Consider the following 72,089-nt stretch of genomic DNA (forward strand, 5'->3'; position numbering starts at 1 on the left):
TGGCAGTGAAACCCTGGGTGATGGTTGAGCCAAGATGGAAAGATCCTGGGCCCCTGAATCACCAAATAAAGTAGTCACCTAACAACACACACTTTGAACTCTTATCTGAGAAATAATCCTCTTCTGTATTTTAAAGATGACAATTATTACAACTGATTACCCTATCCCAATGAGTACAACTCTGCACCTCAGTTTTCCTGTAAAAAAAAAAAAAAAGAGTGAGAGAGAACAGCAACAGTAGCTATCTCAAATAGTTATTTTGAAAAGTAAATGTTATGGGGCGCCTGGGTGATGCAGTCGGTTAAGCGTCCGACTTCAGCCAGGTCACGATCTCGCGGTCCGTGAGTTCGAGCCCCGCGTCAGTCTCTGGGCTGATGGCTCGGAGCCTGGAGCCTGTTTCCGATTCTGTGTCTCCCTCTCTCTCTGCCCCTCCCCCGTTCATGCTCTGTCTCTCTCTGTCCTAAAAATAAATAAATAAAAAAAAAAACGTTGAAAAAAAAAGAAAAGTAAATGTTACTGTATCTACAGTGTTTAGAATGATTCCTGACACACAATAAATGTGATATAAATGTTGTCATTATGATTGCACAACACATGCACACATACACAAAATTTATAGTATCACTTGAATATCGATGCAGCATTCTAAAAGATTGGCTAACTGGTAGATAGAATCCAGTAATACACTGAAAGAATAATAGCTATGGCCCAGGAGTGGTTTATTTTAAAAATGTAAAAAAGTTAAATATTAGTAAATTTGTTAACGTCATTCACAATTAGCAATGAGTAGAAACTAGTTCCTTTCTGGCTCATAAATTAGTGAAAATTTTTATGTCTTTTTTGGGAGAAGTTCATTATTTTTTCATAATCACTGTGGAATTCATTCAGTGCTCCAACAACAATGAAACACTACAGATTGTGAAAACTAGCTCAGATGTTAAAATTCTGCTTTTGTTTTTGTTTTTCCTCTATCAAGAGTTCAGAGGATGTGTCAAATTGTAGCTGCCTAATTCTGTTATGGATGTTTTTTTCTAGCATCAGGGCCCTGAGCATATGTATTAATGCAATTAGTGTAAGACTAGAAATATGGTATATAAATAAACATACTTTTTTACATATCATGCTAAAATTAACCACAAATAGAAATACTGTCTCCATTAATATTTATTTAGTAGCATTATACACAGGTGCTTTGAACATGTGCCACCAAATAGAGGAGTTATTGATTCTTTGATACCAAAATATTTTTAAAAAATAATTTGATGTTGTAATGGAGTGAAGATCATGTTTGTGAAAGAAATAGCGCAGTCCAGAATTTCTACCTTTGGAATGTTAAAGGATAAAATGCTCTCTGGGGAGAGAGAGTGCATCCTTGTATACTTCTTGCTGACATTGGTTTTGTTGATATGCTTTCCTGAGTTTTAGGCCTGGGAGGAGACTTTGGTCTGCTGAAATATTCTGCAATGGGCATTTTCATCTTATTTCTTCTTATAAAAAATGGAGGCCTGTGTTCAGCCTCTGAAATAGAAAAAGTCTAAATAAGGCCAAAATTGAGACATAAATATAGCTTCTGCCGTGTTTTAGTAGCAAATGACATAACAAAAAAAAAAAAAACTATATGAAGTTTAGGCGAATCAAATATACCCAATATTCATAAAAGAACCCAGTCTCATCTTTCTTACTACCTGCTCTTTTTTAATGAGTAATATTTTCTATAACATGCAGGATATGTTCTATCCTCTTAAAATCAAACATTGTTTTGGTAGGAATTAATTAGAATTAGTGATCTGTAGAGGTGATAGGTAAGAATGGGAACAGTGGGAGGACGGAAAAGGATCTATGGTTTTGAAAGACAAAAAAGAAAATAGATAAACAGATTAAAACAAGTCAATTGTATTCATAAGAGCTTCCCAAGACCTATATGGTCAAACCCAAGCCAGAATAAGGATTTGGGGAGATGCTGACTATCACCCCTGGAGACAAGTATGATTGGGGCTTCTATACAAAAGTTTTCCAAATATCTAGATAGGGTAAAATATATTTGGGGCCAACAGGTAAGACGTAAAGCTGAGTAATAGAAACCATCACTGTCATAACTTTGTGGTCTTAGGGTGAGGAGTTTGGTAGGAATCAGATATAATAGACCATCCTTGGCATGTCAGTATAAGGGAGTATTTTCTAACTTCTCAGTTTTATTTCTTATTGCCTATTAACACATGGGCCCTCTTTGGTGTTAACCCTAACAAAAGCCGCTGGGGTTTAGAGTGACCTCAAAGAACTCTGATTACCATATCATTCTTGGTATAAGGGAAACTTGTAGATATAACAGGACAGACTTTTGTTTGAGGCTTATAGATATACTCCTCCTGGTCTTTGCTCTATAGTCATCGTTGCTACACTTGTTTTAAGTTAGGAGCTGCCAAACCCACAGGGATGTTTCAGTTGGGCTATTCTGAACCGAAGTAGGACATTCTACAACTCTTGATTCTTGCTGGTCCAAACTGTAGGGTGTGGCTGGGACAGAGAACTACTCCTGTCTATTGTTTTTCAGCTGTCTCATAAAGCATCTGCTTGTGGCTGATTGCCATTTTACTGTTTTCTACGGTTGACTTGGTTTCTAGTTAAAATCACTTAGCTTCACAGTTAACCTATGAAGAAGCAAAACCCTGAGATCACTGTCCTTTTGTTAGGTCAGTGCAGGGCCTCTCCTGGATTGGCCAGACCAAACCTATGTATCCTGCTGTCTTGTTTCTTAGAGTGTCTGTCCCTGATGAGGCACTTTGCCTTTCAAAACAAAGTTAAGTTTATGTCAAATTTATCTCAATGAGAAATTCAGCACACACTGTCCCTTAAGAGTAATTGGAAATCATTATGGTATTGCACTGCTTTTAAAACCATAGGTCCCTGTCCTTGTCTGTGTCCCTAAATAGTTAGGTAGATACTTATTGGTTTCTCTATATCAACTGAGTATCACAAACTGTACTTAACCTTTTGGTACTTCCTTATTTCCTTCAGATCCTTGACTTGACACTCTAAATCAAATGGAGAAATAGAAAATGAAATTCATAGATACAAACAAGTATTTTCTATAGACTGCACTATGATCAGTAAGCTAAGTATATATGTATCTTAAATATTTTATCCCAATTCTTTGTTTTTCAATGTAGACAGTATTAAAGGTACTTTCCAATGAGAAATTCTTCTGACTTTGAGTCATATCTAAACAGTACATCATATATTATTCACTAAGGTAGAAAGACTGATCCTATTTCCCAGTTTCCAACTTTATGGAAACTTTAAAGTGGAGACAACTTGCAATACAGAACTTTCCTCTGTCTCAAACGTTTTTAAAGTGACTTGGGTTTTGAATATTTATTTTTTCTCAGTTTAAGTTTTACCCAACTTTTAATTTTAAAGTAACAAGACTTTCTCTCCTGACTTAAATAACATCTTACCACATTCTTTCACCATGGTATTACACATAAATATGTATTTTCTTCTGTCATTGAAATTATAAGGTTTAAGAAAAATTTCTACTAAAATAATTTACAGTTGCTGCAGTAGTTATTTTTCCCTCTAGCAGCCTCCAGGAGTGTGCCAGAGAAATTAATTGAAGCAATTTATTTTAATCTAGCATTGTTCTACACACACACACACACAAAGTGATAACTTGTGTGATATGCATTCAACAAAATATACAATAATAATACAATTTCTGTTTTCTTTATTGCTTCCATTTTTAGGGCAAATAACAAAACTACATTTTCTTAGATGTCTGGGTGGCTAAAATAGGATTTAGAATAATTCTCATATTACATTTATGAAAATGAAAGAAAATAAATACACATGGTGGCCCCCTGCTGAATAAAGAGGAGACTTAAAACATCAGAATGTTTAGTGTTTTGAAAGGTAACAAAAAGAAAGCTGAAAATCTTTCTGTACCATATCTACTTAGCCATTATATCTAATTACCTGGTTGGTTGCTGTCTTTCCCTCGATTTGGTCAGTACTTTAGATTTTGCAGGTGAATTTGGGGGCGATTTAACTTTGGGTGGCTTCCTACTCTCTGTTGCTAGTTCTGCTGAGATGTTTCTTCGTTGAGTCAACAAATTTATCTCAGCCATTTCAGCATGAATCAAAGCTGAGATCCATTCTTTTTCTGATTTAAAGAACAGGGGTGGGCATAAAGGTTATAATTATCATGTTGACTAGAAACGCAGGATTGGTTCTTTTATCCAGCACTCTAGTGTGAAAGGCTGGTAAGGTAATCCGTTTTCCAAGTAGGCATTTATTCATGAGTCAAGGTTTCTGCAGAAAAATTGGTTCACATCAACCTGATTTCTATTGACCTGTGATACTATAGAGTGCCCCGAGCTGTTAGCTCACTGAGGCACTTGTCCCTGAATGGCAGTGGAATTCTTTTTAAATATTGAGTACAAAACCCAGCCTTTCAGGCTGCTGCCAAATAAAAGAAAGCATATCTACACAAAATAATAAGTACAATATAATCTCATTAATTACAGACTAATAGTTAAGTAGTAAATAGTTATAAGATGTCTATAAAGATATTTACCAAAGTAGTCACTGAAATGATGTCTGTGATGATTTTATTCATTATTATTCTTCCTTTCTCATATTTTTTTTCTGGTTCATTTGGGTTTTTCCCCTCAACAATAAGTACTTAATTACTTGTGTATATTTTTAAGTTACATTCTTAAAAAGAAAAAATAATAATCAAAGACTCCTTGCCCCCAAATACTTCTTAATTGCTTGCCAAGTAGTCTTGAATTCCTGGGTAAAGTACTATTGCCAAAATTCTCCCCATTTAAGAATATTAGTCTATCTCTAACACATCCATATTTCCTAACTTTTATTGGTGCAGATTCTCAAAAAGTAGCCCCCAGACCAGCATTATCAGCAGCTAGGAACTTGTTAGAAATGCAAATTCTCAGGCCCTGCCCACCTCAGAAGTTTTGCCTCAATCTGATGACGAGCTAGCTTTGAGGGAAGCCACTCTATGCTATTTATGGCTGGCCCACATGGGACTGGTATATGTTTTCATGGAACAGGCCACACAGGCCCAAAAGGAGGCTGAGAGATGACTGAGTTGATGATTTGGGTGGGGAACTGGCAGAGCTGTTAGAATCTAGAACTTGAAAGGCTGTGCAATAGCCACCCATACCAGAGAAAGGAAACAGGCTCTGTGTTCATGGTTCACGGTAGGCCAGAAAATATACTCAGGGAGACACCTCGGGGTATGCACTTAGGAGAAGAAGCACAAGCCAGCCCTGGACACACGTGTTTCACACCACCCAAAGCAGTTTAATGTGGGGCATACCAAATTTGGGGTCACTGAGTGACCAGTTGCATACAGTCAGTATAGAGGACTGTTATAGAGTTACAGAGGACTACAGAGACTCTGATACCGAAGTACTAGGGAAATAATATTGCAACATTACCTTTGCAAATCCAAGGTAGAAAACTTCATATATTGGCACATTCACACTTTCTGACAATAAACTGAGCCCAGTGTTTGCAAATGCTTATTTTAATCTCACCTTTTGTGCTGGCATGAACCAGCCACTGTAGAACTTCCGCCAGGGAATCAGTACGTAAAACGTTACAGAGCTTTGCCAGAATCTGACAGAGAATATTAGAATTACAGAGTGAGCAAATAAATGGTGTAAGTGTTACAAGATTTCCTTTACTGTCTCCACAATCTTATCGCCCAAATGTCACTCTGTACCTACTGCTCAATTAAGTCAATTGGGATTTTAGCCTGGGAACCAGATTTCAAAGAGAAAACAAACAGAAAATCAATACAAGTAATAGTTTGGGTTAGGTAATACAGTGTTCCTTTTGTTTTGTCTGCTCAGTATCCACATCTTCCGGAGGGGCAATTCACTTTCCTTCTTTTTGGGGAATGGATCCTTTCCCACTGCACCATGGGGTTCTAATTGGGATTTTCCAGTCACACAACTGTATCCCTGCTGTACCGTGGTGGGTGAATCTAGCTGGAGTCATTTTTCCTCAGTTCCCTAAACACAGTGGTTGGTCCAATGGGCTAGGAATATAATTCACTTTTGGCAGTCAGTATCCTTCCTTGACGTGTGTGTGTGTGTGTGTGTGTGTGTGTGTGTGTGTGTTTTAAATTCGGAGCTAGGGTCTGAAATGTGGAAGATAGAGGAGATAAATATACGAAATAATTCTAATAAAAATGGACTATAATAAGCATTAAAGTACAAAACCTTAAGCACAAGTAATGATGTTTCCAGTTTGATTCTAAATTGTGTCTGTTCTTAGAATTTAGGCATATCTGAAATTCAGTCCTATGTATCCAGCTGCCTACCAAATGTATCTACCTAGATATACTATAGATACTTTGAACCCAAATTATCTAAAACTAAACCCATCTTCTTTCTAAAACCTGCTCCACACTTGGTTCCTCCTGGTTCCCTTACCTCAATGGACAGCTCTGGCATACACTGAATATATGTCCAAGCCAGACCCTGAGATTCATCCTGGATGACTCCCTTGCATCTACAGTATGCTGCCAGACAACAAGTTCAGTAAATTCTTTCTTCCAGACAACAAGTTCAGTAAATTCTTTCTTCTAAATATTTCTCAAATCTCTCCATTTCTTTTTATCTCCACACCCTTGGCCCAATCTAAACTATCATCGATTCTTACTTGAGCTTCTGCAGCATCCTTTTCCCTAGCGTGCCTGAAATCTTTCCTTTTTTAAAAATTTATTATTGAAGTATAGTTGACATACAATACAACATGGTGTACAACATAGTGATTTGACAGTTCTATACGTTACTCGATGCTCACCAAATTAATGTAGGCACCATGCAACATTATTATAATATTGTTGGCTACAATCCCTATGCTGTACTTTTTATCTCCATGACTTATTTATTTTATAACTGGAAGTTTCTATTTCTTAATCGTCTTCACCTATTTTGCCCATCCCCTTACCCACTTACCCCCTGGCAACTACCAGTTCTCTGTATTTCAGAGTCTGTTTGGGGGCACCTGGGTGGCTCAGTCAGTTGAGCGTCCGACTTCAGCTCAGGTCATGATCTCACGGTTCCTGAGTTTGAGCCCCGAGTCGGGCTCTGTGCTGACAGCTCAGAGCCTGGAGCCTGATTCAGATTCTGTGTGTCCCCCTCTCTCTGCCCCTCCCCCACTCACACTCCGTCTGTCTCTCTCTCTTAAAAGTAAATAAACATTAAAACATTTTTAACCAAAAAAGAGTCTGTTTTGTTTGTTCATTTGTTTTGTTTTTCATATTCCATATGTAAGTGAAATCATATAGTATTTTCTTTCTTTGTCTGATTTATTCACTTAGCATAATACCCTCTGGGTCCATCCATGTTGTCACAAATGGCACAATCTCACACTTTTTTATGATGAAACAACAGTCCATTGTATATATGTATATGTATGTACATATAAGATATGGTGTGTATGCATGTATATATGTATCTTCTTCATCCATTTATCTATCAATGGACACTGGAGTGGCTTCCATATCTTTGCTATTGTGAATAATGCTGCAATGAACATGGGTTGCGTACATCTTTTTGAATTACTGTTTTCATTTTCTTTGGGTAGTGGAATTACTGGATCATATGGTATTTCCAATTTTTAATTTTTTGAGGAAACTCCATACTGTTCTTCATAGTAGCTGCACCAATTTGCATTCCCACTGACAGTGTACAGGCATTCTCTTTTCTCCACATCCTCACCAACACTTGTTATTATTGCCTTTTTGATACCAGCCATTCTGACAGGTGTGAGGTGATATCTCATTGTGGTTTTGATTTGCGTTTCACTGATGATGAGTGATACTGAGCACATTTCCATGTGTCTATTGGCCATCTTTGGAAAAAATGTCAATTCAGATCCTCTGACATTTTTTTAAATGTTTATTTATTTTTGAGAAAGAGAGAGAGAGAGAGAGAGAGTAGGGGAGGGGCAGAGAGAGAGGGAGACAGAATCTGAAGCAGGCTCCAGGCTCTGAGCTGTCAGCACAGAGCCCGATGGGGGGGGGGGGGGCTCGAACTCATGAATGTGAGATCATGACCTGAGCTGAAGTCGGATGCTTAAGCAACTGAGCCACCCAGGCACCTCCCTCTGCACATTTTTTTAATAATATATTTTTACCGGGGTGCCTGGGTGGCGCAGTCGGTTAAGCGTCCGACTTCAGCCAGGTCACGATCTCGCGGTCTGTGAGTTCGAGCCCCGCGTCAGGCTCTGGGCTGATGGCTCAGAGCCTGGAGCCTGTTTCCGATTCTGTGTCTCCCTCTCTCTCTGCCCCTCCCCCGTTCATGCTCTGTCTCTCTCTGTCCCAAAAATAAATTTTAAAAATGTTGAAAAAAAAATTAAAAAAAATAATAATATATTTTTACCAAATATGTGCCTGACACATTTACATAATACTTTTTCTCCAACATTTTAAAGCCATGTGCTCTTTGTTTTTTTGTTCATTTGTTTTTAATGTTTATTTATGTTTGAGAGAGAGGGAAAGAGAAGGCGGGGGAAGGACAGAGACAGACACACACATACACACAAACAGAGAGAGAGAGAGAGAGAGAGAGAATATCACAAGCAGGCTTCACATGGAGCCTGACATGGGGCTTGATCTCACAACTGTGAGATCTTGACCTGAGCCAAAATCAAGAGTTGGACAATTAACAGGTGCCCCTCCTCTGTCAGTTTTGTAATTGCATTGTTTGGCTTTTTGATGTTGAGTTGTATATGTTCTCTATATATTTTGGATATTAACCCTTTATTGGATATATCATTTGCAAATATATTTTCCCATTCATTAGGTTGCCTTTTTGTTTTGTGGATGGTTTCCATTGCTGTGCAAAAGCTTCTTATTTTGGTGTAGCCCCAGTAGTTTATTTTTGCTTTTTGTCTTTTGCTTTTGTCCTCTTTCCATGAGGAGACATATCCATAACTATATTGCTAAAGCCAATGTCCAAGAGATTACAGCCTATGCTTCCTTTTAGGAGTTTTATTTCTTTTTTTGCCATGGCCACTATTCAGGTCTCACATTTTGGTTTTTAATCCATTTTGAGTATGTTTGTCTGTGGTGTAAGAAAGTGGCCCCGTTTCTCTGTTTTTCATGTTGTTATCCAGTTTTCCCAGTACAATTTGTTGAAGAGACTGTCTTATCCCCATTGTATATTCTTGCCTCCTTGGTCATAGCTTAACTGGCCATATAAGCATGGGTTTATTTCTGGGCTCTCTACCCTGTACCATTGATCTATGTATCTATTTCTGTGCCAGTACCATACTGTTTTGATTACCATAGCTATGTGATATGTCTTGAAATCTGGGATTGTGTTATACCTCCAGATTAGTTATTTCCCAAGATTGCTTTGACTATGCAGGGTCTTTTGTGGTTCCATAAAATTTTAGTATTATTTGTTCTAGTTCTGTGAAGAATGTTTTTGGTATTTTGATAAGGATTGCAATGAATCTGTAGATTGCTTTAGGTACTATCAACATTTTTAGCAATATTAATTCTTCCAATCCATGAGCATAGAATATCTTTCTATTGTTTTTGTCAATTTCTTTCATCAGTGTCTTATAGTTTCAGAGTATAGCTCTTTCACCTCCTTGGTTAAATTTATCCCTAGGTATTTTATTATTTTTGGTGCAATTATAAATGGGATTGATTTCTTAATTTCTTTTTCTGATACCTTGTATTAGAGTCACGGGTGATTTTTGTATGTTAATTTTGTATGCTGTGACTCTACTGAATTCATTGATTAGTTCTAATAGTTTTTTGGTGGAGTGTTTAAGGGTATATAGTATCATGCCATCTGCAACTAGTGGAACTTTTACTTTTTCCTTACCAATCTGGATGTGTTTTATTTCACTTCTTGCTGATTGCTGCCACTAGGACTTCCAGCACTATGTTGAGTAAAAGTGGTGAGAGTGGCCATCCTTGTCTTATTCTTGATCTTAGAGGAAAAGTTTCAGTTTTTCACCATTGAGTATTTTATTAGCTGTGGGTTTTTCATATGTGGCCTTTATTACATTGGGGTATGTTCCCCAATGTAGTTTTGTTGAGAGTTTTTAATCACAGATTGATGCTGTATTTTGTCAAAACCTTTTTCTGAATCTATTGAGATGATCATATGGTTTTTATCCTTACTCTTGTTAATGTAATATATTGCATTGATTTGCAAATATTGAACAACCTTTGCATCTATAGAATAAATCCCACTTGATCATAGTGAATGGTCCTTTTGATGTGTTGTTGAATTTGGTTTCCTAATATTTTGTTGAGGAATTTTACATATGTGTTCATCAAAGATATTGCCTGTAATTTTGTTTTTGTTTTTGTTTTGTTTTGTTTTGTTTTGTTTTTGTAGTGCCTTTGTCTGATTTTGGCATCAGGGTAATGCTGGCCTCATAAAATGAATTTGGAAATTTTCTTCCCTATTTTATTTTTTGGAATAGTTTAAGAAGAAAAGGTATTAACTCTTCTTTAAATGTTTGGTAGAATTAATCTGTGAAGCCCTCTGGTCTTGGACTTTCATTTGTGGGGAGATTTTTTTTATTACGGATTCAATTTTGTTAGTAGTAATCAGTCTGTTCAAATTTTCTATTTTGCTTCCTGGTTCAGTTTCGAAAGATTGTATGTTTCTAGGAATTTATCCATTTCTTCTACATTATCAAATTTGTTGGCATATAAATTTTCACAGTATTCTCATATAATTTTTTGTATTTCTGTGGTGTCAGTTGTTATTTCTTCTCTTTCATTTCTGATTTCACTTATTTGAATCCTTTCTCTTTTTTTCTTGATGAGTCTGGCTAAAGGTTTATCAACTGAAACATTTCTTGAAGTATTATTAATTCAACAGATATTTGTGTTTGTTATTGATCTAGATGCTGGAGATACAGAATTGAAATTAAAGGGAAGAAAAATCCACTGCCCTATATTGACCTTTGTTATATTATTAAGATTTTTGTCCTCAATAATGCAATATACTAGAAGAGAGTATAAATTTGCTCCTAATTTCACAATAAATCAATGGCCATGGCAAAAAAAGAAAAAAAGCCCTATGGTATTCCCTAGGCCACTCTGCCTCTAATGGGTTTTTCATCAATATGGTGATCGCACATTGCTCCCAGCTTCTTCTAATTTATAGATCTCTCAGTGATCAACTTTGAGAGAATATAATTCTCCTTCCAGTGAGAGGAAGTAGAATATGTACTTTACGGAATCCTCCTGATTTCTTTTCATTGAGTTTTTTTTCGATGGTACCTAATATATTGGTGGGTGAATTTGGTCTGCTAAATCCTGATTTTAGGATTTGAGGTTATAGATCTAGAGTAGCCCCTACTGAGGGCTAGAGTACCCTACTCTCTTTTCAGGTGTGACTTTCTGGGGTTTCAGTTGAGTTCCTGGTGTGTTCAGTAAGGTCTCTCCACTCTGGCAGACCAGAACACCAGCATCTCTAAGCAATGTCCTACTTCCCACTAGCTCTCTTCTTCCAGGTCTCAGAATATCATCCTGTGCATATGTAACTTATACTGAACTAAAGACTTGTGGAACCCTGTACAGATTTCTGGAGCTCATTCTCTCCACAGATTCCTCCTCTTTAGTATCTTATTTGTAAATTCCAGCCACTTCAGAGTGCCCAAGCTCTAAACTCTTTTTTCTCTACCTAGTGAAGCTGTTACTTCTGTTATTGTTCTGTTTAGGCTTCCCCCTCTCTGTGCCATGATTAGGAGTAAGCCCAGGCTGAAATCTAGGCTGAAAGTGGAGATCATCTCAATGGTTTCCCTTCTTTCTATCAACCATCATAAATCTACACTGTCTGTTGCCTAATGCTTGAAAATAGTTTGTTCATGTATTTTTCCCGGTTATATAGTTGTTTACAGCAGGAAGCTAAGTCTTGGAATTAACCTAACATTTTGGAAGCACAGTACCTCCCTTGCAATTTTGCCTCCCCCTTCCAAATTAATTCTGCATATTGTATCTAGAGTGATTTTTCTAAAGTCCAATCTGACCTTTTAATTCTTATACTTACAAAGTAATTTCAGTGTAACTCAGTGTTTAAAATTTTACTCTACCTTCCCATAGTACTTCAGATGAATCTGAACATTTCAATATGGCTTATAATATCCTTTATTTCTGGTCTCTGCATAAGTCTCCAACCTCATCTCTTGCAGCTTTCTCCCTGCACTCTGCATCAGCCATATTGTTTTTTAATTCCTTGAATAAACAGTGCTCTCACCTCTTAGCCTTTAGATATGAAGGTCTCTCGTCTGAGAATGATCTCTTCCATACTTCTATTCATCTTCTAATTATGTCTTAAACATTATTTACATTTCTTTCCCCTTGAAGACTCTCTCAGCTCCAAAATCTCCTCCTATATGTTCTTAACAACACCTGCACAATCTCTCTCATAACCTATGTGAGTGAAGGAATGAGCTATATCCCCAAACTCTAGTATTTTGTAATTGATATTAGATATTTGTAAAGTAAATGAATGTGTTTGGCAGACTTTTTGTGCCAATAGTAAAGAGACTTATTTCTATAAATTCGAGATTTTGAGGAGGAAATCTAAAAACGAGATATGAACAGACACAGCGTTCTGTTTTCCTTTTCCTGTAAAGTAATAATTGTAAAACTGTACAGTCTTTCATACACACGCTTGCACAAACATTTCTTGACTTCACGGCCATTCAGAGTTACCAGCTTGGATAGTAGGAAATTGGAAGATATTTCAAGATTTTTTTTTTTGAAAGCATGGAAGGTTGGAATACCACCAAGATGAGATTTATTTTTAGTACTCATTTATACAAGCCAAAAAACTTTGGTAAGACCTATTTTCTCACTTTACTCCCTCTCTTTTCATTTATTTAACAAATAGCCACCAACTGTTAGATAAAATGCCATGCTGTGTGTGCCAGTTAATAGTTTTCAAGCAAAGTGATGAGTGCTGAGGAATCAGTTGTAACAAGATAGACAGGATGCCTTCTTTCAAAGAGTACATTTTAGTAGATTTTGTATTAATGTCCAGTTAAGTCAAAATCTGTGAGGTAGAAGATGCATTTGAGAGGAAGGCTTTTTAAATAGATGCCCAAAAGCCCAGTTCTATAAGATCATGTTGCTGGTCTATTATTTGATGTGCATAAAGAAGGAAGACAGTCTTACTAAAACTGTACTCAGTTTGTCATTTGGTTGAGTTGAGGACCTATATAGTTAGCTGATTTTCTATAGTTCCACTTTGATCTTGGTAGAACTTTTCTTTTTAATGTTTATATTCAACATTCAATAAATACTTAATAATTACTAGGTGCCCAGCACTTATCTAGGCACAGAAGATAAAGCAGTAACCAAGACAGATGAGTATGATATCCATAAGACTTAAATTTTGGTGTGAGTGGAGCAAGGAAGCAGAGACAGTACTGAAACAGATAAATAGAAACATATCACATAGGGCATGTGTTATGCAAAAAATAACAAAGAGTAATAGTATAGAGAGTGACTAGGTAGTGACTTTGGATGGTCAGGGAAAGTATTTTTAAGTGATATTTAAACTGAGACTTTAATGAGTAGAAGGTGACCACTGAGAGGATCAAGGAGAGGGAAAGTCCCTAAGGGTGGAAATGAGCGAATTTTAGAGGATCTATGGTGCCAGACGGTAGTGGGTAGACAGACAGTGATTCTGAAGACTCTATATAAATAGAAAGTCTTTAGCCAGAATCATCAGGAAATCATGTATAACCGCAATGCATGTCTTCAGATATTCTATCCTCTTCTCCTCCCTTCCTTTTATTTTCCTTCCCAATTTTAATCATCAGCATAATTATACCCAATGCCACTGTTATGCTTTATTTTTAAAATAGTTCCTTATCAGGATTATTCAATAATAACCCTAATAACATGCTCTGCTGTTTGTAATTGCTACTACAGACTTATTTATAACTGCTATCAAAGTCATCATTACGGTATTTTCACCTTTAATTTATTGTAGTGAGTCTTATGGCGAGGCAATGTGGAGGTTACCAAGAGGATCTAAAGAAGGAAAACAGATACCAGCTGATTGGTTTATTCTTGATTATATGTCATTCTCAGAGATAATTGTGGCTGGAAAGAACCTTCCAGTAGTCTGATATGACATATTACTATAAATATAACTAAGTTTATAACCCCAGGCAGAGTAGGTTTGAGGAAACAGTTTTCCACAGATAAGAGAGAGATGGATGTTGACTGGAGGAATCTCTGCCTTAAAATATGTACAGGAAATACATAGCTAATGGCAAGAAGTAGTGCCTTTCAAGCATTGGGAAAAATGCTAAAGAATGATAAAGAGAAACGTGGGAAGAACATGGCTGAGCTTGTTCAGCCAATGCCAAGTTCTTCCTTATGCCTAAACCAAAGGTTAGGTTTCCATAACAGTGACGGGATTCCAGGGAGAAAACTGGAAATAAAAATAGAAGTAGACCCTGGATTTCAGGCTAAGTGGTTTTAAATCAATTGAGTTGTCAAGGGGGAGCCACTGAAGAGTTTTAAGGATGTTAGTAATGTGACTTTTTGTATGTTCATGCTGTTCCTAAGTTATGGATTTAAAAATCTGCCTCTTACTTTGATTTCCTGATCCAGATAGTTTGGTATGCAAATGGTGTTCTCTTTGACGTCGGTCTTGGTACTCATCACCTCTGAAGAACAAGAGCCAGCAGTAGAGCATGCCTTTGGAGGTGACAGTGGCTCTTTTACCTTAATTTCTTCCTAAATCAAAGGCATAATATAATCAATATGCATTTGTATCCACTCACATTTTCTATGAAAGTTGAATATAAAATGAATGAGAAATATTGTAGCTAAATAAGAGGCAGACATAAGAGGGGTTAGTTTCAACCTTCCCTTAAAAATCTAATTATCAAATATTTTCATTTAGATACAGAACACATAGTGAGATATTATTTACTTTTGGTGAAGCCATTTTAAACCCTTGGTTTCAACCCTTGGTTAAACAACAAGATAATAATTTTTAAATGCTTGATGTGTAACCTTTATTTATCTAGCTGCTCCAGATAACAACAAACTGATACCACATGAGATTTTCTGTTAAGTTAGGAAGATTTCTTTCATGACAGGACGAAGACACTCAAAAGATTTCATGCAGTGTCTGTGAAGACACTACATGTTGTGAACTGCTGTCTCCTTGCTCTGCTGAACAGCAACTGAGAGCTAGAGAATTAGAGGTCAACTAAATTACTTCCCTTGATTAACTGGAAGAGGAAATAGAAAGGCTATTTTCTTGTTCTGGGAAGTAAATGTACTCTGAAATTTAGAATTTTTTAAAAAGGTTAGAAGAGCTTTAAGTTCAAGAAGAGTTATAGAAGCCTTAGATCTGTGTGCTTATTCTAAGAAAGGCTTTTAACCTTCAGAAGTGAGTGATATTTCAGACACAAAGACGCAAGTGGCTGAATATGTCAACAACTGGGGACTGTGATGATTGGAATTGATAGAACAATATTGAACTATTGACATTTAGTGAAAGTAAAGCTATACCGTATGTAGATGCATTCTTCTGTTAAAGTTTATTATATAAAAAGACTTCTTGTTTTAGGGAATAACAATACATATTTTTTTGGTTCAACTCTCCCACTGGACACAACTAAAAAGGCAGATTAAAATAAAAAAAATTAAAGCTGTCAAGGAGTGAATAAAGTAGGAATTAATAGGCCAACATAAAGGGCAAGTGAGAAGCCTGAGTTGTAGGGAGTACAGTAACCATTTGTGGACTGAGGTCATTGTCAGATCCTGAAGAGTGAAAACTTTTCTTGTGACAGCTTAAAAGGTCCTGAAAGCCTGAAAGACAAGACTCAAAGCTCAGGACCCAAATAAGGGCCAACACAGGACTACACCCTGAAGGTAAAGGTGACCTAGAAGTGCAATGGTCCTTGAAGAAATACAACCTGAGATCAAGCTTTGAACTTCATTTAAGTTGGTCTAGGGTGGTAAGGCGTCTGGGTTCCTACAGAAGCAAGCACCAAGTTCTCTTTGGAAAAAAGTCCTTTTGTCATAAGCTTCAGATTCCTACAAATAACTTTCATACATAATATCCAGCAGCTAAGTCATGAGGCAAAAAGAAATTATAGTGCAAATTAGAAAAAATTTTTAATTAATGCTGATAGCAAAAATTACAAAAGCAGCGAAAGCAGTCCTCAGAGAGGAATTTATAGTTAAAATATATATATCAGAAAGACCAAAGGTGTCAGATAAAGAACAATAAAATAAAATACATGTATGGAAAGAAGGAAAAGGTAACATAAATTAACAAAATGGAAAAGACAGATACAACATAGAGGATCTACAAAACCCCCCAAATTAATTCTTTGATATACTAATAAAATTGATAAACTTCTGTTGAAAAACGAAGACATAGATTAACAAAACTGAAAGGTAAAAGGGTACATCTTACAGATGTTGCATATATTTAAAATATAATATAAGGTTATTATGTATACCATTATCAATAAATCTGAATGTTTCAATGCAATGAATAATTTCATAACCAAAATCACTTCAAGAAGAAATAGAAAACCTGAATAGTTCTATAATGAAATAGATTTCAAATCAGAGAATGTTATGAGAATTGAAATTAGTAATGTTATAATGATAAAAGGGTCATTTGATCAAAAGGACATAACAAACCCAGATAGTTATACTTCTAATAAGAGAGCTTCAAAATACAGGATTAAAAACTGATATAAGTACTGTGTGCTAACCAATTGTACCACTGGGACTCCAAAAAAACTAATATGCATTAAAAGAGAAATATAGAAATCCACAACTATAGTCAGGGATTTCAACATCTCTTTCTCAATAAGTTATAGAGAAAAGCAGACAGCTAAATCAGTAAGGCTGTAGAAGACCTGAATGAGAGTATCAACCAACACAACTGATACTTATATTACAGTCTACCCAACAACAGCAGAGTGAACATTCTTTTTATGGGTACATGGAAAATTGAGCAAGATTGACCATATTCTTGACCATATAACAAGTTTCAATAAATTTAAAAAGTTTCAAAGTATACAAAGTATACTCTCTCACCACAATGGAATTAAATTAGAAATCAATCACATAAAGATATCTGTGACATCTCCAAATATTTGGAAATTAAATAACATAATTTTAAGTAACCAATAGGGAAGAAATTAAAAAGGAAATTAGGAAGTATTTTAAACAGATTGAAAATGAAAACTCAACATTGTAAAATTTGGGGTATACAGCCAAAGCACTGTTTATCAAAAAAATTATATTAATACATGCTCATATTAGAAAGGAAAAATGTCTGAAATCAATGACCTAAGCTTTCATCTTATATAAAGACACAAATGAAAAATCAATAAAATAAACAAAAAATCAAAATAAGTATCATCAACAAAATGAAAAGCTTATTCTCTTTAAAAAATTTTTAAAAATGTTTTATTTTATTTTTGAGAGAGAGAAAGAGCATGAGTGAGGGAGGGGAGAAAGCATGAGTGAGGGTGGGGAGACACAGAATCTGAAACAGGCTCCAGGCTCTGAGCTGTCAGCACAGAGCCCGATGCGGGGCTCGAACTCACAAACTGTGAGATCATAACCCGAGCTGAAGTCAGATGCCTAACTGACTGAGCCACCTAGGTGTCCCAAAAGTTTCTTCTTTTTTTTTCATAATTTTTTTTTGTAAGAAGCTTCTTTAAGAAAAGAACTTTCTTTTTGTAAAAAAAGATTCTTTAAGAAAATCAATAAAACTAACAAACCTAGCTAGACACATCAGGAAAAAAAGAAAACACAAATTCCCAGTGTCAGGAATGAGACACAAATCATCTCTACTGATCATAGAATCATTAAAAGGATATGTGATGAATGACCTCATATCAGTAAATTCAACAACTTAGATGAAACAGATGAATTCTATGAACAATATAAACCACCAAAACTCACTAAAGAAACAGATAAGCTGAATGGTCTAAATCTGTGAAAATAAGAAACTGAATTTGTAGTTAAAAATCTTGACTCAAAGAAAACTCCAGGCCCAGATAGCTTCACTGATGAATTCTACAAAACTTCTAAGAAAGAAATAACACCAATTCTACATAAAATCTCCCAGAATTTTAAAGAGAAGTTCCCAACTTATTCTAGGAAGCCAGTATACACTCTATCAAAACCAGAAAAGACATTACAAGTAAACTACCAAATTGTATTCCTTATGAACATAGCCACAAGAATGTTAAACAATGTTTCATGAAATTAAATATATAAAAAGGTAACACATCATGACCAACTGAGTTTTTTTCCCCCCAGAAATGCCAGGGTAGTTTAACATTTGGAAGTTGACCAAAACAATTCACCATATTAACAGATTAAAAAAGAAAAATATGATCATCTCAAATAGATGCAGAGAAAGCATTTGACAAAATCCAATTCCTATTTCTGATAAAAGCTTCAGGACACTAGAAATGGAAAAGAACTTCCTCAGCCATATAAAGGGCATCTATAAATAAAGTAAACTGACATCATATTCAATGGTGAAATATAAGCTTTTCTCCTATGATTAGGTGCAAGACATGGTTATCTGCTTTCATCACTTCTACTCAACATTGGGCTAGAGGTTAGTCTTTGCAATAAGACACAACAGAGAGATAAACATCATGTGGATTTGAAACGATGATAGAAAAATTTTAAATTTGGGTTTCATCAAACTTCTAAATTTTGGTTCTTCAAAAGTCACTGTTACAAAAAAAAGTAACCATCAGACTAGAAGAAACATTTACAAAATGTATATGTGACAAAAGAATTTTTACCTAAAATATATAAAGAACCTTTGAAACTTCATAATAAAAAGTCCAGCAACCCAATCTACAATGTGGGCAAAGATTTGAACACACATTTCTCATAAAAATGCCATATAGGGATGGTAAGTAAGAACATGAAAAGATATCAACCTCACTAGTCATCAGGGAAATGCAAATTAAAACTACAATGAGATACCATTGGCTAATGAGATACCATTAGCCACTAGATTGGCTAAAATTATAAAATACTAACTATACTAAGTGTTGGCAGGATGTGGAGGAAAAGAAACATACACTGCTGGCAGGAATGTAAAATCGTAAAACCACTTTGGAAAAACGCATTGGCAATTTCTTAAAAATTTTAACCTACACCTGCTATAAGACCCAATCATTCCACTTCTATGTATTTACCCAAGAGAAAAGAAAATATATATCCATACAAAGACGAGTACACAAATATTCATACCAGCTTCAGCAAAAATTGGAAACAAACTAAATGTCCATCAACGGGTGAACACATATACAAATTGTGGGATACCCATACAATTGAATATTTCTCAGCAATAAAAAGGAATGAATTACTGATGAACATAACAACACGGATGAATCTTAAAATACTGATGCTGAGTTAAAGAAACCATTTTTTTGTTTTTATTTAAATTCCAGTTAGTTAACATACGGTATAACATTAGTTTCAGGTGTACAATATAGTGATTCAACACTTCCATAATCACCTGGCACTCATCACAACATATGCACTCCTTAATCCCCATCTCCTTTTTAACCAACCCCCACCCATCAGTTTGTTCTTTAGAGTTAAGAGTCTGAAGAAGAAGCCATATTTAAAAAAATTATATGATTTCATTATATAAAAGCCTAAAACATTGCATGCTAATTTTGAGCAACAGCAGATAAATATTTGCATGTGGGAGGGCCAGGGCTGGGGTTTTGAGAAAACTTGTGGGAGTGGTTAGTATGTTCAGTCTCTTGATTTCAGTGGTGGCTTCCCAGATGTGGATATATATTTGTCAAAATTCATCAAATTGTATACTCTAAATATGTGTATTTTATATTAATTACACCTAAATAAAGCTCAAAGATACTATGAAATGTGCCTTTTCAGAAAGTTATGTGAAGAGAAGGAGAGGAAATGACAGAAGTCAAATTAAATAGGTAACTGTAAATAGTTGTTTCTTTACCTTTTTAATTGCTAAGGGATTCTCACTGGAAGTTTTGAAGCACTCTCTGATTTTTCTGCAGGGCTCTGAAATGATGACGCAGAAATATATTTTTAGATCAAACAGAAAAAAATTCTACCACATAACATATACATCAGTTGCTGAAATAAATGAGAGTATATCTGGATTTTAATTAAAGTCAACTCAGGGATCTGTTGAAAAACTTGCAGGTAGAGTTATACCAGAATAACATAATAAAAGCATATTAAGGGGCGCCTGGGTGGCTCAGTCGGTTGAGTGTCCAACTTCGGCTCAGATCATGATCTCACGGTTCGTGAGTTCAGGCCCCACATCAGGCTCTGTGATGACAGCTCAGAACCTGAAGCCTGCTTTGGATTCTGTGTCTCCCTCTCTCTCTGCCCCTTCCCCATATGTGCTCTGTCTCTCTCTGCCTGTCAAAAATAAAAAAAAAAACTAATAAAAAAATTTTTAAAGCATATTGATATTTACAAAACTAATTCAATGCCCAGGAAGATGATATAAAGAAAGACTAGAAGAATTTTCTTGATCTGGGTAAACTAATTTTTAAAAGTGCACATTTCATATAAAACATGTTTTTCTCTGTTTCCTGTCCATATAGCTGTCACTTTTCCTAATTAAAGAGATTATAGGTGCGCTGTTTGCCCTGTGGCCACAAGCAGAGGATGTGTATTGAGTTATAATTACATTTTTAATTATATTTCTTATTTCATCAATCTCTCAACCTTACACATTTCATAGCATCATCTAACTAAATCACTTTAAACCATTTAAATATTTGCTTAATTTCATTTTGCATTAATTTAAATAAAGCTATATTCTCTGTAAATAATGCTATCGTTTTTACTGAAGCCATAGTCAACAGAAACAATTTCTTAAAAGATGCAAAGATTTTGTGCATATTCCCAACAGTAACTGAATTTGTTAGTTCTAGCTGAAGAGAGAAAACCATTGTAAAGTTACTTCTCCAGAAGAGAACAGGAAGTAGGAAGAACAAAGTTATGGGTGGTGGTCTATTAAGGTAGTGTTCACTTCGGGGAAACAGAAACCACTCTATTTTAAGCAAAAATGTAAATAAGACAGAGAATGCGGTATTTGCAACATCACTGGAAGGGCTGGAGCAGTGAACTCTGGCGTTGACCCTCACAAATTACTTCAAGAACGTCTTGCACCTGGCCCGCCAGGGGGCACAGCCTTTATGGGGGGGGGGGGGGAGGGGAGTCAGGATGCCACTGACACTTGAGTTGCTGTCACATCACTGAGGCTAAAGATGAGGCACTGGAACATGCTGCAATCTGAAAGCCACTGTATCTGCTGACTTGGCATCTGACACCCATAAATCCAGCATCTGAACACTGGGATATTGTAGCAGGAAAACCCCATGTCTCCAGTCATGCTTGAGAGCAGACAGCAACCAAAACGATGACCTTAGCCCCACATCTGAAATATACATCTGATCAGGTGGCAACACTTAATTCCCATTAGGGGGCTCTTGCAAACCTAACTGTTAAGTTTCCGGGTTTTATGGTATAGGAAGGAACACCCAACAGTAGGTGGAATGTGTGGGCTTTATTCTCTACTGCTAGTGGAAAGGAAGGAAGAGGAACTCTCTGAAAGGATGAAATGAGTTAGCAAGCGTGAAGATCTTAGAATGGAATCACATAGGAAGTACTCTACTAATGATGCCTCTTATTGTCGCTTTTTGAAAGACAATATTATTTTACCACACTATACCAAAACAATCTCAGGTGCCCTGAAACTTTTAATAATGGCAGGTAACTGTCAGGACAAGCGAAGGAGAACTGGAAGCAATTTCCAATACCCAGAGTTCCTTCTATTTTAGCTAGCCCTTTAGATTTTGCCATGCTGTGCTTTTTAAAATATGATAGTGCAGGATGTACAACACCGTGATTTGATATATGTATATATTGCAAAATGATTACCACAGTTAAGTGTAGTTAACTATCACCTTGCAAAATTATCAATATTTTTCTTGTGCTGAAAAATTTTCAATCTACTTTCATAACTTCCAAATATACAAGACAGCATTGTAAATTATAGTCATCATGGTGTTCTGTTGATTAATCCCTTTTCATTTCAATTCAATAAACATTTATTTAATTAATTAAAATTTTTTTTACTGAAGATCAAACACTGTACTGGGACCTGGGGAGATACCAAGGATACCAGAAACACAGAAGGGAATAACCCTGGGCCCTGACCTTCAGGAGCTGGCCATCCAACAGGGAGAAATGTAAACATGTAATTCCATCCCTACTGCATTTCCCTGACTCACTTTTTGTCTGCAGTAGGTTCCCTATCATGTTGGGTAAACATTCATTTTCAGTATCTCTTAAGCTACTTTTGTTGGAATTAGAGACTAGAACCACACCAAATATGTCTTGGGCTACTGAAATGAGATTAAAAGAATAAAAAAATTTTATAATGAATAACCTGTTTCACAGTGAGAAATCACTGCAGCTATGTTAGCTGCTATATTTTAAAATTGCTGCAGTTATATTAGCAATCATACAGACTATCCCCCCTACCACCTCTGGTTGTTTGCAGGAGACCTCAGGAAAGATTTCATTAGTCGCAAGGGACTCACCAGAATGAGGCCGAGGGGGCATTTTGATATGGTTTGGGGCCGGTGTGACTTCTCTGACAGGACTCTCCAGGGTCGCAGTGCTGGGTGGGTAACCGCATTTGGCAAATGGTGTCTCATCCTTCTCTAAGTGGTTGAACTGGCCAACACCCCACAATGTTCCCAGTGAGTTCTCATCATCATTCACAGTACAGATGGGAATGTTATTCAAACCTAGTTGAGTAAGGATAAAAAGACCAGAAAAAACAGATTAGGTTTTTGGCAGGTTTTCTCTGAATGATCAGCAATTTCCCAATTCGATATTGTTAAGTGTATATAAGATGTCAGACTCCAAATCGTATGAATGAATGCTAGGTGGATATTCTTTGAAAGTCAGTGCACCAAATTATGTTAGCAATACATGCTTCCTTGAAATGTTCTGCCATCTCGTTAGCCTTGAGAACCAGGCTCACATCTTTGATCTTAGTCGGAGAGTCAAGTGGAATAGATCTGCCTCTATCCCAGACAGACGCCTCATTTCCCAAGTTTTGATAATGACCAAGCGGGATTATGTTAGCCCTTTTCATGAACAGTACATTTAGACGTTTGAAAGCATCCAAAATGTCTCAATATAATAAGGCCTCCTAAAAGACATACACTGGCTCTTTTTTCGTACTGGCAAAAGATATAGACAGCTGTATAAGCTAGGAACAGGAGGCAGGAGGAGGTAGATTATGAGCGAGGTAAGGAAGGAAAAAGCAGTGCAAAGCAAACTCCTTCCTCATGTCCAAGGCTTCTAGGCTCCTTCACTCTCCTGTAACAGCTATTTGCTTCTGGGTCATATATCGAATTATAGACATATCTTCTTTTCCGTGTAAACACTATGTCATGACGTGTCGGACAGTTTAGGAAATAAGGGTGTACAGGACATTGCTCGATGTTAATCCTTGAATTATGAGAGATAGTAATAGGCAGCTGTCTTGTTTCCAAGAAGTTGCACAAGAAGCTTCTGGATAGTGTTTTTTGTTTTTTTGTTTTTGTTTTTTTTTTTTGGTTTTTGTGCCCATTTTGTTCTAAATTTCCTTCTAGTACTATCAGTCCCCCCCTTCCTATCTATCTGCTCAAATGACATCATAAAGGTCTTTGCTGAACCCCCTGTCTGAAATGCACCCCTTCACACTCTGTTCCGTTATGCCTTTTTATTTTTCTCATAGCATTTGTCCCTTGTCATATCTGTTTGCACATTGCTGGGCTGAGCTGTCCTAGAGTGTAAGCTTCATGAAAGCATGGATTTTGTGTGTTTGGTTTGCTACTCTATTCCCAGTGTCTAGAATAGTGCCTGGCACAAAGTAGGTGCTCTATGATTATTTATCAAATGAATGAATAACACAGCCAAATATAAAGCTTTTATTTAGTCTGATACTTAGAACTTTACTGATAGTAACTGGTTCCATATAGAAATGAGAATAACATTTTTAAAGATAGCATCACATCTTACCATTTTATCTTAAACACCTGAGATAGTGATGGGCCCAGGTGTATGGTGAAAAACTGCCTACCAAATGAAATAAATAAAAGATTAACATGAAGACAACTCAAGGGGAAAATCCTTATTTTCTCTGCTACCTCCTTTAATTAAAAAATGGTGATACATAATATGAAAGAATTCAGATTCTATCTATCCAAGAGTTGGGAAAGAACTACCCAGAAATGTAAAAAGTGGAAGGGCACTAAAGTGGTTTCAGAGTCAAATGGGACAATATTAAATGATTTAAAGCTAGTCAGGGAAATGTAAAACTCAACCCAGCAGTGAAGAAGATTAGGACAACATCGGTGGGAGTTTCATTAACTGCTTTGAATATACAGGAGAATTAGGTTATGGAGTTTTGGGCCTAGGAATGACCAGCTCCCCCTATAGGGCATCAAATTTCTGTTACCTTTGTAGTTATGAGGGACTCACCTTGTGGGAGAGTGTCACCAGAAGATTCAAATATCACATTCCTATCTAATTTTCTAATATGCAGCCCCAGTTTAATGAGAACATACTCTCATTTTATCTTTTTGTCCAAGGTAATTGTTTCCTTAGTTGATGAGGGTGCTCTAAGATTGGGTTAAGTTAAATTTTAAATGTTAAAACAAAAAGGTTTAGAATTGTTATTTTAAAATTTGATTTAAAAATAACAAGTAACTGCAATAATCTTTATCGTGTACAAAACTTTCCATCAAAGATGCCAAAAATATTTACTATCAGCATAGCTGGTGTTGTAAAAGTATTAGTAGTCCATTTCATTTCACACCCTCCTCTCCAGGCCAAGGATGACCCAACCTCCACAGACCAGCAGGGGAGTGGGGGTGTGGTCTGTTTTCCTCCACATTGCTCTTCCACTCTCCCTTCCCCACTCACTGCTTCCAGCTCCTCTGGAGTTGGGGTGGAAGATGAAGGAATGGTTAAAGGGACACAAAGTCTTACTTGCTGAATGGTTTTAATTTAGTGTTGAGGCATCTATGAAAGTGGATCTGTGAGACAGAGAAGAAATGCTGGCTCTTTCTCTCATGAGGCATTTTTGTGGGTTCTTTGGAGACCCTTGGTTGAGGAAATCTCTGATACTGTTCAGTCATGGATAATGTACCTACCAGAAAATTATTAACATCTCTTCCTTCCCACCTTCACACCAGGCAAAATGTCACCAGCCTCTTTTGGCTGGAGTTGTCCTATTATAGTGGTTAGTCCTCTTGGGCTGGGGACCTGTAAGACAGTTCTTGACCAGCTTCCTCCTGAGTGTCCACTCTAGCCCACAGGAAACAAGGCCCTTTGCCTAGTCTTCTGTGGGAGAGCAACTTAATCCCAGTCTTTGTGCCACTGACATAGCTAGCTTCAGGCAGCTCAGTTGGCTCTTGTCTTTAGATTTTAGAAGAGAATCAGACACCATTCTCTGTCTTCCATAGCATAGAAGATACAGAACAAGTTCACCCCAAGAATAGTCTCCCCATATTCCACTGCAGAAACAGTACAGGGCAGACCAGAAACAGCACAGGCAAGGATCTTGCTAGCCAGTGAGATCTCAATCTCCTCTCTAGACCCTCCGTTCTCCATAAATGGTCCCCTGGAAAGCCCTGAAGGTACCAGTGAAGGCAGCTACTACTGTTCATCATGGAGGGGAGGGGGAGTACACAGAACCCCAAAGACTCTTGTCAAAGAAATCCTCACTTTCTTTCCTTTTCATGAACTTTTACTCTTCTCTAAAGCAAAAGAGCCTGGAGATAGGCTACCATGGTAGAGCCAGTTTTTAAATCACCTCTTAGCAAGTCATGCACAAATGATCTTGAAATTTGGCTTTAGCCAAAGTTCTGGAAACAAGAAAAGTCTCATTTAATCCCATGACTAAATATAATGCTTTTTTTCTATGCAGTAGCGACACTCAAATTTCTTTGGCTGTTGTGTCCTTTGTTCAAGCACATTTTACTCCATGTTTGTCTCCTGCCCAGATTTCTAAGACTCCAGAACACAGCTCAAAAACCTCTGCCAAGCAAATGTAAGATTTTAATATCCTCAGGTCTATAAATTCAAGCTTTCTCTATTCTATGTGATAGAAGAGGTTGTAGAGATCACTAGTTTGTAAATTAAATGAAAAATTTTCATCTCTTACATGCATTTACCTTTCTATGGATGACCCCATTTACTGTTCCCTCTTTCTTTAAAATCACTTCTTTCCATTTTCAGAGACAACATTTTTCAACCCAGCATCTCTGCCCTTTCTTTTCAGTCTCTTTCTCTGGATTTTCTGTGTCTATACATCCCTGTGTTTTTCAGGGTTTTTTGGCATTTCTTTGCTTTCTTGAGCAATAACATTATAGTTTTAACCTACATGTTCCTGCTTTTCAAATCTACTTTATAGACTCATCCAGTCCTTAGGCTCCAAGTCCTTATATCCGTTTCTCTACTTGGTCATTTGCTCCTGAATGTTCCATTGGCACATCGAGTACAACATGTTTGATATGAAGCTTTTAATCTTACCTCCTATATATGTTCTTCCTCCCATATGCTCAAGACTAATAGTTGGTCCTCTATCCACCCAATCAACCAAGCTAAAAAAACTGGTAGTAATTCTAGACTTGTTATTCCATTCCCAAATCCAATAAAGATCCAACTCCTGCTAATTGTTGCTCCTTAATGTTTATCATATGTATCTCTCAATCAAATCTCCGTGAAATGCATTCTTGATACTCCTCCAGCAATTTTCCTATCTCTGTATTACACCTCAACTTTCACCATACTTCTATTATTGCACATAACACACTGTATTATAATTATTTCCTTCTATTTATATCTCCTCCAAACTACACTGTGAGCAGAAACTGGCTTGTGTTGTGTTGTTAGCAGAGTGCCTATATGTATCACGAATAGAGACTTTAACTTGACATTTCTTAGACTGAACAAACTTTTTTTAAAAAATTTTTTTAAATGTTTATTTATTTCTGAGACAGAGAGAGATAGAGCATGAGTGGGGGAGGGACAGAGAGAAAGGGAGACACAGAATCTGAAGCAGGCTCCAGGCTCTAAGCTGTCAGCACAGAGCCTGGCACGGGGCTCAAACTCACAAACTGTGAGATCATGACCTGAGCCAAAGTCAGTCGCTCAACCGACTGAGCCACCCAGGCGTCCCTGAACAAACATACTGACGATTTAATGTTTAAAAGATTTATCATTGATAATAACATTAGATCTCAATAGACTAGAACATTTGAATATTGGTAAAATGGACTATAAGAATTATCTTTGGCGTAAAACTAATGAAACTAGTTGTAGTGTCCTTTTACTCAGTATGGGCTCAAAGCACTGGCTGTTAATGGCCAAAACAAAGCAGTTTGCTGCTCTTCTCTTTCTCATCCAACTCTAGTTACTAGGCTTTCTAGAATTTGCATGGATATCCTTGAAAGATTTCCAATAAAATTTTCCATTCAATTGAACATATATTTATATGTGAACATATATTACTATCAGCAAGGTTTTGTGGTAGGCATTGTAGGGTGTTTGAAGGCATAAAACTCCATCCCTTGCCTGCCAACAGTTTTATGCTGTAGTTATAGGTATAAGATGTTCTAGGCAGAATGTGAAATAACATATACAAGAATTATATATTATATATCAAGTATCTGAAAGTCAGAAAAAATGTTACTCTCAATTTGGTAGTATTTGCCTTCATAGAAAAAAAAAAGTTCCAATTAAATGCAATGGTTTTCTCATGTGGATTTTGAAAAACTCTGTCATCAGATTTTGCCACAACAATAGATTTCAAGGTCATCTATGACTTCTATTGTAATATCTGTTTGCTTTCTCTTGGCTTTCATTTTCCTGATCTTCTCTAGGAATTTGTCTTTGACGATCATCCTCAGCCATTCTCATTGAATCTTGGTTTATCTCATAACTTTCTGATGTTTTTTTTTTTTTTTTTCCTCTGTGCTGCTCACCTGAGCTTTCCTCTTGCTCTGCCTCAAAGTTCAGCCTTCACTTCTCTGCTTTCTCTGCCCTGGCCCATTCTCTATCCCTTTCACTTAGATGACTAAGTCCATCTTTTAACTTATCTCCCAACCCCTCGTTAGGCCCCTGCTCCTCTTCCACTTTCTATAATACAGCTAGAATGATTTTTTAAAGAATGAAATCACTTGCTCAAGGACACACAACTAGATAGCTGAGGTAGAACATGAACTCTGTTTAAAAATCTATGAGAGGCTCTAAATTTTACCTGGGTATAATTTAAGCTCCCTTCTTTCCTTACACAAAAATTTACCTAGCACCTCCCATGTGGCAGCCACTCTTTGGGAAATTGAAATAAGTGGTGAGTAAAACAGATATGTCTTCTGTTTTCAAGGAGCTCACAAATTAGCGGAAGGTATTTGATCATAATCAAATAAAAATATTTAGTCACAAGCAGCAATGACTGTGGAGGTGCATCTTCCCAAAACCATGCTTTCAGGATGCACACACTCATCTGTCCACCTGACAGATGTGTCAGCTACTGATGGCTCATGCTGAGTCCCTTCTGGGAATTGCTTCCAGCTGAAGATAGTTCTCATGCACGATGGGAACTTGACCAATGAGTGTTTGGTGGGGGTTACAAAGGCCTTACCCCCTTTCCTCAAGTTGAGATACCTCTACAAAGCCATCCATGGCTCCTTATGGGGCTGACTGAGGCCTCTACTGTATCTGTATCACAGCTCAAGTTCTGCTAAATCCTGCTTCCCTTGACTCCTATACATGTTGTTCCTGAGAGCAGCCCCAGTAAATCTCCTTCAAACAGTTCTCCATACTACAGTCTATTTCCAGAGAACCTGACTTAAGACAATTGCTGTGATAGAATACTATGAGAATATAACATAAGGAAATTTAATTTAGATTGAGGATATGGAGCCCAGATTGTCTCTTTTAAGTTACATTTCAAGAAACTTGAAAAATGAGAAACAGCAAGTAATAATGGAATTTTTGGCAAGAGGAAATAGTATGAGTGAAAATCCAGAGGTTGGAAAAGTCTTATTACGTGTTCAAGAAACTTACGCAAGTCCAGTGTGGTTTATGTACAGTGAAGACGGGTGGGTAGGTATTGATAGGAAATGAGTCAAAAGAGGCAGAGGCCACATACATCATAGGAAACATTTTAGCCTATGTCAAGATCTAGTCATTATCTTAAGTGCATGTGAAGTCTCTGAAGGATTTTGAGTAGGATATTTAAGCAGTTAAATTTACATTTTAATATGATCTTTCTTGTTGTTCTATGGAGAGTGGATTGGATGAGGGCAGGGGTGGAAGTAGAGCAGTTAGAAGGCTACAAATTGCAAAAGTAGTAGTCAGACCAAGGGATAAGAATGGCCTAGAATGGAGCTGCAACCATGGCCATGGGGAGAAGTAGCTTAATTTGCAAAATATTTAGAAAAAAAAAGTGATGAGATCAAGGGAAGTATTGCAAGAGGAGAGGAAGGAAGTTCAAGAAGGGACCAAATTTATAGTCCCTTTCCCAACCAAGGGTTAATGCCTGGCACAGAGGATGCCTGTAAGCCTCTGCTCTAACTCCAATGCTGGCATCTGGTCTCAATGTTCAAAACCTGGGCCTCCCTATTGGTTACATATTTTGAACAGTATCCCTGTGCTTACCCACCAGAATCATCAAGTAGCCCAAATGTTGAGAAAGGGAAACATCCTAGGACCTTGAGTCACCTTACCTTTGATGTGGCACACCCTTCTGGGATGAGGGGTGTGCCGGACTAGAAAACAACCTCCATTTCTAGCCATAATATGGCTGCATTTGCTCTCAAACTGAGGAGCAGACATTGGGGACTTGAGGCTCATGTTCTCCGGATGTTGGTTTGCCCCTCTCCACTGTTGCCACAAAATGTCTTGGGGTTCTACCTGGTAACCTCACTTCCAGAGGTGCTCTGACCCTGAAATCATAAAATGACAATCATTCTGGTGAGGGGCTCTTGACATTTCTTACACATCAAGTATTTCTTCATTGCTTGCACTGCTGAGTTGTTTCCCTTGTCAAAGCAATGTGAGGCTATTATACTTTCAGATTAAATTTTTGTACACATTGAAATGAATTTGGGTATGGGTGGAAGCAAAGAATTTTTCCCTGGAAAATTCAAAACATTTGTGAGAAGCTTAAAATACATTCTATATTTAATTACATTTAAGGTCACTTTGTTAGCTTACCAACATAAAAATAACAGGTTATCAATTTTGATATAGTAAATGAAAATGATAGCTTTAAAATACAATAAACACAAATGTGCTTTACATGAATACACCTTTCATATTATAATATACATATGAAGACCTTTAATATTATACTTTAAGAAAACCAGTTTGTTTGTTTGTTTTTTAAGTAGGCTTCACCCTCAGCACAGAGCTCAATGCTGAGCTTGAACTCACAACCCTGAGATCAAGAGTCCAATGCTTAACCAACTGAGCCACCCAGGTACCCCTAGAAAACCACCTTCTTAAATTTGTATCATCTTCTGAGAGGATGGTAAAACCTAAAAATAAGGGGGGGGAAATCTGATAAAAGAATGATATTGTACCTACAAATGATAAACTGGAGAACATTTGACATGTTGTTGTTTGTAATTTTCAGTATTATTTAATGATTTTCTTCCAATCACTCAGGAATTATTTATTAGATAGCTAAAGTGTCATAGGCCTAAGGGATAAAGATAATGTTATGGCTCTTAGGGAATTGACAATTACGTGGGGGGAAAGTTCTGGATTACTAACATAGGAAAGAGTTAAACAAACTTTCTTAAAGATAACATATTACTAGAGCACCTGAGTGTCTCACTCAGTTAAGCATCCAACTCTTGATTTCATCTCAGGTCATGATCTCATGGTTTGTGGGACTGAGCCCTACACTGAGCTCTGTACTGACAGCCCGGAGCCTGCTTGGGATTCTCTCTCTTCCTCTCTCTCTGCCCCTCCCCACTCATGTTCTCTCTCTCTCTCTCTCAAAATAAATAAACTTTAAAAAAATGGCATGCTATCTTGAAATATAAAGAAGGGTTTTTTTCTGGTGTTTGTTGTATATTTCCTATCTTACATGGCTATCTTATTCATGATAGCAGGACTAGGAAATACACATTTTATTTCTAACCACGGCAGGGAGTTTTTCTGGTCAGAATAATTTTCAGCATCAAAATATGTCCATATTCTAGAAATTGCTCTCAAGATTTTGTTGGGGCAGACATTTTTAGTTCATTGACTACTTTTTAGACCAAAGAATCTGTGTTCAAGTTTTCCATGGTATACATTCAGAGTGTATGGTATATGTTATCAGTCCTGTTACCACAAATACCTAACGTTCATAAATTCTAAAATTATTCTAGGCTAAATAAAATATGTTAAAATATTTGAACTCATAAAGTACTATTATCTATCAATAAAAAATATTTTCTTATTGTTCCTTATAAATAATGAGTTAATTCCAGCCTCTTTGTGTAACCCAAACTATAGCCTTACTCATTCTTTCTGTGTGGGACCTTTTGCACAATTAAGTCAGTAAATTCATTTTTTATCTGTATTGGAGGAAAAGGGTACAGTAGACAATTTGGGGAGTGGAACTTTCAAGTTAACTTTCAAGTTAAAGTGAACTGAAACTTTAAAATGAGATGTATGGTCCCAGCTTTTCCATTAACAAGCTAAGTCACCATGGATTAATTATTTTATTTCCTAGATTTTTATTTTTTCATCTGAAACCTGATGAGATTGACTGAGACATCAGCTAGAATGTTCAGCTATTCTACTGGGTGTGTCTTACCCTCATTAATCATTTCTTAGGTTAATTTGAAGGGTAATGACATACTTCAAATTCTGGTATTAAATGTCAATAAACAATGAAGAAAACTCTTTCTCCTCTTATAAAAAAAACAGTGCCTTCAAGAAGTCTGAAATTCATCTTGCTTTTATACTTTAAAAGATGCTATAGGGCTTTCTTTTGTATTACAGAAAATTTAATTACCTGATGTTGTGGCTTTTATTGTTTCTTTTGGAGGTTTTGAAATAATGTTAAAGGGATTCAGGCAATATGTAAATATTTTATCCATATATATCATTAAAAATTTTACAAAATCCAATATACATTATGTACTGTTGAAAGTCTGACTTACACTTAAGTTTTCAGAAATTAGGTAAATGAAAAAGTCTGGACAAAGTTGTACTTTGAATTGTTCTAGCAAGTGATCTAATAATGAAAAAATAAAGCTATCTCAAACCTGAAGAAAAGTGAAACTATATTATTCCCTGCAAAAGTTCTTAAAACAATGTCTCCCACAGACTGGGAGAAAATATTCTGAAACACATATATGATAAAGGACTTGTATCCAGAGTAACAAAGAACACTTAAAAATCAACATTAAGAAAACAAATAGCCAAATTAATAACTAGGTGAAAAAGGTGAATAAACACCTCATCAAAGAAGATGATCAGATGGCAAATAAGCACGCATATAAAAAGATACTCAACATCACTTATCATTAGGGAATTGCAAATTAAAATAATGACATAGCACTACTCACTTATTAGAATGGCTAAAGTCCAAAATACTGACAATGCTGACAGGAATGTGGAGCAACGGGAACTCTCACTCATTGCCAGTGGGAACACAAAATGGTACAGCCACTTTGGAAGATAGGTTGGAAGTTTCTTTCAAAACTACACATACTCTTACCGTAGACCCAGCAATTGTACTCCTAGGTGTTTACCCAAAGGATTTGAACTCATGTCCACAGGGAAACCTACACATGAATGTTTATTCATAATTGCCAAAAAATGGAAGCAACCAGGGTGTCCTTCAATAGGTGAATGGATAAATTGTAGTACCTCCATACAGTGGAATACTATTCAGTAATAAAAAGAAATGAGCTATCAAGTCATGAAAAGACATGGAAGAATGTATGTTGTTAGAATGTATGTTGTTAGAAGCCAGTTTGAAAAGCCTACACACTGAGTGATTCCCACTACATAACATTCTGGAAGAAGCAAAACTATGGAGACAGTAAAAAGATCAGTGGTTGCCAGAAGTTCTAGAAGGACAGTGGGGGAATAATGAATAGATGGAGATCAGGGGATTTTTAGTGCAGTGAAACCAGCCTGTAGTATACTGTTCTATACTGTAGTTGTGGATATATGACATCATGCATTTGTTGAAAGCTACAGAACTGTACAACACAGAGTGAATGGTAATGTAAACTATGGACTTTAGTTAATAATAATGTATGGTTTTTGTTCATAAACTGTGACAAATGTAACACATTAGTGAAGATGTGAATAATAGGGGAGACTGGGAAGGGGCGATATATGGAACTCCCTGTACTTTCCTGCTTAATTTTTCTGCAAGCTTAAAAACTACTGTAAAAAATAAAGTCTATTAATGTAAAAAAAAAAAGAAACTAACTCAAGCCTGAAGAAAAGCATAACTATTTTAGTTGCTATTAATGATGGCCCACATCTTTCTCTTCCACTTGTTGCCTATATTGATTTTAACACTCCTTAACTGACTGATAATACATTTTGCATTGATTTTACTGGATATCTTTCCAAAGTTCATGAATTGGCTTAAAATAATATTTTTCTATTTAAATATTTCTCTTTAATATAAGCATTGATTTGGGGCTATAATTTTTTTTAAGACATAAACTCTAAACAAATGAATCATTCATTCTTCTACAAAAGATTTTTTCCCCCCAAAGGCAAGAGAAACATGAAAAGAACATGTTATTAAAATAAGGAATTAATAGAGGACCAGAAAATAATTTACTTGTTGATAAACAAACATAATCTTTGTTAGAGAATCAGAAATTTCATTTATTTTATAATGAAGTGACTAAACATTTTCCTGAACCAATATTAGAGCATCCCATCAATGCAAAATTGTTCAGTACATATCATGGACGGACTCTGTAGATGAAATCAGTTATAATAACTTCTGTAATGTGCCATGAATTATTTACAGTTTTGTGATAAATAATAGGTATTTTTTAACTCCAAAGCAAACAAAAAACACCACAAAGAAAACAACACACACACACACACACACACACACACACTGTTTCCACTATTTTAGCTTAGTAGATATTTGCTGTATAATATGGGGCAGCAGTTCTCAGCCTTCTTTCCCCACCTGATGCACATGACAGGTGATGTTCGGAGGAAAGACATCGCCATCCCATGTTCAGATTTTAAAGAATGAATTCCACAGTTGTGGTAGAACAAAGTACTAAAAAAAAAAAAAATCAATCACCCCAACTACGGTGTGTCAGTAACTGTTGCTCACAGGAACTGTATAAACAGGTTTTAACTCCAATGTTTCCAAACAGGTAGGCACATGTCATTGCAACTAAACGCCAACAGGTAGTGTTAGAAAACTTACCCTTCTTTGTATTAATTCCTTTTAAAAGCTAAACAATTTCTAAACATGAGCGTTTTAGTTATTATCAGTAAGTATGTTAGGTCTCGCCTCACTGTCTGTTTTGCAAAACCTCGGTGGAGCCCTCCTGACTTGGAGGGTATGTCCAAAAAGATGTGCTGAGAGAAAGTAGCCAAGTTCCATTTATAATTCTATTCTACTTGTGATGCCAGCATTCTGCTTTTGCCTTGAAGAGGAAGAGAAAAACCTGTGCAGTGGTAACTGATGGAAAATCTAATTAAAATTACCCTTTGTCATTCAGGGAATCATGCAAGCACTTCTGGGAGCAGTATTTCCTTTTCTATAGCCTCTTGAATCTACCTATATATTAGCAAGTCACTGAATTTTATTTAGACTACATGACACAAAATCTTTAAAATCTAGGGTTTCAGAGGTATGATTAATCATGTAGTTCTAAATCTGGTCATCGTTACTTTTACAATATGTAAATCTAGGGGCGCCTGGGTAGCTCAGTCAGTTAAACATTCACTTTGGCTTAGGTTATGATCTCGCGGTCTGTGGGTTGGAACCCCGCATCCGACCGTGTGCTGACAGCTCAGAGCCTGGAGCCTGCTTCGGATTCTGTGTCTCCCTCTCTTTCTACCTCTCCTTCTCTTGTGTTCTGTCTCTCTCACTCTCAAAAATGAATAAATGCTTAAAAAAAATTTAACAAACATAAAATATGCCAATCTGTATTAAATATTAATAATCTTAGTCCAAAGTAACACTTATGTAAGATGTATGTTTAAAACAAGAGGATACGACATCTGATCAACCAACAGCTGTAAGTTACAAAGAATTCCTAGAGATGTAAAGATTGTTATTTAGGTGATGAATGCTGAACCATTTTGCAGGTCACCTCACCTAAAAGGCATGCCACTAAGATCTTCACTGCATTCATTGCTCTGCCTACAAGAGACTTTCTCCTAAGGCTAAGGCTTCCTTACCCTTCTCTAAAGCAGTTCCCACCATCTTCCCTGCCTGGATCACTGTCTATCCCTAACTCTCCTTAGGCGATCTCCATAAGTGCATGTTATTCCCTGGCTTTTTTTTTTTTCATTTCTGTGTTTATTTTCCGCTTTTCTCCATAGGATATCATAATCAAGCAGGCAATGGTCTAGTCTAAGTTCTGTATTCCCAATACCTGTCACCTAGTATATGTTCAGTATTTGTTAAATGAAGTTACATGCTATCCACAGAAATGTCTTTATCCCACAAACTTAGCTTATTTTATTTGTATGATCTCCTCAAAGATAGGTGGTTTACTTTATTTTTTTTAGGTGGTTTACTTTAAAAGATAATACCTCATTACCACAAAACAGATTTATTTGGCCTTCACATAGTCTTGAAAAGAGGATGAACCTGAGATCCATTAACTAAATCATACCTAAACTTTTTGAAAATTATTTTAATGATGAATTTAAAATGATACCTGAGGACAGTTTTTAAAGAAGGTGATCTTGTTCACAGGAACTCAAGGCTATTGATACACTCCAAGCCTCATAATGGGTCTATGCTTGAGTTGTCACTGATTTCCTTAAATCTTTGCACTTGAGCTGGGAATTTTTAATTGGCAGAGACAGCCTAATGTCTAATGCATCCAGTAGAATATCACTGTCTCCCTCCAGTTTCTCCCACTGTTGCTACAAAGAGCCCAGGAGGCTCCCTGGTTGTTAGGATACACTACAAAGCTTAGCAACGTGGTAACATTCCTTAGGGAAATCAGAGTTCCAGAACCTCTTCACCCCATGTTCTCAGGGCTCCACAGCTTGACAAAACCACATGGTAGCAGTGACTTTTCTCAGTTTCAGACATATAATAGTGTTGAATCGAATGAAAGAGAAAGAGAAAAAAGAGCAATTTTAATGATATTGATACTTTTCTCCATAATTCTGCTTGAAGAATACATACTCCCCAAAACTAGGGGGAGAAAATGTGGGTGATTTTAAAGGTATCCCAGTCATTCTGCTTGGTAGTCAGCATGTCCATGGCAATGACTTGCTCAGTATTGAAAAAAAATTGAAATGTTAATTAAAAGTCATAAAGAAACATTAAATAATACAGTTAAAGTCATAGGGTTCCCTGTGAAAAGGGAAGATGGAATCATCCATAGTAATTCCATACATGCACATACACATATACACATACATACATGTGTCCTTTAGCTCTCCGGATTATATATACTAGTGCTTCCTAATATTTTTCTTTTCAGACCACGTATGGTTTTTAATTTCTAAATCAGTCTCTGAAATCAATGTAGATATAGTTTCTAAAGGGCAAATACTAGTTTAAAACAATGCAAGGATACGGTCTAATTCGGTCTGGATTTTTTTTGTTGTTTGGCCCCAAGAATTAAAGGCTAAATATCTCCTCTTGCCTATAACCCATTCAGGACTTGTACCACACTATCTTTCTGTATTTTATGGAAGATTCAAACAATTTTCTAATGTAATTTTGACGTTTTGAAATGTTCATGCTACATTTTGTGTCAGGAATTTGCTTTCCACAGCTAGTCATAGAGACTTATTTCTCTTTCACCTGAGAGAGTCCAAGAGTCCAAGGTTGGTGTGGAAGCTCCATGGTGTCATTTGGAGCCTAGACTTGTTCCACATTTTGGTCCATCTTCCTTGATATGTGGCTTCCCTCCTTGAAGCTAACTCTTATCCAAGATGGTTCCTGAAGTTCCAGTCATCCGAATGGCTACTATATTACAGACATCAAATGCACAGTGCCGGCAGAAAAGAAAAGGAAAAAGCGGTGAGTGCAGACAAGGACATGATGGCTATGTGCTCCCTCCATAAAAGCCTTTTCATGAGTCCCAGACAATAATCTAGGTGCCTTGATCACTTCTAGCTACAAGGTGGGGATAGAAAGTGTAGCTTCTTCACAGGGCATATTGCCACTGATTTCTCAAAGAGGGGCTCAGTTACCAAAAGAAGAGTGAGATAAGGTATATTGGGTTATAAACAGTTTCTACCACAGATCCTGACATTATACCTGACCCCTGTGGAAGAGGTTTTGACACTCTATGCAGTTGCACCTTTCATTAGAGAGGGCGAAGCGTCCATCAGAGGGAGACATACCCCTGGCTATGTAACCATGGTTCTGTTGTATTTTCTTTATAGGAAGACCTATGAGACCTTCCTTGTCTCATTATTGGGAAAAATGATACAACTGGTTTGTTTGGGCACGGTTGGCAGTAATTCTGTCAGAACCGAGGGACAGAGGTTGCTCTGCTGCCCTTGCTCAGGGCACACATGTATCTTTGTTGCCTTGGAAACAAACTGCTAGTCAAGACACTCAAAGACAGAAAATGGACAGAATATGGATTCCATATTTCTTGGAATATGTGCATATTTGAATGGTGATTAGTGATTTAAAAACACCTTCTGTAGTAGTCATAAACAGGAAATCTCCCAGGTTGTTCACTGTCCACAGATATTTTGAGTATTGTTATGGACTGAATGGTGTCCCCCTAAATTCATATGTTGAAGCCCCAACCCCCAATGTGACCATATTTGGTGATAGGACCTTTAAGGAGGTAATGAAGGCTAAAGGAGGTCCTAAGGGTGAGTCCAAATCTAATAGGACAGGTGTTCTTTTAAGAAGAGGAAGAGACCTCAGAACTCTCTCTCTCTCTCTCTCTCTCTCTCTCTCTCTCTCTCTCTCTCTCCCTCTCCCTCTCCCTCTCCCTCTCCCTCTCCCTCTCCCTCTCTCTCTCTCCATACACACATGGAAGAAAGGCCATGTGAAGTCACAGCAAGGAGGGGTCTGTCTACTAGCCAGGAAGAGAGGAAGAGAGGGAGAGAGGTGGAAGAGAGGCTTTACCTGAAGCCAACCTTGCCAGAACCTTGACCTTGGAATTCCAGCCTCCAGAATTACGAAAAGATGAACTTCTGTTGTGTAAGCCACCCTATCTGTGGTATTCTGTTATGGCAGCCCTAGCACATTAATACACATGTGAATATGCAGAACACTCCGTCAGGTGCATTTTCTCCATATACAAGCAGTGTGGCCACATCTTGGAGCTGTGAATGGATTAGACCTATTGATTTTTATCCTCATTTTGCATTTTCTATAAAAATCCCACTGGTGTCTGCTTAACATATAAGAAAGTAATGTAAATTATTTATGAAAGGCAAAAATGTAATTGAAAACAACACAAGAATAAAACTTATTTCATCTGGTGTCTTGCCCACCCTGTACTTTGTTCTGTCAATTTTGGAAGCACATGATTCAGTCCTAAATTTGCAACAAGTATCTGCATTCATAGAAAAGAGTACTTTGTGATCGCCAGAGCATAACAAAAGTACTGATGTAAGTATAATACAAAGAATTCTAAATTAGCCTCTACATTTCCTCACCACTACTGTTCATACCCTGTATAACCCCCTTCCCTTGATTGTGGGCACATCTGTGAATACAATGGATGTCACTCTTGTGATTAGGTGACATTCTGTGGCAAAGATGAAGAGGTTCTGCAGATATAATTCAAATCCCTAATCAGAATTGCTATGAGTTCATCAAAAGGAGATTGTTTGGGGGTGGATCTGACCTAAGTTTTTAATGTTTATTTATTTTTGAGAGAGAGAGAGACAGAGCATGAGCAGGGCAGGGGCAGAGAGAGAGGGAGATACAGAATCTGAAGCAGGTTCCAGGCTCTGAGCTGTCAGCACAGAGTCAATGTGGGACTCAAACCCAGGAACCATGAGATCATGACCTGAGACGAAGTTGGACTCTTTACTGACTGAGCCACCTACGCACCCCTGACCTAATTTTTAAAGGAGATTTAGGCCTTCCCTAAGATCAGACAAGCTTTCCTGCTAGCCTTAAAGAAGCAAGCTATCATGAGTTCTACAGCTGCAAGGAAATGAATCTGTCAACAACCCTGAGAGCTTGGGAGATGACCCCAAGCCACAGATGAGACCCCAAACTCAGCTTGTACCTGGACTGCAGTCTTATAAGACCCTGTTTTGAGGACCCAGCTAAAGCTAAGCCATGCCTACAGTCCTGGCACATGGAAACTGTGAGATAACAACTTTGCATTGTTTTAAGTTGCTAAGTTTGTAGCAATGTATTAGGCAGCAAAAGAAAAATTAATACAGTAAAATGAAATTTAGGAAGCATATTCATAGTCCATACTCAATTATAAAAACAGTATCTGTTTCATGTATCAGATTGTGATCTCTTCAAGTGAGGCAGGTTGTGGAGACAGTTCACAGGATTCCATCCTAAAATGTATCCATGACTTCTCAGGGTTGTGTTACAGTTCTGGGCTGTGTGTGTGTGCTTGGGCAGCAAGCCAAGCAGGTTGAAATGCAGCTGGTGTGCCCTAAACAGGAGTACTGATTGTTACCAGCTGTGTCCCTCCCAGTTGGTTGGTATCCATGCCACAGTAGTTGTTTGATATTTTGAATATCATCTCTCATTATCAGACAATTCCTGTCTTCTTAATTTTGAGAGATTATCTACAATTGCCCAAGCAAACCAGTTCCTTGGGAGAAGTGATTACTGCCTCCACTTGAAATTTAAAATGTCTCAGATGGCAGCTCATTGGGAAAGCATGGATGGTCCAGTGAGAAGGACAGGAAGTAGAGACAGGACACAAGTTAGGCTGGTGCAGCACTTCACAGGGTTTTACAGCTTTGTAATCATTCCAAGACCCATGACAAAACCTGTTACAATTCCAGGATCTTTGAGTTTCAACACACTACTGGTAACATCAGTGGTGCAAGCCAGAGGCTGGGTTTTCTTAAGACCTGTCTGATAGAGGGGTGCCTGGGTGGCTCAGTCAGTTAGGTGTCTGACTTTGGCTCAGGTCATGATCTTGTGGTGGTTGAATTCAAGCCTTGCATTGGGCTCTGCGCTGACTGTGTGTAGCCTGCTTGGGATTCTCTTTCTCTCCTTCTCTTTCTCTGCCTCTCCCCCACTTGCTCTCTCTCTCTCTCTCTCTCTCTCTCTCTCTCTCTCTCTGTCTCTCTCAAAATAAATAGATAAACTTTAAAAAGAAAGTGAAATGGAAGACCTGTCTGAAAGAAAGGAGCCTTAGCAGGAGCCTAGCACAGCCCATAGGATCAAACTCTTGAGAGTCAGAGATGACTGTCTAAAGAGGGGTTATGCAGAAGCCTTTTCTTTTCACTGTTTTTGCCAAGATCTGTGTGTGAATCTCTGTGTGTGTGTGTGTGTGTGTGCGTGCACGTAGGGGGTGTGCAGGAAGAAAAGACAGGTGTCCACCATTATCATGTCACTCTTTTGACCTTGCATGTATTTTGTGTGTGCCATACGCCCCACAAGCACATTTTGAAAATGGGTCACTTTTATGGCCCTTATACTAAAAGAACATCACTGGGCAGAATCTGAGTGATAAGACAGTTTACAGAGAGAGAAGATGGAGAGAACTCAGGCTTCTGCTTCCTTCTCAGCATCTGTCTCAGTGTCTCTGCCTCACTCTTAGCTTTATTCTCACGGTAACTGAGGCCTCTGTGTTGCTGCATTTTACTTTCTCTCTTACCTTTCAGCTAAAATTTTTAATAAATGTTTTAATAAATGTCTCACTCCACAATGCTGCATATCATTCATTCTTTTCCAGAATCTCCTTTGAAAATCTATGCACCAGACATTGTGCAAGGTGCTGGGTACACAGTCATGAACAAAAAAACCTGGATGGTCTGTTTCTTCATAAAGTTCACAGTCTAGTGAAGAAGACAGGCACTGATGACGGAAATGCATAAACATATATGTACAATTTTTGTTGTTGTTGTTGCTAACGTTAGGTAGGGAACCTTGGGTTAAAGCAGAGAGACGTCATGGGACACAGGCTCTTTCCTTTTCCCCTCTTCCTGCTCCAGCAGTCCTTGCCTGTATCTTTTGTTCTTGTGGTCCTAGGGGGCTGTTGCCCTTCCAAGCCTGGCGTCTGCATTCCATAAAGAAGGAAGCAACCTGGAGTCAGCAATGATGGGGAGAAAGCAGCCATTTCCCAGCCATCCTCAGCAGCTTCTGCCTATGCTCCTGGGCCACGACACTGTCACACTGCTGTCTCTGTCCCAGGGAAGGTTGATAATTGTTGCGTTTTAGCCAGACACATCACTGCCTTGAACAACTACTGGGGGTTGGTTAAAAAGGCAGGCAGTCGAGAACATCATGTGCTGCAGCCCTGAAGGACAAGAGTGGGGTCCCGTAAGGAAGACAGGACAGCCAGGACGAGCCCCTCTGAGAAGGTGATATTCAAGTTGAGACCCTCAGCAAGGCACAAAGTTAGGAGGGAGGGCACTCCAGTAGAGAACAACCAACACTTTAACTTGAAATGCAAAATTTACTGTTGTCTCCTATGTTTTTCATTATACTGGAAATTGATTATCTATTACAAACTTAGTTCCAGATGCCATTCCAGCGAGTTTCATCCTGAGAAAAGGGATCTAGGATATTATTCTGTCATTGCGTCTCCTTGTAAAGAAAACTTTTCAAAGCTCCAGGCAGCAATACCTGCCCGATCCTAACTTGAGCATAATTCAAACAAGGAGACAGTCCCAGGTTTGGTTGCCAAAATCTACTTTCACTTGATTCAGATCAGCATGTTTGTAAGTATACGCTTTAGATGAAAAGAACTTAATCCCTCTTTTAACTTCTATACATTTATATCTCAAACAGATTCAAACACATAATAAACCTATACATCATCTCTCACGTTGTCCATCAAATATTAACTGTCCTAAATGCGTGTCCCCAGAAGAATTAAGGTTTGTCCATCAAGGTCAACTCTGGAGAAGATGGTGGAGGAGGAGTACCCTAAGCTCTCCTTGGCACATAGATACACCCAGATAACACCCACATCAGTGTAAATAACCCAGAAAACAACCCAAAGAGTGGGGAGACTTTCCACAGCTAAATGTAGAGAAGAGGCCACATTGAAGAGGGTGGGAAGGGCAGAGACATGGTCAGGAGCCAAACTGGCCAGCAGGAATATTGTGGGAGGGAGGGACACCATGAGCACAAAGGAGAGAGGAGCAAACCCCACCCCAGGCACCCCAGGCATGGGGGACCCACATTGGGAAGACAAATCTTCATAGAATTTGGCTTTGAAAACCACAGGGTTTGACTTCCTGAACTTTTACAATCAGTGGAGCTTAACACCTGGAATTTTAATATTTAAAGTTCAGGAGACTCAGCCAGAGGGCAATAGGAAAGTGAGTCCCTACCCTTAAATAGACAGCACAACAAACATTCCTGCCAAGAGACACCAAAGAAAGAGCAGTTTGAAAAATGTCTGGGGTTTAAGGGAGGGAGATTTGTTTACTAATCTCAGAAAGTATGCTGGAGGGATAGGGATCTTTGGGAGACTTCTGCAAGAACAAAAGAGCTGGTGAGAGCAGCCCAGATACACAGACACCTGCAGGAACCAGCACAGCGCAAACATTCTCTACCTAATTTGCTAACACTGTGCCCCACGAATCCCCACTCCCACATTTGCCTGCAGACCCACCCCTCCAACTTGGCCTGGATAAGAGTTCTCCAAAGTGGTTACAGGTCCCTTCCCACATCGGACCAGCACAAACCTGTGCCTATCACCATGTGCATCGCCTCTGAGTTCTCCTGTGGACCTATCACCCCAACACACCCTTGGCAGGGGTCTGTCCAGTGTGGGACCACAAATGAGGCAGTGTGCAAAGCAGCCCCAACAGGGGCCAATACCACTCCGAAGTGATTCCTGCGCTGGGGAGAGGAGAAGATAACCACATGTAATAGTCTGACTGCAGCCCCAGCAGTGAGCTGGGGGCAGACACCTGGTCTTACCCCAGGCCTCACCCACCAACAAAAGCTTCTCATGGGAAAATACAGGGAAAGTGCCCTACAGCCTGCTGTTACTGCATTTCTAGCAAACACCTGGTCTGACCCAAGTCAAGCACAAGGTGGTCCCAGATTGGCCCATCAACAACACAGGGATCAAACACTGCCCACAACAAAGAAAGCAAGTGCAGATGACTGGACCGAAGGCAAATGTGATTCAGCCACAACAGTAGTGTGCACACAACACACATAGGAGACGTCCTGAAATGCCAGGTTCTGGTGAACAGAGGACACTGCACTGTAAGGCACTACAGGACCTCTTCATAAGGCCCTACTTAGCAGGAGATGTAGCTGACTTTCCTAAAATACAGAAAACAGAGTTTGACAAAACGAGGAGACAGAAGATTGTCCCAAATGAAAGAAAAGGACAAAAATCACAGCAAAAAAACCTAAATGAAATGGAGATAAGTGATATGCCTGTTAGAGATTTAAAGTAATAGTCATAAAGATACTCACTGGACTTGAGAAAAGAGTGGAGGACCTCAGTGAGACCCTCAACAAAAAGACTGAAAACATTAAAAAAAAAACAATCAGGGATAAGAACTCAATAATCAAAATTAAAAACACACTAGAGGGAATGAATAGTAGACTAGAGGAAGCAGAGTGGATTGGTGACCTGGAGGACAGAGTAATGGAAAGCAATCAAGCTAAACAGGAGAAAGAGAAAAACATAATAAAAAATGAAAATTGACTAAGGGAACTCAACAACACCATCAAGCACAATAACATCTGCATTATAGGGACCCCTATAAGAGAAAGGAAAGGGGGCAGAAAATTTACATGAAGAAATAATAGCTGAAAACTTCCCGAATCTGGGGAAGGTAAACAAAATCAACTCAAGGAAGTCCACACCAACGCACATAGTACTTAAAATGGCAAAAAATAAGTAGTGATAAAGAGAGAATTTTAAAAGTAGCAAGATAAAAGAAACAACTACATATAAGGAAAACCCCCATAAAGCTACCAGGTGGCTTTTTAGCAAAAACTTTGCAGAAGAGAGTAGCATGATATATTCAAAATGCTGTAGCATGATTTATTCAAAGTGCTGAGAAATAAAAACCTGTGACCAAGAAAACTCTATCCAGCAAGACTATTATTCAGAATAGAGAGGGAGATAAAGTTTCCCAGTCAAACAAAAGTTAAAGGAATTCATCACCACTAACCCAGCCCTACAAGAAACGTCAAAGGGGACTCTGAGTGGAAAGGAAAGGCCATAAGTAGGAGTAAAAAAGGAAGGAACCATAAAAGCACTAAAATCAAGTATAACTATGAAAATCAGTCAAATGACCCATAAACTAAAAGGATGTAAATATGACACTATATACCTAAAACATGGGGGGAGAGGGGAGAGGAGTAAAAAATCAGGTGCTTTTAGAATCAGTTCAAATTTAAACAACCGTCAACTTAATATACAAACCTAATGATAACCACAAATCAAAAACCAGTAATATATATGCAAAAAAATAAAGAGAAAGGTATCCAAGCATATCACTAAAGAAAGCCAGCAGGGGCGCTTGGGTGGCTCAATTGGTTAAGCATCCACTTCAGCTCAGGTCATGATCTCACAGTTTGTGAGCCCATGTTGGGCTCTGTGCTGACAGCTCAGAGCCTGAAGCCTGCTTCAGGCTCTGTGTTTCCCTCTCTCTCTCTGCTTCTCCCCCACTTGCTCTCTCTCTCTCTCTGTCAAAAATAAATTTAAAAAATAAATAAATAAATTGAAAAAAGAAAGAAGAATAAAATAGAAGAAAGGAACAGAGAAGAACTACAAAAAATAACCATAAAACAATGAACCAAATGGTAAAAAGTACATACCTATCAATAATTACTTGGAATTTAAATGGAAAAAATACTCCAATCAAAAGACACAGGGTGACAGAATGGATAAAAAAGCAAGACCCATCAAAAAGCTGCCTGCAAGAGACTAATTTCAGACCTAAAGACATACGCACATTGAAAGTGGAGGGATGGAAAAGCATTCATCATGCAAATGGCAGTGAAAAGAAAGATGGGATAACAATACCTGTATCAGACAAAATAGACTTTAAAACAAAGACTGTAACAAGAGACAACACTATATAATCACAAAGGGAACAATCCAATAAGAAGATATACCAATTATAAATATTCATGCACCCAACATAGAAGCACCCAAATACATAAAGCAACTATTAAAAAAAGATAAAGGAAGTAATAAGTAGTAATACAATAACAGTAGGGGACTTTAACACCCCACTTATACAATGGACAGATCATCCAAACAGAAAATCAACAAGGAAACAGTAGCTTTGAATAACACATTGGAACAGATGGATCTAACAGATATATTCAGAACGTTCCATCCTACAACAGCAGAATACACACTTTTTTCAAGTGCACATGGAAGATTCTCCAGATTACATTACATATTAGGCCACAACACAAGTCTCAACAAATTCAGAAAGATTGAAGTCATACTGTGCATCTTTTCTGACCACAACAATATAAAACTAGAAATCAACCACAAGAAAAAAAAATCTGAAAGAGTACAAATATATGGCAGTTAAATACATGCTACTAAACAATCATTAAATCAGCCAAGAAACTAAAGGGAACATCAAAAAATACACAGAAAGAAATGAAAATGAAAACACAACAGTCCCAAATCTTTGGGATCGGCAAAAGCTATTCTGAGAGGAAGTTTATACAACACAGGCCTACTTCAAGAAGCAAGAAAAATCTCAAATAAACAACCTGACCTTACACCTAAAGGAGCTGGAAAAGTAAGGGGAAAAAATCCAAAACCAGCAGAAGGAGGGAAATAATAAAGATTAGAGCAGAATTAAATGAAATAAAACCTAAAAAAACAATAGAACAGATCAATGAAACCAGGAGCTGGTTCCTTCATAAGATCAACAAAATTGATAAAACTTTAGAAAGACTCATAAAAAAAAAAGAAGAGAGAGAGACAGAGATGGGGTGCCTGGGTGGCCCAGTCAGCTGAGGGTCTGACTTCAGCTTAGGTCACGACCTCATGTTTCAAGAGTTCAAGCCTTGCTTCAGGCTCACAGCTGTCAGTGTGGAGCCCACTTTAGATCCTCTGTCCCCCTCTCTGCATCTCCCTTGCTTGTGCTCTCTCTTTCAAAAATAAATAAATGTTACAAAAAAGACAGGACTCAAATAAACAAAATCAGAAATGAAAGATGAGAAATAACAATTAACACCATAAAAATACAAAGGATTATAAAAGAATATCATAAAACATTATATGCCAACAAATTGGGCAACCTAACAGAAATGGATAAATTCCTAGAAACATATAAACTATCAAAATAGAATCAGGAAGAAATAGAAAAATTGAATAGACTGATTAGTAGCAATGAAATTGAATCAGAAATCAAACATTCCCTAACAAAAAGTCTAGGACCAGAGGGCTACAAGTGAATTCTACCAATCATTTAAAGAAGAATTAATATCTACTTTTCTCAAACTCTTCCAAAAAGTACAAGAGGAAGGAAAAACAAAACTGGAGGTATCAAAATCCCAGATTTGAAGTTACATTACAGAGCGGTAGTAACCAAAACAGTATGGTACTGACACAAAAACGGAAACATAGATCAATAGAACAGAATAGAGAGCCCAGAAATAAACCATGATTATATGGTAAATTAATCTTTGACAAAGCTGGAAAGAACAGGCAGTGGGGAAAAAGACAGTCTCTTCAATAAATGATGTTGGGAAAACTGGGCCACTTTCTTACAGCACACATAAAAATAAACTCAAAATGGATTAAAGACCTAAGTGTGAAACTTGAAACCATGAAAATTCTAGAAGAGAACACAGGCAGTAATTTCTCTGACATTGGTCCTGGCAACATTTTTCCAGATATGTCTCCTGAGGCAAGGGAGACAAAAGCAAAACTAAACTATTGGGACTACATCAGAATAAAAAGCTTCTGCACAGCAAAAAAAAAAAAAAAAAAAACACCACTGACAAAACTAAAAGACAGCCAACTGAATGGGAGAACATGTTTGCAAATGACATATCTGATAAAAGATTAGTATCCAAAATATATAAAGAACTTACCAAATTCAACACCAAGGAAACAAATAATCCAATTAAAAATTGGCAGAAGATATGAACAGACATCTTCCCAAAGAAGACATACAGATGGCCCATAGACACATGGAAAAATGCTCAACATCATTCATCATCAAGGAAATGCAAATCAAAACCACAATGAGATATCACCTCACACCTGTCACAATGGCTAAAATCAAAAACAAAAGAAACAAGTGTTGGTGACGATGCAAAGAAAAAGGAACCCTTGTACACTGTTGGTGGGAATGCAAACTGCTGCAACACTGTGGAAAACAGTGTGGAAGTTCCCAAAAACTTAAAAATAGAATTCCCATCTAATCCAGTAATTCCACCACTGGGTATATTTGCCTAAAGAATACAAAAACACTAACTCTAAAAGATATATTCTCCCCTATGTTTATTGCGGCATTATTTACAATAGCCAAATTATGAAAGTAGCTCAGTGTTCATCAACAGATGAATGGATAAAGAAATAGTATCTATACCATTTATATATGTATATATTGCAACAACATGGATGAACGTAGAGGCTATCATCCTAAGTGAAACAAGTCAGTCAGAGAAAGTCAAGCACCATATGATTTCACTCACATGTGGAACTTAAGAAAACAAATGAAGAAAGAAAGAAACAAAAAAGATAAACAGATTCTTAACTATAGAGAACAAACTGGTGGTTACCAGAAGGGAGGTGGGTGTGAGAATGGGTGAAATAGGAGAAGGGGATTAAAGAGTGTATTTATCATGATGAGCACTGTGTAATGTAATTGTTGAATCACTATGTTGTACAACTGAAACTAATATAACACTGTATATTAACTGTACTGGAGTTAAAATTTAAAAAAAGTTTATCCATCAAATATTAATTGTCCTAAGTGCAATATGGTATCTTATACTGGATACTTGAGTAGAATAAAAGGCCTAGAATGCATCTTCTATGGGGATTATCCCGCTCTTGCTTTTTTTCCTTTATGCTTAACTGTCTACTGGATATGTCCACTTAGAAGTCTTACAGACACTTGAGAAAGTGGTTTGTGCTCAGCCAAATAATAATAACACGGTAGTATCATGTATCAAATGCTTGTTTTCAAATCAGAGTCAGTGTTGTGTTGAGTACTTTACATGGATTATCTCAATTTTTACAACTCTTTGAAGTAGATATTATTCTTATTAGATATTATTATTCTCATTTTATATGGGACAAAACTTAGGTTTGGAGAGGTTAAATAATGTTCTCAAGGACATGTGGTCATGGTCTAACTCAAGTCGGCCTGCCTAACACAACTGATGATTACCTCTAGAGCTCTTTAAAGCCCTGTGCACTAAGATTAACTTGGAAATGTAGTGCAAACACTTAGAAATGCGTTCTACCATTCTAATTCTGTTCTGGGGGTTTTTAACATCTAATATCTTTAAGGAAGCCCTTTGCGCCAGGCTTAAACACTTGAAATATGCCTAGTCCTCAATGAGATGTGCTCTAAATATAAAATATATATGGAATATTGAAGACTTATTAGAAAAATAAAATAAAATAATTAATAACTTTTAGTATTCATTATACTTTTAAATGACAACATTTTGAAAAGATCAGTTTCAGTAAAATGTTGTTAATATCCATTTCACCCATTTCTTTATACTCTTTTTAATGTGGCTACCAGGAAACTTAAAATTGCATGTGTGGCTCACATTACAGTTCTATTGGACAGCACTCTTTCACCTTGCCCCAGATGCAAAAACATTCTGCTTCTCACATGGATTCTCTTTGACAGGTATTGACCCTTAATATTTCAAAACTGAACACAAACAAAGAGTCCTCTTCACCAATACCAGACTTCAAGCTGATCTTTGGAGTATAAATAAATTATCTGATAACTGTTACAACAGATCCTTAGAATACTGTAGGCTTGATAAAGGCTTTCTAAATTTCCTAGGAAAAGAAGCTGAGCTAAGGATCAAGGAGGCATGTCTCCAAGCATTCAATTCAATACCAGCTAAATAATTGGGATTCTGCATTGCATAAAGGAGAGCTGGCAAATAACAACATACCTTTAGACTGGCTGATGTCTAGTGATTTGGAGACAGCATGGACATTGCAGGAAAAGTCCATTTTTAGTTTTCTTTATCTTTGAAAGACAATTACAAGTCAGTGTTCTTGTTTTATTGGATGAATGAGGGAGCCATTCATTCATGTTCACAACTTCTTATGTTTTTTTCATAACGAGGGGAGATGTGAAGAATACTTGCAGGATTTCCCGTGGGTCAGGCTTCTTCTCTGCGCCACAAACGTAGATGACCCTGAACAAGGGGATGCAGAGGAGGCTCAGATGAAGCACTGAGGTTGGCAAAGGAGAAACGGTAGATGACTATGTTGTAGTGAGCTCTCATGCTTGCAACTCTGTATCTTTACCATAGTTTTCATCTGAGAGTAAGGAAATAGTGAGTTAACTTTTAAAGGTTTCATAATTTTAATAATTCTTATTAATTTTTATTTTGGAATAATTTTATTTTACTTATTTGTTTTTTTTTATTTTTTAAATGCTTATTGTATTTTTGAGACAGAAAGAGACAGCGCATGAGCGGGGGAGGGGCAGAGAGGGAGACACACACACACACACACACACACACACACACACACACAGAATCCGAAGCAGGCTCCAGGCTCCGAGCTGTCAGCACAGAGCCGGACGTGAGGCTCTAATTCGTCAACCATGAGATCACGACCTGAGCCGAAGTCAGACACTCAACCTACTGAGCTACCCAGGCGCCCCTGGAATAATTTTAGATACATAGAAAAATTGCAAAGATAGCACATAATGTTCCTGTATAGCCTTCGTCCAGTTTCCCCTAATCTTCCACGACTGTGGTACATTTGTTAGAACCAAGAAACCAACATTAGTACATTACTATTAACTGAACTTCAGATTTCACTTGGATTTCAACAGTTTTCCCACTAATATCCTCTTGTTCTGTTTCAATATTCAACACAAGATGTCATATTGCATTTGGCACAAGCTGGGATACGACTTGCCCAAGGTAGGGATTATGGATTTTTATGACAGCTCTGTTGAAGTATAATTGATATACAAAAAGCCTGCACATATATAATGTATATAATCTGAGGAGTCTGGACATAACACAGATACCCATTAAACCATCATCATAATTAGAGTACCAGACGTATCCATCACCCCCAAAAGTTTCCTCATTCCATTTTTGTGGTTGTTGTTTTCATGGTACGAACATTTAATATGAGAAATACACTTTTAACAGATTTTTAAGTGCACAATATAGTAGTATTATTAACCATAGGCACCATGTTGTACAGAAGTTCTCTAGAACTTACTTGTCTTTCGTAACTGAAGTTTTATACCCACTGAGAAACAACTCCTCACTCATTCCTCCCTGCAGCTCCTGGCAACCACCCTTCTACTCTGCTTCTGCGAGTTTGATTTTTTAAGAGACCTCACAGAGTGGAACAGCAATATTTGTCCTTCTGTGACTGACTTATTTTACTTAGCATGATATCCTCTAGTCTCATCCACAATGTCGCATATAGCCGGATATCTCTTATTAAGGTTGAATAGGGGCATCTGGGTGACTCAGTCGGTTAAGTGTCCAACTTCAGCTCAGGTCATGAGCTCACAGTTCATCAGTTCAAGCCCCTCATAGGGCTCTGTGCTGACAGCTCAGAGCCTAGAGCCTGCTTTGGATTCTGTGTCTCCATCTCTCTGCCTGCCTCTCTCTCTCTCTCTCTCTCTCTCTCTCTCTCTCTCTCTCTTTCAAAAGTAATTAAACATTTAAAAAATTTAAGGATGAATAATATTCCCTTGTATGAAAATATATAATCCCTACCTTGGACAAATGGGAAGATTCCAGAGAAGATGGGTCCTCTCATTTCACCCTGTCTTGGGAGCACACTACAGAAAATTATCTCATTAGATTAGCTAGTTAAGATCTTGGAAGCTAGTTAAGATCTTGGGTGGCTTAGTGGGTTAAGCGTCCAACTCTTGATTTTGGCTCAGGTCATGATCTCACAGTTCATGGGATGGAGCCCCATATTGAGCTCCATGCTGACAGTGCAGAGCCTACTTGGGATTCTCTCGCTCCCTCTCTCTCTGCCCCTCTCCCACGCTCTCTCTCAAAATAAATAAATAAAACTTTAAAAAAAGGCCTTGGAAGGGATAAAAAGTTAATGTGACATAGAACAGGTATGTTTTGAACAGTCATGTGACAAAGGGGAAAGAGACTGGACAGAATGACATATAACCTGCTGACCAGGAGAGAGTGAAGGAGTTGCCTCAGGAGGGCAGTAGGCCCCAGAGTGAGTGGGCGGGTGGGCCAGGCTGGGGCAGGCTGGAGTGTGCGTCTGTCTTCCACACTAGATGGGAGCCTCTGAGCACTGGGGCCTGTGTCCTCCTCATCTTCCTACTCCTCCCTGTGATTTGCACACAGCAGCTCAGCACATACTGCATGGTGGTTGGTTGAAAAGGGAACGTCCTAGAGAAAAATCTGATAATAGCATAAAGGTGGGTGAAGTCTGAGAAAGGCAAGACAGGGGAAAAGGGAAGAAAGGCCTTAACAGGAGAATGAAAGAGACAGCAAAAGGACAGGGAGGGACAGAAACAGAAGCAGAGAGGAGACAGAGAGGGGGGAGAGCCAATTAGTAACGGACAAGGAGAAACGAAGCAAGGAAAAGCGCAGATGTTTTTGCCGGGGGAGCGTGCCGCTCTTGGTTCAGACTGAGGAAGTCTGCTTTCCCAGAGCAAGTGGAGGAGACAGAACAAAACGCACGGTGAATAGCCGCCATTTATGATCCTCAATTTGTGCCAAACTTTTCATCTCCATCATGGCATCTAATCTTTAAGATACTTTATGAAATAAGTATTACTATGTACATTGTAGAGAATAGGAAACTGACACCCAGAGAGATGAAATTATTTGCCCTGATAGCAAACATGTTAAAGTGAGGCTTATCAGATTCCAAACCCAGTGTTGTTACTCCTGACTAGTGGACACTGAGCCACTGCCAGACCATGGGGTCTTGACTCTGCTCAGGCAGTAAGAATCGATAAAGCTGTGTGCCTGTAGCTCTGAAAGTGCCTCCTGAGGGCGGTGCAGGGTTTTGTGTGACTCATAGCTGTCTCCGTATACTGAGAATTCCACATAGTAAAGAGCAGGGCCATTGGGCCTTGCACAGGAGCTCTGACCGCCAGCTATATGCGACTTTGGGCTTAGGCACTTTGCCACTCGATGTTGATGTTTTGTGTGTAAGTTAGTATATTAAATAATGTGTATTTATTAGACCACAACCTTCTTCCCCCAAGGTCTACTCCATAAGTTTTGAGACTGCATTGATCTTGTTAAAGCCGTGGGCAGAGGTTTCTCCCAATCCCAAATGTCTCCTGCTCTAGCTACTTTGGTGGAGACGGGGGACGGGAAGGACAGGGCAGGGTACAGTAGAAAATAGGGACAGGGAACCTGAGCAAAAACCTTGCTGAGCAAACATCTGAGTTAAAGTCAGAACTAAGTATATCACATGCACGCATTATTTAATATACCAGCTTACTGGGACATCTATGACCCAGGGGCGCCTGGGTGGCTCAGTTGGTTGAGTGCCCGACTTCGGCTCAGGTCACGATCTCACAGTTCGTGAGTTCGAGTCCCGTGTCGGGCTCTGTGCTGACAGCTCAGAGCCTGGAGCCTGCTTCAGATTTTGTGTCTCCCTCTCTCTCTGCCCCTTCCCTGCTCATGCTCAGTCTCTCTCTGTCTCTCAAAAATGAATAAACACTAAAAAAAAATTATTAAAAAGAAAGACATCTGTGACCCAGACAAATTCAGAGAGTTGGACAAGGTCACACAGACCTTGTCAGAGTTATTGAACTAACTCAGACTTATTGAACTAACACTCATATTCACAGCTTCTGGTTCATGCAGGAAGTAAATGTTGCTCAGGTCCCTGCAGAGTGATTCACAGTATCAGCCAAAATAAGTGATGGATGTGAAAATGTTCCACAGACAGTAAAGCAGTATGCAAGATTAGGTGTTACTGTGACGTGCTGAATTTGATTCAAGGCTGCAGATGATACAATTCAACAGGCTTAGCTACAGGCCAGAAAAAGAGCTGTGAGAAAGAAGCATATTTAGTAATTAATAGCATGGGTTTTGTAGTCAGGTAAATGTTAATTTGAATCCTAGCTCTGCCTTGTACTAGACGTTTGGCCTTATAAAATTATATAACTTCTCTTTGCATTAGACCTTCATTGGATAAAGGATAATAAAACCTACTAGATAAGGTTTCCATGAAGACTGAAAGAAACAATGTTCAAGAAATAGAAAAAAACGATCTTAAAATTTGTATGGAATGACAAAAAACCTTAGATAGCCAAAGCAATCCTGCAGAACAATAACAAACACAGAGGTATCCCACTACTGACTTCAAACTATACTACAAAGCTTTAGTAATAAAAATAGTATGGTGCTAGCATAAAAATAGACACATAAACCAAGGGAACAGAAGAGAGTGCCCAGAATTAAACTCCCACATATACGATCATCTAATATTTGACAAAGAAGTCAAACACACCAAATGGGGAAAGGATGGTCTCTTGAACAGATGGTGCTGGAAAACTTGGATAAATACATGTATGACAATTAAATTGGACCCCTGTCTTACATGACTCACAAAAATTAACTCAAAATGGGTCAATGACTTAAACATAAGAACTGGGGGCGCCTGGGTGGTGCAGTCGGTTAAGCGTCCGACTTCAGCCAGGTCACCATCTCGCGGTCCGTGAGTTCGAGCCCCGCGTCGGGCTCTGGGCTGATGGCTCAGAGCCTGGAGCCTGTTTCCGATTCTGTGTCTCCCTCTCTCTCTGCTCCTCCCCCGTTCATGCTCTGTCTCTCTCTGTCCCAAAAATAAAATAAACGTTGAAAAAAAAATTAAAAAAAAAATAAACATAAGAACTGATACCATAAAACTCCTACAAGATAATATAGGGAAGAAACTCGTCAACATTGGCCTTGGCAATGATTTTCTGGATATGACACCAAAAACAAAGGCCAAAAAAGCAAAAACAGACAAATGAGACTACATCAAACTAAAATGCTTCTGCACAGTAAAGGAAACCATCAAAAAATTAAAAGAAAAAATTAAAACTTACAGAATGGGAGGTTATATTGCAAGTCATATGCCTGATAATGGATTCAGACCCAAATACAGAAAGAAACTCAATAGCAAAAAAACCCAAACACTCCAATTAAAAATGAGCAGAGGATCTGAGCGGACATTTTTCCAAAGAAGACATACATACTTACATGAAACGCTGTTCAACATCACTAATCAGGGAAATGCAAATCAAAACCATGATGAGATATAACCTCAAATCTGTAGCATGGCTATTATAAAAAATACAAGGACAAGTATTGGCAAGGATGTGTAGAAAAGGGAACTTTGTGCATTGTTGGTAGAAAGGTAAATTGGTGCAGTCACTATGGAAAGCAGTATGGAGGCTTCTCCAAAAATTAAAAATAGAACTTCTGTATGATCCAGAAAGTCTACTTCTCGGTATTTATGCAAAGGAAACTAAAAAATTAACTCAAAAAAGATTATATATATATATAATTATATATAATTATATATATATATAATTATATATAATTATATATATATATAATTATATATATATATAATTATATATATATAAATATATATAATTATATATATATAATCTTTTTTGAGTTAATTTTTTATTTAATTAATATTTGTATATATAATCAAAAGTTATTAAAGGTTAAAAATTTTCTTCAATTCTATGTTTAGTCTTGTAACTCATAAAATGTCAATACTGATGAAAAAAAAAAGATATATACACACACATGTTCGTTATTTACAATAAATATTTACCACTATTTACAATAGCCAAGACATCGAAGCAACCCAATGGTCTATTAATGAATGACTATATAAAGAAAGTAAGGTATATAGATAGAATGGAATATAATTCAGCCATAAAAAAGAAGGAAATTCTGCCGTTTGCAACAACATGGCTGGAATTTGAGGGCATTATACTAAATGAAATGTCACAGAAAGACAAATACTGTATGATCTCACTTATATGTGGAATCTTAAAAAAAAAAAATAACTGAACTCATAGATAACCAAGAACAGATTGGTGGTAGCCAGAGGCAGGTGGAGGGGTAGGAATCATATTATAAATACTGTTGTGCAATTTGCTTTCTGCACTTACTATCACATGTATTAGCATCTGTTTCACTTGTTTACCGCGGCTTAAGAAACTACCCTAAAACTTTAGTGGCTAAAAGCAACAACAAGTTATTTTTTTCTCATAATCCTGTAGGTCGACTAGGAGGTTCTGCCAGTTTCACCTGGGCTCACTCATGTGGCTACATCCAGCTCAAAGCTGGGCTGGACTAGAAGATCCCTCAGGGCCTCACCCTGATTTCTAGAGCCTAGGAGTTGGCTGATGAGTGGATGTTTTGGTTCTAGACCACATGGCCTCTTGCCGTCTGGTGAGCTACAAACAGCTCCTTTACATGGCAGTTTAAAAAATAATGGTTCAATGAATTACATTGCAAATAAGCACTTACTATGGTAGTTGCAAACTCTTTTTAATGCTATTTGCTTTTCTATATTGATATCTGTCTATCCAACTAGATTATAAATTTCTTCAGGAAGGAGACTTTTTAGATTATTTCTTTGAAGATCAAGAGGCACTTAGCATACAAAGTGTCTTCCACATAGATTTATTTATTTATTTATTCATTCATGCATGCCTGCATGCATGCATTTATTCATTTATGTATTTATTTTGGTAGGCTTCATGCCCAGCACAGAGCCCAACGTGGGGCTTGAACTCATTACCCTGAAATCAAGACCTGAGCTGAGATCAATAGTCGGACACTTAACTGAAAGAGCCACCCATGCACTCCTGCACACAGATGCTTTTAAATTAATAGCTTGTTGATTGATTCATAATGTCTTCAAGAGTTAATCTTAAAATGGCTACGTGAGCTGGGCTGGCAATATAAATGTGTGAACGAACTATGTAGAACACAAAATGAGACAGAGTGATGTGGACCACAGTAAACTCAAGAATGCAAGACTGGTCTTTAGAGAAAAAATGTAGGCAAAAAAATCATATCTGTTAGCCCCATTCAGCCTAATATGTGACAGCTAGATAAGTGTGTTTCAAAGTTCACACGCCCTCCACATCAGAATCAAGTGGGAGGGGAGTGTGTTAACAATGCGGCTTCTTCTACACAATCTCTAGAATAGCTAAAATGAAAAAAGTAGATAATACCTAGTGTTGGTGAGGATGTGGAATAACTCTCATACTCTCTGGTGGGAATATAAGTTGGTATAACCACTTTGGAGAATTTTCTAGTAGTATCTACTAAATGCAAAATTTTGATTATCTCCGTGACTCAGAAATTCTATCCCAAGGTATATCTCCAAAGAAAGGCACTCAAATCTACCAAAAGATTCAAACAGCAATGTTTATAGCAGTACCAGTTTTAATAGCCCAAACTGGAAACTACCCAAATACCTAACAAAAATAAATGAATATGCAAATTGTGGTATGGTCACACAATGGAATACCATACAGCAAGGCAAATGAATGGCCTACGATTATACACAACAATATGGATGAATCTCATGGACATAATGTTGACTGAGAGAAGTCAGAATCAAAAGAATATAAATTATACAGCCTTCCATTTGTGTGAAATACAAGAACTAAACAGACAAAGCTAATGGACAAAACTAATCTAACAAGTCAGAAGTGAGCATAACAGTTATTCCTGTGAGGGGAGAGCAAGAGAAAGAAGCACAAGAAGGCTTCTACGTACTGGAACATTCTGGTTGTTGAACTGAGTGCTGGTTACAAGTGTGGGTTCAGTTTGTGAAAATTCTCTGAGCTATACCCCAATGATACAGGCATTTTTCTATCTGCATAGTATATTTCAATTAAAGCTTTTAAAAATGTAGTTTTCTAGGGCCCACTCCTCAGACTTACTGAGTCAAAATTCCTGGGAACAGAGCCTTGAAATCTCCATTTTAAGCAGGATTCCCCCAATCCCAGGAGATTTTTAATGCCCACTAATGTTTGAGAGCCAACTGTCTATTAATCTTTTAAACAAAACCAGAAATGTAATTAAACTTATTTTTCCAGCATAAGTAAATGTTTCTAAAACTAAAAACATCTTAGCAGCCTTATTAGTAACTAGTCTTCCTGTAAATGTAAAAATGTAACCCAATACAAAATCCCATCTTTTTGCACATTTTTGTTTAAATTTTTTGTTTAAGTTTCAAGAGCAAAGATAGTAACCTTACACTTGTGTCTGATTGTATGGCCTACAAGATTAATCTGGACCCACTGAGAACTCATGTATTGGACACAGGAAAAAAAAATAGGAACGAATTGACTTGCATCATTCAGGAAAGAGATGTGTATTGATAGGATACATTTTATTTCTAAACAAGAAGAAGGGGCTGCAGTTTGTACTGAAATTAAAATAACAATATATAATCAGTGTTATTTTCTTAGATAGCTTCTATTCTTATATTTCTAACCTATGGATACTCTATTCCTAAATTATCACAAAGTTAGTTTCCATTTTGTTACCATTTTATACCTGAATCAAGTATTTTTCTATTTCCTCTAGATTTGTGTCTTTCTAATACAGAATGTTCAAATTAGGGGGTCTAAGCCTAATAAGTCTTCAAGCAAAAATACTTGTATTTTCCATTTTCCCCATAAAATTACATAAGCAATGATTAGGTACTCTCTTCTAATCACTCACTTCTTTAGTGTCTTGAGATATTCCCTTTACATTGTTTTCCTTATCATCTAGGAAAAAGGGGAGGGGTGTAATTAAGTCTAGAATGCAGAAGTCTTCATTTCCAGGCATATCTTCCTGAACCATAGCTCCAAGGACTTTTTTTTAATGTTTATTCACTTTTGAGACACAGAGAGAGAGGAAGACACAGAATTCAAAGCAGGCTCCATGCTCTGAGCTATCAGCTCAGAGCCCAATGTGGGGCCCAAATCCACGAACCATGAGACCATGACCTGAGCTGAAGTTGGACGCTTAACTGACTGAGCCACCCAGGTACCCCTACAAGGACTTTTTTTTTTAATGTTTACTTATTTTGAGATTGAGAGAGAGAGAGAGAGAGAGAGAGAGAGAGAGAGAGAGACTCTCAAGCAGGCTCCAGGCTGTTAGCACAGAGTCCCATATGGGCTTAAACTCACCAACCTTGAGATCATGACTTGAGCCGAAATCAAGAATCAGACCCTTAATCGACTGAGCCACCCAGGTGCCCCTCCAAGGATTTTTAAACTGCATGAAAACTTGAGGACACCTGTTTTGAAAATTTCTATGATTGATTTGATGTGCAAGAATGCCTTCACAAATCCTTGAGTGACAAGTGCTAAGGGAAGGGAAGACTCAAAGAATAAGAGTCAATATCCATTTTAGGCCTTAGGAGGTAGGGACTATTAATTTTGTGGTTATTGTAGCAGTCTTAGGCAAAAGAAGAAAAGTTCTGTAAAAATAGGGCATGACAAGTCTATCTTTCTACCTTGAGATTCTTCTGCTTTCTCTGATGCTGGTATCACTGACCAAGGGCAGGCCCATGTGCAATTAGGGAAAACAACCAGATGTAGGATACATATCCAGTTGTGGAAACTGAAGAGTTATGTGATACTCACATCCAGGCAGCAGGCCACCCATCCCTTAGTTGAGGTGACTCATAGGAATAAATGGTCAAAGCCAGAATTTTCCTCAGGAAGAAACTTTGGTCCTGCTCCAGCATACAAATAATGGTCAACTGTGTGTGTTGGGGGGCTGGGGATGTATATGTATGTATATATGACACATAGAAATACAAATATAAAATTTTACAAATGCTGTGAAGAAATGAAAAGGGTAAGGTGATCAAGAATAATAAATGTAGGGTCTATAACTTATAAATGTCTGAAAAATTATAATCTAGGAGGTGCTTGGTAGGATTGTGTAATGGAAAAAGTAAAAGCTCTCTGGATTCAGGACACTTGGATTCAACTCCTGGATTCAAATCCCAGCTTCGTCATTCACTATGTTATGAGCTATTTTCCTAACCTCCCTGAACCTGTTTTCCCATCTGTAAAGTAAGGATACTATTTATTACATTAGGCCATTGTCTCAGATTAGATATAAAACCAATCTATTAGATACAGGATGAATCTACAAAGAGTCTTAGAAAATAGTACAGCTTTGGGGCACCTGGGTGGCTCAGTCAGTTGAGCATCTGACTTCGGCTCAGGTCACGATCTCACGGTTTGTGAGTTCAAGCCCTGCATCGGGCTCTGTACTGACAGCTTGAAGCCTGAAGCCTGCTTCAGATTCTGTGTCTCCCTCCCTCTCTGCCCCTCTCCTGCTCTTACTCTGTCTCTCTCTCTCAAAAATGAATAAACATTAAAAATAATTTTCAAAACAAAACACAAACAAACAAAAAAAGAAAATAGTACAGCTTGACTTTGTCCATATCATAATGCACTGGCTATTGAAACGTTGTTCAGGAAGCCTTATGTACTAATTGTCTCCATTTTTATATTACAGTGGTAAAATTGTATTTCTGCCTTCAAAACCTTGATGACAAGGAACATGAAGTCTTTCAAGAAAACTATCTGGGATTTGTTCATTGTCATGGCACTATTTGCCAATTACAATTAATTTTTTTTCTATTCCTCTGTGTAAACCAAATCTGAATTATTCTCAACAGGATTCACAATAATTCAACCTATCACTCTTATATCGTCAGCCCCGTCCTGATTATACAAACTTTCTACTCAACTGGAGCCCATGTTTAGCCATATCCATCAATGCCATATTTACCACATGCTAAAATTCTTCCCACCCATCAGCAGCCTCAGATCCTCGTATAGCTTCTCCACACTTGGCCACCCTAGATTCCTTTTCCCTGTGTGCCCTCTCTAACTGGCATTGGCCTCTGAAAAATAGCATATTTTAATTGAGGTTACTAAATAAAGAGATTTATTGCATTCTTTCATGCTATTGATATCTATAATTGTAGTGACATTACACATTTCTTCACAGCATTCAGAAAATGACTTGATAAAAATGAAAATTTGCAGATGGATGAAAGATGGAAAAAAGAAATACATCTCACAGAATAAGCATGTTCTATATAGTTTCTAATCTGATATATGTCTTAAGAATATAGTTCTTTAAAGTTATTAAAGAATAAATCTAAAATCAGCAGATGCAAAAATTATGCTATGCAGCCAATAAGTTTTCAGGTATACCCCATTGCAAGATAAACAATTATAAAATAATTATTCATTAATTCAACGAACACTGGACATCTATTGTATCTACTCTGCAGAGTCATTCCTATTGTAAGACGGCACACCCTTGCATTAGAAGCAAGACGTTTTCTACAGAAGAAGATTTCTAGGGTGCCTCAGTCGGTTAAGCGTCCGACTCTTGATTTCAGCTCAGGTTATGATCTCACAGCTGGGGGACTGAGGCCCATATTGGGTTCCACACTGAGTGTGGATATTCTCAGTACTACTTAAAAAGTGATCACTATCACACTTTCTAGGGATCAACTTCTATCCTAAGCACTTTATATTTATTTTTCACAGAGCCCTAGGAGGATGGCATGGTTTTTTACATTGTTTTACAGAGGAGAAAACTGAGGCAGCAAAAGTTTATGTAATTTTGTCACACACATAGAAAGTATCTACATCAGAATTCATTCCCAGGTATCCTGGCTCAAAGGCTTTGCTCTTGTCTAAGAAGCTATCACATCTTCACCAATTCCCCAGTGCACAGAAAGTAAGGGGTAACATTCAACAAAACATGACCCAAGGGTGGGGAAGAACAGGAGAGTTGAAATGAGGAAAACATGAAACTGAATTTGGCATTTCCTGGCTCCTTGATGACCAGTATAATCCTTACCCTACACCCTCCTGATATGTCCCAGCACCTTATCTACATGTATCCACCCACTCCTACACACACACACACACACACACACACACACACACACACACGCATGCATGCCAGAGGTCACTGTGCTGACCATCTGTCCCGTATCCTCAGTCCAGGTCCTACCCACCTTCATTGGGGCCAGACAGAAGGTGGATTTCCTATTGATACTTCAGATTCACACATTCTCAACATTAGAATTACCTGGAAGAAGAGTCTTTCTTTGCCTCTTTCAGCTTTTAGAGGCCTTAGCTTGTATTCCTTAGCTTGTACTTCTGAGGCGATTTGTTATTGGATTTAGGACAGCTTTGCTGACAGCTTTGCAAAATTATCATGAGATACTTAAGTTAATTATACATATAAAGACCCTTTCCCAAATAAGAATACATACACAGGTTCCCAGGGAATAGTATAAGGACACATCTTTCAGGGGGCCACCACTTAACCCAGTACAAGGTGATCCTAGGGCCACAGATCTTTTCAACAAGATACAGTAGCAAGGGAATCAGTGGTTGTGCGTGCGTGTGTGTGTGTGTGTGTGTGTGTAAATTAGAAGCAATCTTAGTGTCCATTTCAAGTGTTTCCAATAGAAACACAGCTTTGGTGAGCACTTTCCGCAGAGAGCTAGTGGCAGAAATGATCCCATGTGTAGAAGAACTAAGAGAAATCTTGTGTTTTCAGCTTGAGAATGCTGACAGCTTTGCAAAATTCAGACTTACATGAATGAGCTATTTGTCACATTTCTGTCTCCTTATTTGAATAAAAGGGAAAGACAGTAGAAATGTTTATTGAGTTCCTCGGGAAATTTAGGATGGATAACCTCACTCCAGATCATCAATCAACAAAACAGAAAAAGGGAGACGACAAGTTTATTTTTTCCAGCTTGTGGTTTTAATTACTATCAACTCCTATCACGTGATCTCTCTAAAGGTGAGATCTGGCTCCGTAAGAACCCAAAATAGAGTGCTTCAGAATTGTTCTTCTGGCTCTGAGAAGAAAGATTGCATTCATTGGGAGAAGTGCTACACATCAGATGTATAAGTATTCATAAAAAAGGATGAAAGAGCATTCTCTATCATTTGCATATTCACATTAGCTATTTCACAAATATGGAGAGGTTAAGGTGATAGTTTGTTTCTGTTTTAAAGAAAAAAAGGAAAACTTATAGGATGTGAATAGAGGAAACGAAACAGGAGCACTGGTGTGCCAATGTTAAAAAATAGCTGATTATATAATATGTAAACTTATCAGAAAGATATATCAGGGTGTTTTTGTTTGGAGGGCCAGAGGAGAATTCTAGATTGTGTTCAAAGTGAGCTTGAGAATCCAACTTTACTTATTGTCCTCTCTTCAAGAGATTTTTTATTCCATTAACAATGGTTAAATGCCATCTTCACCACTAGGTGGCGGCAACACGCTATACTGTACACGGACTTGTCTGTGCCCAGGTCCGCCAGGGTAGGGAGGAGACTTGGAGGCAGCAACCATTCAGTTCCCTAAACTAATAAACCTCTTAGACAGTTAAAAAATAAATAAATAAATAATTAAAGCTTATGTATTGACCTTTCAATAAGTTCGTCTTGATAAATCAGGACATCTGCAATATTGCTTCCACTAGTGGAATTCACATTCTACATCTCCGCATGGCGATTTACCAGCAAATGATCTTCCGTTTTCTCTTCATCAGAGTTAAGCTATAAATACTTACAATATTACATCCTAGGATAAACAGAGTGGACAATTAACATAACTGTTACAAAAATGCCTTACAAACTCAAAAAGTACTACAGAAATATGGGCTACCATTGACTATTATCATTCCAGGATGAAAAATCGCCGAGGAGCCAGGGCTCAGCCAAGACGTGCTCTGCAGCCAGAGGACACTGATGCCCCTCCAGCCCCCAGCTGTCCTGTTCCCCCTTCACATTGGGTTCACACAATGCCTGATGTCTCCATACCTCCCCGTGGCCTGAAATGTTACAGTATTGAAGGCACACTTGATCATTCAGCTGCTCATTTATGATGGACTGGTCATCCTTTACTTATTCTGGCATATTAGTAACTAACATTAATTGAACTAGCTACTTCTCTCAATCCTGGCTCTGTATCAATCTACCATGAAAGGCTTTTCAAAACACAAATTTCAGTCCCTATTTCAGAGCTCCAGAACTTTTGCAAAGCTCCTCAGGTACTTCTGGTATCAGTGTTGTCTTTGCAGTATAAGAAGTATATAGCCAAGGAATGCCAGGGATTGCCAGCAATCTCCAGAAGCTACAAGAGAGGCAGGGGACAGATTCCGCTTGAGAGATTCCAGAAAGATCCAACCCTGCCAACATTTTGATTGTGAATTTCTGGTTTTGAGAAACGATCAAGTTTGTGTAATTTGTTAGGGTAACCCCCAGAAACTAATACATGAGGGACCTCTAGCCAAAAGTGCAATAAGGGTTACACATCTCTCCAGACAGAGGCAGCAAGGAATGGTGCCATATCTTTGGCTATCTATTTAAAAGGAGTTAATGTTGCCTGAGATGCCCCAGCCTCTGAATCTGTCTGGTAGGTCACCCTTGAGTATTGGCATAGCCCAACCTCTGCATATAAATGTGGTTCTACTTCCTTGCCCTTTTGTACCCTGGCACCCACTCTTAATGGCACAGAACTACCCTCAGTTGCCTAAGGGGTCACTGATATAACAGAACATGCACCTACCGTTGCTGTGTCTTCTGGGGCCCACTTTTGGAGGTCTTATGTTTGTCTGGATACATTCAGGACCCCCAAATATACATCCTCTGCACCACTCCTTGCTGCCTCTGCCTGGAGAGAAGAGATGTGCAATCCTTATTGCACTTTTGGCTAGAGGTCCCTCATGTATTAGTTTCTGGGGGTTACCCTAACAAATTACACAAACTTGATCGTTTCTCAAAACCAGAAGTTCCCAATCAAAATGTTGGCAGGGTTGGGTCTTTCTGGAATCTCTCAATTCCAGGACAGACAGAATCTGTCCCCTGCCTCTCTTGTAGCTTCTGGAGATTGCTGGCAATCCCTGGTGTTCCTTGGCTTATAGAAGCACTGCTCCAATCTCTGTTTCTATGGTCGCACGGCCTTCTTATAAAGACCCTAGTCATTAGATATAGGGAGTACCCTAATTCAATATAACCTTATATTAACTACTTACATCATCCCTGCAAAGACTCTACTTTCAGATAAGGTCATGTTCTGAGGTTCTGGTGGACATGAATTCCGAGGGGACGAAAATCAACCCACTCCTCTCTTCCCAGCCAGATCTTATAGGAGTACAAGGCAGCATTTGGGCTTGCTTGAGATGTTACCCACACCACGAGTCTATATCTCTAGATAGAGGTTTGTTTATCAACAGAGAAAATAACTAGAAAGCCAGCCTTTCATCACTGAATACATACTTAAGAGTGGCAGTTTGGGGAAAATAATGTGCAATATAAATTATTCAAAGCTTGCCACGTGTATCCTAATAAGGCTAGTTAGCATGCATCGGTCAGCTACACTGTGCCAGGCTTATCACTGATCTCCAGTAATAATAATAAAAGCCAATATTTGTTGATCACTATTTGTCAGGGAATATGTCAAGTGTTTCATATATAGTATCTCATTCGATTCTTTTAACAATTCTGTGACATAAGTGCTATTAGCCTTATCCTCATTTTACAGACAATGAAATTAAGCCTTGCTGAAATTAGGTAATTTATCAAAGGTGGAAACATTCTCAAATGGATGTCAGAGTCCAGTGACTGAACTTTTAAACACTGTTCAATGTGGTATCCCTATAAAAAAGACATTATCTTCTCCATTTGGCAGATAAGAACGTTGTTAGTATAAGAAGTCATCTGCTTGAAGTCTCTTAGCCAGTAAATCTGAAATGCAAATCCTAGTGTATTTTGCCTTCAGGCTAAATTCTGTTTATAACACTTGAATGGCATCTGGGGCTCTTCAGGAGCCTAAGTAATGATGGCAATGGAGAATAGAGGGTAGGATTTGAGGATTCAGCTGATCAAAATAAATAAATAAATGAAAAGAGGCAGTACAACTATGGATAATGACCTGGATATGTTTACCCAAGAGTTTGTTAAAATGATGCTAGCCTGGCTGTGCCTAGAAGTTTGTATACAAGAGACTGTTCTTCCTTCTTGAGGCTGGTTCTATGTGTGGGTGAGCAAGACAATAAAAGTTTCACACTACTCTCTGCTCCTTGGACATAGGGCTGTGGGGGCTATCATACAGGATGCTTCAAGCTGAGAATAATGGCTCAATGTAGAATTTGGGCATAGGACTCAGATCATGTGTCTGCTTCTAGCTCATTTCCTTTCCATTTTTTCCCCTCCTCTTCTTCTTCCTCCTCTTTATTCAGCTATGTTGTAAACACTTCTGCAACCCATCCATAGTTTTCATGTCACTCAAGTAGCATTTTCTCTTTGAGATTACCTTTGAGGCTTGTTTCAAATTGTGTTCAGTCCCTCATCTCTAAAATGGAATTACCCAGGAGTGCCTAGGTGGCTCAGTTGGGTAAGCACCCAATTTCGGCTCAGGTCATGATCTCGCGGTCTGTGAGTTCAAGCCCCGCATCAGGCTCTGTGCTGACAGCTCAGAGCCTGGATCCTGCTTCTGATTCTGTGTCTCCCTCTCTCTATGCCCCTCCCCTGCTCTCTCTCTCTATCTCAAAAATAAATAAACATTAAAAAATTTTAATGGATTTATTCATGATGAATACCCTCAACAAAATAGGTTTACAGGGAACATATCTCAACATAATAAAGACCATATATGAAAAATCCACAGCTGATATCATCCTTAATGGGGAAAACTGAGAGCTTTTACTCTATAGTCAGGAACAAGACAGGGATATCCACTCTCACCACTGTTATTTAACATAGGACTGGAACTCCTAGGCACAGTAATCAGACAACAAAAAGAAATAAAAGGCATCCAAATCAGCAAGAAAGAAATCAAACTTTCACTATTTGCAGTTGACATGATACTATATATAGAAAATCTGAAAGATTCCATCAAAAACCTGCTAGAACTGATAAATGAATTCAGGGAAGTCACAGGATACATAATCAATGTACAGAGATCTGTTGCATTTTTATACACCAATAATGAAGCAGCAGAAAGAGAAATTAAGGAACTGGTCCCGTTTACAACTGCACCAAAAACCATGAGATACCTAGGTCCCCACCTAACTAAGGAGGGGAAAGACCTGTGCTCTGAAAACTATAAAACATTAATGAAAGAAATTGAAGATAATAGAAAAAAATGGAAAAGCATTCCAGGCTCATGGATCAGAAGAACAAACATTGTTAGAATGTCTATACTACCCAAAGCATTCTACACATTTAATGCTATCCTTATCAAAATATCAATAGCACTTTTCACAGAGCCAGAACACACAGTCCTAAAATTTGTATGGAACCACAAAAGACCCTGAATAGCCAAAACAACCTTGAAAAAGAAAAGTGAAGTTAGAGGCATAACAATTCCGGACTTCAAGTTGTATTACAATGCTGTAGTGATCAAAACAGTATGGTACTGGCACAAAAACAGGCACATAGATGAATAGAACAGAATAGAAAATCCCACAGAATAAACCCACAATACATGGTCAATTGATTTTCAACGAAGCAGGAAAGAATATCAATGGGAAAAAGTCTCTTCAACAAATGGTGTTGGAAAAACTGGACAGCAACATGCAAAAGAATAAAACTGGACCACTTTCTTATACCATATGCAAAAATTAATTCAAAATGGATGAAAGACCTACCTGTGAGACTTGAAACCATAAAAATCCTAGAAGAGAACACAAGCAGTAACCTCCTTGACCTCAGCTGCAGCAACTTCTTCCTAGATATGTCTCCAGAGGCAAGAGAAACAAAAGCAAAAATAAACTATTGGGACTATAACAAAATAAAAAAATTCTGCACAGTGAGGGAAACCATCAACAAAGCTAAAAGGCAACAGACAAAATGGGAGAAGATGTTTGTAAATGACATATCTGATAAGGGGTAGTATCCAAAATATATAAAGAAATGATAAAACTCAACACTCAAAAAACAAATAACCCAATTTAAAAAATGGCCAGAAGACATGAATAAACATTTTTCCAAAGACATACAGATGGCCAACATGAAAAGATGCTCAATATCACTCATCATCAGGAAAATATAAAATAAATCACAATGAGATATCATGTTATACCTGTCAGAATGGCTGAAATAAACAACACAAGATACAACAGGTGCTGGCGAGGATGTGGAGAAAGGGGAACCCTATTATACCATTGGTGGGAATGTAAACTGGTGCAGCCACTCCGGAAAACAATATGGAGGTTCCTCAAAAAGGTAAAAATAGAACTATCCTACAACCCAGCAATTGTAGTACTAGGTATTTACCCAAAGAATACAAAAACACTAACTCAAAGGGAAACATGTACTCAATGTTTATAGCCCCATTATTTAAAAGAGCCAAATTATGGAAACAATCCATCCAACATATGATTAATGGAATTTAAGAAACAAAACAAATGAGCAAAGGAGAAAAAAAAGAGAGGGAGGCAAACCAAGAAACAGACTCTTAACTGTAGAGAACAAACAGATGGTTACTAGAAGGGAGGTGGGCGGGAAGATGGGTAAAATAGGTGATGGGGATTAAGGAGTGCACTTATGATGAGCACTGGGTGTTGTATGGAAGTGTTAAATCACTATATTGTACACCTGAAACTAATAATACACTGTGTGCTAACTAACTGGAATTTATTATTTTTAAAATGTAATTTATTGTCAAATTGGCTTCCATACAACACCTAGGGCTCATCCCAACAGGTGCCCTCCTCAATGTCCATCACCCACTTTCCCCTCTCCCCCACCCCCATCAACCCTCAGCTTGTTCTCTGTATTTAAGAGTCTCTTATGGTTTGCCTCCCTCCCTCTCTGTTTGTAACTATTTTTTCCCCCTTCCCTTCCCCCATGGTCTTCTGTTAAGTTTCTCAAGATCCATATATGAGTGAAAACATATGATATCTGTCTTTCTGTGACTGACTTATTTCACTTAGCATATTACCCTCCAGTTCCCTCCATGTTGCTGCAAATGGCAGGATTTCATTCTTTCTCATTGCCACGTAGTACTCCATTGTATATATAAACCACATCTTCTTTATCCGTTCATCAGTTGATGGACATTTAGGCTCTTTCCATAATTTGGCTGGCTATTGTTGAAAGTACTGCTATAAACATTGGAAAACAGTGTGGAGGTTCCTCAAAAAATTAAAAATAGATCTACCCTATGACACAGCAATAGCACTGCTAGGAATTTACCCAAGGGATACAGGAGTGCTGATGCATAGAGGCACATGTACCCCAATGTTTAACTAACTGGAATTTAAATAAAACTTTAAAAAAATAATAAAATGGACTTACTATCATCTGCTTTATAGGGGTTTTATGCAAATTAAATCAGGTATTGATTTAATGAGCTAATAAACATTAGCTATATTAATTGAAGGAACACTCACTTATAAAGAGAAAGATACAGAGCATGATTTGACCAAAGTAATTTCTAGGAAATTTCAGACTATAATTTCAGATGGAAGAAGGTCATCTATTCTTCTTCTTTCACATTGGCAGAATTTTGGCCATTTTTCTGCTTTTGAAGCATATTCTGATATAAAATATTCTGCTCCATTTTCCCTATAAAGCATTGAAATGTTTCAGAAAATTCCTTCATTTGAGTATCCAAATTATATTTCTTAGACTAAGTCTCAAATATGGAAGTGACATCAAAACATGAAAGCCAAAAAACCCTTTATTAGACTCTACATTGGTTTTTATTTATTTTTATTTTTTTGCATTAATTTTTAATTAGGAAAATAAAGAGCTCTATTTTAGACACAATTAAACCTTTTTATTTTTAAATTAGAAGTTCTTTGTTTTGAAATAATAAACCAAGTCACAGACTGGTCAGTTTAGTCCTCTCCTATAAGATAATAGCTGAGACCTCAATTTAGCAGCTAACTTTTCCATGATTATGCAATCCTGGGTCTTGTCCTCAGAGAGAACTGCCATATGGCTCCATCTTGTCACATAACTTCATTCCTAGGGCCAGAAAAAAAAAAAAAGAGAGGGCTACGAATCTGCCTGCCCACAGGTCTTGCACAAGGCCTGGGGCTCTCTCCTCTGGGAGTGTGTTTGGCTAAGAAGCCTCAGGTTTGCTTATGAGACAGTCACCTAACTGCTTTATCTCAAAGTGCTATTCAGTTCTCCCTGTTGCTTTCATCACTTAGAAGTAATTTGCATTTTATACTCATACATTTCCATTTTTTTTTCCAGGCACACTAGAAGTGACAGTGCTGATCTATGTTCTCTGAGAGAAACTGGCAAAGGTAAGCCAACTCTTGAAGATGCTGTACTTGATCCTGCTGATGAAACACAAAATGGTAAAGGATCCTCCTACTCCTTGTTTTCCTGAGACAGACCCTCAGGGGAACTCGCAATAGATGAAAAGAGAGAACAAATCAGTAGCTTGACTTAATGATATGCAATGCCTCGCAGAGTCACGGCTGCCTCCTTCCCAAGGCCATGCCTCCTGCCTTCCAGCCCTTTCCAGTTTCTATGATGATTTGTGGCCTGTCCTTCCCTGTAAGAAACAACCTGTAGGTTCACATCTGTAAAGAACTGTCAGGCTTTGTGGCCTTGGAGTTATGTTTAACTTGTTATCAGCCAGATATACAGCCAAACTGATTTTTCTGGGTGTTTTTTAAAAAGGGGGAGATCGTGGCAGGGGAGTGGAGTGGGAGGAGAGGGACAAAACAACTTGGATTATTTTTTTACTCAATTCCTGACCTCTTCGAATGGAAATTCTCATCAGCAGCACACTCAGTTGGTGAGTTGAACCCAATGGAGAGTTTATGCTTAGCAAATGTGAAGCTCTTGCCTTGTTATAAAAAAAAATCTGCTTTGGATTCTTCTCTTCGGCAAGGTGTGCCTACAGAAGAAAATTTCACCAACACTGCCAAGCACTGTCTCACACAGCAGTTCTGCAAGCTGCCACAGTGTGCCTGAAGAAGGGATGGGAGAAATTTTTACCTACCAGGTTAGAGCTGCAGAAACCCCATCCTGGCCCTGGTGGCAGCACAGCCCCACCCTCACGTGGCCAGGCAGAGTGGGAGGATGAAAGGTTTCTGCTCACATGGCCGGGCAGAGTGGGAGGATGAAAGGTTTCTGCTTTCTTGTGCCTGTCTGACCACCTCTGAGTTTGCAGTGCTGGAGAGAGGAAAATTTTAGGAACAAAGGCCTGAGTCAAATCCCATCCTGAAGGTTTGGCGTTTGCTAAAGCAGAGCGGAAGTAAGCAGTGTTCACTGCGATCCTGGGTGACCAGCAGCCGTGTGCTTACTAGAAGCTGTATGCTTCTCTATATTACGATTGTGCAAGTCCTCCTGCCATGAAGAATGATTTGGCAATAAGCTGGGTCCATTTGCCTGTGTGCACAAAGGCCCTTTTCTTACTCTCTTAACCTTATCACTTATAGTAATTTTCTTTTACCAACTGTTTGACAGTTGAATAAGCATTTCCACATGCACTACCTCACTCAGACTTCACGACAAGCCCGGAAGTAGGTATACTTTCCTCTCATTTGGAAAGCCAGAGCATGTAATGTCTTGCCAGAAGCACTTACCAGTCACCATTGGAGCTGATACTTGAACCCAGTTCTCCTGACCCTGGTGACTGTTTTCACTTCCATGCTGTCATTCTGAGACTGGGGTGATCAGAGACTTGTTTGGGGTCTGAAGGCAGAAGGATCAGGGCTGTGAGGGAGGGGGGCTGAAACCCAAGGCTAACATGCCCCCGCATACCACACACACTCAAGGACCCTGAGGTGACTCAGAGCGAGCACAGGGTAACCAATATGTCTCTATTTGCCTTGGACTGTATGTCTCTATTTGCAGCACTGAAAATCCTGCAGCCTGGGAACCTGCCCAAACCTGGGCAAACCAGGATGGTTGGTCTCCCCATGTGTGGATCATATTTTGCCTTTGGCTCCACTTGAATTTCTGGTAGCACTTCCAGGTTCAGAAGATTCTTAGCCTCATACTCTTAGGAAATTCTGGAGGTTTCTGAGACTCCACAATTGATCTCCACAAAAACAGTTTTTACCGAACTTGGACTCCTGGCTATTTTGTCTCAAGTGTCCCAATATTTTAAAACTCCAAGCCCTTGGTTACCAATGGGAATCAAGGTAATCAAAAATGATGATTTTTGGCTACTGATTATGAACCAGTCAATGTAGGAAGAGCTTTAAGGGCCTTACCACTAATTCTCAGCACATTATGCAATGCAGTTCTTATTATGCCCATTTTACGAACACGGCAGCTGAGGTCATACACGTTCAAGCAAGGCTCCAGGCCCTGAACTAGCTGTTTCTGACTCCAGCCCTTACTCCTTCCTGTGGCACACTTCTCAAAGTTCTTCCAGATCCCCTACAACTTATCCTGAGCAAATTAGAGTTGCCTGGGTATTTTGAGATTAGCACCTTTCTTTAGAGGCTCTTAGAAA

The 72,089-nt window shown here is 38.1% G+C and overlaps 1 protein-coding gene and 1 long non-coding RNA gene across 4 annotated transcripts; both read right to left on the reverse strand.

The window, feature by feature from the left end:
• Window positions 1-1,146: 1,146 nt before the first annotated feature.
• Window positions 1,147-38,425, reverse strand: CB1H4orf17 (chromosome B1 C4orf17 homolog). 3 transcript variants are annotated; one of them, XM_006930952.4, is made up of 10 exons: window positions 38,409-38,425; window positions 37,119-37,283; window positions 29,848-30,066; window positions 22,657-22,866; window positions 20,031-20,095; window positions 14,627-14,770; window positions 5,559-5,640; window positions 3,973-4,159; window positions 2,989-3,032; window positions 1,147-1,518 (listed from the first exon to the last, which is right to left on the reverse strand). In XM_006930952.4, the coding sequence occupies exons 3-10, from the start codon at window positions 29,972-29,974 to the stop codon at window positions 1,319-1,321; spliced, it is 1,059 nt and encodes a 352-aa protein (XP_006931014.2). In that variant the 5' UTR covers window positions 29,975-30,066; window positions 37,119-37,283; window positions 38,409-38,425; the 3' UTR covers window positions 1,147-1,318. The 3 variants fall into 3 exon arrangements, with proteins under 3 accessions (XP_006931014.2, XP_003985195.2, XP_023108682.2); XM_003985146.5 differs by lacking the exons at window positions 37,119-37,283; window positions 38,409-38,425 and adding an exon at window positions 36,013-36,270; XM_023252914.2 differs by lacking the exons at window positions 14,627-14,770; window positions 37,119-37,283; window positions 38,409-38,425 and adding an exon at window positions 36,013-36,271.
• A 23,193-nt stretch (window positions 38,426-61,618) lies between these two features.
• LOC123385234 lies at window positions 61,619-64,331 on the reverse strand. Its single transcript, XR_006597429.1, has 3 exons — window positions 64,224-64,331; window positions 63,081-63,236; window positions 61,619-61,835 (listed from the first exon to the last, which is right to left on the reverse strand). It is a non-coding gene; the product is annotated as an uncharacterized LOC123385234 (long non-coding RNA).
• Window positions 64,332-72,089: the final 7,758 nt, after the last annotated feature.

Source organism: Felis catus, chromosome B1, assembly GCF_018350175.1.
Source record: "Felis catus isolate Fca126 chromosome B1, F.catus_Fca126_mat1.0, whole genome shotgun sequence".
Lineage (NCBI taxonomy): Eukaryota > Metazoa > Chordata > Mammalia > Carnivora > Felidae > Felis > Felis catus.

Coding starts and splice junctions, on each gene's coding strand:
- CB1H4orf17 (XM_006930952.4), bottom strand. CDS start 29,974: ATGAGCCTCAAGTCCCCAATGTCTGCTCCTCAGTTTGAGAGCAAATGC. Junction 22,867..29,847: donor AAGGGTGTGCCACATCAAAG/GTAAGGTGACTC, acceptor TTACTCAACTAG/GTTTGAATAACATTCCCATC. Junction 5,641..14,626: donor ATCTGGATCAGGAAATCAAA/GTAAGAGGCAGA, acceptor ATTCTCTGTCAG/ATTCTGGCAAAGCTCTGTAA.